The sequence below is a fragment of the Choloepus didactylus genome, chromosome 1, assembly GCF_015220235.1.
Source record: "Choloepus didactylus isolate mChoDid1 chromosome 1, mChoDid1.pri, whole genome shotgun sequence".
Lineage (NCBI taxonomy): Eukaryota > Metazoa > Chordata > Mammalia > Pilosa > Megalonychidae > Choloepus > Choloepus didactylus.
Genome location: NC_051307.1, coordinates 179902298 through 179974386, shown reverse-complemented (window position 1 = coordinate 179974386; position 72089 = coordinate 179902298). Strand labels below are relative to the sequence as shown.

The 72089-nt window shown below is 37.1% G+C and overlaps 1 long non-coding RNA gene and 1 pseudogene across 4 annotated transcripts; both read right to left on the bottom strand.

Moving 5' to 3' along the window:
• Nucleotides 1-17070: 17070 nt before the first annotated feature.
• Nucleotides 17071-56110, bottom strand: LOC119541860. Of its 4 annotated transcripts, XR_005218367.1 has the most exons (5): nucleotides 55792-56110; nucleotides 45838-45937; nucleotides 43491-44081; nucleotides 42050-42212; nucleotides 17071-19250 (listed from the first exon to the last, which is right to left on the bottom strand). It is a non-coding gene; the product is annotated as an uncharacterized LOC119541860 (long non-coding RNA). The 4 variants fall into 4 exon arrangements; XR_005218366.1 differs by lacking the exon at nucleotides 17071-19250 and having other exon boundaries at nucleotides 41858-42212; XR_005218369.1 differs by lacking the exon at nucleotides 17071-19250 and having other exon boundaries at nucleotides 41858-42212; nucleotides 43889-44081.
• A 3511-nt stretch (nucleotides 56111-59621) lies between these two features.
• The window catches only part of LOC119526476, a 13985-nt pseudogene continuing 1517 nt past the window's right edge, over nucleotides 59622-72089 (bottom strand).

Here is a 72089-nt window from a genome sequence, read left to right as displayed (position 1 = left end):
GAATGTCTCCTCCACCCAAGTCTCCAATCCCAACTTCTTTCCCAAGCCCCACTTCTGCATCCCTAGTTGTCTACCAGACATCTTCATTTGGGTTTCACTTTGACCTATGAAAATAAGTGTGTCTGAAGCCAGACTCTTCATCTTCCCTTGGAAGCATATCCTGACCTCCCCATTTTTATGAAGGCTCTAGCCTTCCAGCAGTCTTTTCTTTTCTGACCACCCTTACTCTTTTGTTTCCCACAAGTTCTTTGTAGCATTTTTCATTTGCATTGTTTGCTTCCTTTTCCCACTATCACCACTCAAGTCCAAGACTAAAATATTATAGCAGCCTACTAACTCTTTCCTCAGTGATCTAACACTCTGCTGCTAGATTCATCCTCCTCTAATGGCATTTTCATCAAGGCCCTCAAAGCTCTTCACTATATAAAGGATAAAATTCCAAATCTTTCTTTAACAGCCAAGGTTCTCTGTAATCCAATCCCAATATGCTCTCCAAATCATAATCTCCTAATTTCTAAATGAAAGTGCACTTTTCAGACAACCTAGACAAGCTATTCCTGCAATATACCAGTATCTTCTACATCCAAACCATTGATCAGCCCATTTCCTCCTTGACAAACTTCTTACCACTTCTATTTAGTCTCTCAAAATTTTCCTTTTCTGAATTTCTAATGTAGTAGGCCACACTATTCCTGTGGCAGTTGATTATGCATATTTCTTATACGAATTATAAGAAATTTATCTGATAAATTACATTTAGATTTTCCTGTATTTATGCCTTCTCTTCTTAAATTGATATAAACTTCTAAAGGAAAATGGCCATTGTATCAGTTAGGAATTACATTTGTTTGCTAGAGATCCTAAATAGCAGTTATTTAAACAAAATGAAGATTTCTTTTCCCTTACCATAAAGAAATAAGAAGGTAAGAAGTCTAGAACTTATTCTCACACAAAGGATCTAGATTCTTTCTACCGTTCTACTTCCCCATCTTTAGCTTGTGACAATAATCAATAAAGTCTCTTCACTGACACAATAGGGCTGCTGGAGTTTCAGCATCAAGTCCATAATCCAGGCAGAAAGGAGGACAGAGGGAATGACAAAGGAATATGTTTTCCAGATGAATTATTTCATTTCATTGGGTTCTCCCCAAACCCTTCCACCCACCCAAAGACTTAGGCTTACATCTCATCAACTACTCTTAGACTGTTGTCTAAGAATACTCAACTTACATCTTGAGTAAACTCAGTGTTCTGTTAGTGAAAGAGAAGGAGAAAATTAGTTCAATAACTATTTTTTTAGCATATTCTTTGTGCCAGACACTGTTCCAGGCCTAGAAATAGAACAATGAACAAAATAGGCAAAGAACCTGACTTTATGGACCTCACATGAAGAGATTATAAAGATTACAAATAGGCAAAGAAGCCAGTAAACCAGCGAAGTATTCACTTACAAGGTAGTATTTCAGTAGATGCCTGAAGGAAGTGTCAGAGCAAGCCAAGCAGATAAATGAAGAAAGAGAATTCTAGGCAAAGGGAACAGCAAGTGAGGAAGCCCCAAGACAGGAGGATGTTTGGCCTGTTTTAGTAATGGCAAGAGGACCAGTGTGGCTGGAGTGGAGAGGAGAGGGGAGTGGTAGGAGATGAAGTCAGAATAGCAATGAGAGATAGTAGGGACACCAGATCATGCCTTTTCCATGGAGTCATATTGGAAACTGGTGGTGGCATTCAAGAAGAGCAGTAGCCTGAGCTTGTTTGATTTAAAAGGCTCACTCTGACTCTTTGCAGAAAATTGTAGGAAGCCCGGGGAGAAACTGGAAGGCCGATTAGGAGGATGTTGCAATAATCCAGGTGTAAAATGATAGTGATAGTTTTGGGTGCTGACAGTAATGATGGGAGAAGGGATTGGATTTTATATCGATTTTGAAAATAGATTTGACAATTTGCTAATGATTGGACTAATTATTGGGATGTGAGAAAAATGATGAAAGGATGTAGGGTAGGAAACTAGAGGGCTCTGTCAATGCTATGTGTATACATATATATTTTCAGTTCTTCCGTAGAGCCTATTACAGTGCTATGCATATGAATGTTTAATAAACATTCAGAAAATGAATAGATTTTAGACTTTTCAGAGGGTTACTTGTTACACAGAATTTTTTTCCACACTTATTATAAGACACCTACCATCAATAATGAAACAAATTTTGGGAAAAATCTATATCCTAAAAGCGCTCAGTGAGACTACATTTTCCCAAGAATTTCCCTTCTTGATAGTGACAACTACTTCTGGAAGCTTGAGGGAGAGAAAATACTTGAAAGGAGATTAGTTTGCTTCATTATTAATAGAACACACAAGAAGAAAGCAGGTGCAAAATCTCCCACCCAACCATGATGGAATTTACCCGCTGTATAAGTGATTGTTCAGACAAAGTCATTTCCACACTTGTGTGGGGGTGGGGGTGGGGGGTGGGGTAGCATGAGGGCATATTTGGTGAGAAAAAACAATCGAGGCGGTAATCATGTGTAGGAGATGGAAAAAAGGAAGAAAAGGGAAAGTTTTAAAAGCTATCCCAAAGCTGAAAAGAAAAAAAAAAATAGGTGGAAAGAGAAACATCACCATCACTGAGGACTGAAGTAAAATGCTCATTGCCATCTGCTGGCATTAAACATTGTGAGTTGGAGATAAGTAACAGTTTCCAGCCATTTTTGTTTTCCACATACTAATAAACCCATAATCACATCCTTTGAGTGTCCCCAGCCTCAAGGATCAGCATGACATAGAATAAAAAAGCTAGAAAGGAACTCAAAAATACTTCAGAGTGTATTCCAGTCAAGATACAGGTACAGAGATGTTAAATGATTTGCCCAAGAGCACTTAGCTCATCAACAACAAGATGGCTCTAAAGCCCAGTCCTCCAAACACCAAGGATGGTGTCTTTGATTCATCACAATTTCTCCCCAACCACTAATGCTTATTTCTTGACTACCACCACCCACTCATCAAGACTGAACTGATGTCTCTAACATAAAATGTACCCATTTCACCCACTCATGTGGCAGCTTGGAGCTCTTTCTCTGTGTGCCCCTGAATCTGAAACTTAGAAGCAAATGAGATTCCCAGATGACTGTCATTCAGTCAAATTGAGTGGAACTTAGGCTTTGCAGAGTTTATTAGACCCAGGCATTCTGAGCCTTCAATGGGATGGGGAACACAGAAGGAAGGGTCCTATCCAGTCAAATGGGTACCCTTTCCTTTCAAAGGTTGTATGAAGTAAAACACAGAGCCTGCAGTGGAGCTACCATTTCCAATTCCTCTTCTTCCTTTACTTGTGGTGAAAGGAGTATTTCATTTACAAAATCCTGGCCAAGTCAGACTCTGTCATCATTATTGATTTTCCTCTCAGAGAGCCACTGTGTCCTCAGCACACTCTTTGGTTTTAGTCAATACTCTCCAAGATGGGATTTTGGCTTTTGTTTCTATGTCTTTGTGTATTTCAATTAATCTTTCAATTCAGGGAAATTTGGAGAAAATTGGAAATAAATCACTAAGATAAGGGAAAATTAAAAATAAGAGCAACAACAGTGCCAATGAAAGATTAAGATTAACAGCTGGAGAGGACAAAAGGGAAAGGGCTGGTGATTTTTTTAAAAAGATTTTATGATTATTGTTTTTTAAATCTAGCCCCTTAAAAGTTTGAAAGAAAGCTGCCAACACACCTGTTCACAGGGGTGATGAGCAAGCTCTATCTCGGTTAAGGCTCATTGAAGTCTTTAGTCATTATACTATTTGCATTAACTCTAGAACTGTTGGGCCTTATTTTGGACAGTGGGATCTGACATTATGATTTCCTGGCGTTGACAAGGAAAGACTAGAAACAGCTACATTTCTCTAAGTTAGAGTGCTGGGCAGCGAGGAGAATGCACTATACTCTAGCTACAGGATTTCTCTTTGCAGCCAGCATGGCCTGCTAAGCAATTGGTGCTGAGAGATGTGCAAGAGTTAGAAGAAAGAACAGCCAGGTGGCCTGTTTTTTTTTTTTTCTTTCTTTTCCATTTTTTAAATTGAGATTGTTCACATGCTATACAATTATCCAAAGATCCAAAGTGTACAATCACTTGCCCCCGGTACCATCATAAAGCTGTGCATCCATCACCACAGTTAATTTTTTTTCCAATTTTTAGAGCATTTTCATTACTTCAGAAAAGAAACAAAGACACAAAAAAAAGGAAACTCAAATCCTCCCACACCCCTAACCACCCCCTCCATTATTGATCCATAGTTTTGGTATAGTACATTTGTTACTGTTGATGAAAGAATGTTAAAATACTACTAACTGTAATATATAGTTTGTAATAGGTATATATTTTTTTCCTATATGCCCCTCTATTATTAACTTCTACTTATAGTGTCATACATCTGTTCTAGTTCATGAGAGAGATTTCTAATATTTGTATAGTTAATCATGTACATTGCCCACCACAAGATTCACTGTTTTATACATTCCCATCTTTTAACCTCCAACTTTCCTTCTGGTGACAACATGACTCTGAGCTTCCCCTTTCCACCATCTTCACACACCATCAGCACTGTTAGTTATTCTCACAATGTGCTACTATCATCTCTGTCCATTTCCAAACATTTAAGTTTACCCTAGTTGAACATTCTGCTCATAATAAGCAACTGCTCCCCATTCTTTAGCCTCGTTCTATATCCTGATAACTTACATTTCATTACTATGAGTTTACATGTTATAATTAGTTCATATCAGTGAGACCCTGCAATGTTTATCCTTATTTATCTGTCTTATTTCTCTTAATATAGTGCCCTCAAGGTTTCTTTATCAACCAATTTTTTTTAAGACAGTTTTGTTCACACACCATACATTCTGTCCTAAGTAAAAAATTGATGGTTCCCTGCATAGTCACATATTTATGTATTCACCACCATAGCCACTATCTGTATAAGGACATCTCCATTTCTTCCACAAAGGAAGAGGAAGAGCCAAAGAAGGTAGAGAGACAGGAGAAAAAGAAGAAAAGAAAAAGAGGAAAAAAAGAACAAAACAAAACAAAAAATGACAGCTAGGAAGCAACAAAAGGAAAGAAAGCATTAAACTAAAGTAGAATAAAGAGTCAGACAACATCATCAATGCCAGGCATCCCAGACCCTTCCCCTATGCCCCACCCCCATATGCATTTAACTTTGGTATATTATCTATGTTATATTAAAGGAAGCATAATACAATGTTTCTGTTAACTATAGTCTCTAGTTTGCATTGATTGTATTCTTCCCCCAATCCCACCCATTTTTAACATCTTGCAATGTTGACATTGATTTGTTCTACCTCATGTAAAAACATATTTGTACCTTTTATCACAATCATTGAGCACCCTAGGTTTCACTGAGTTATACAGTCCCAGTCTTTATCTTTCCTCTTTCCTTCTCATATCCCACATGCTCCTAACCTTCCTCTTTCAACAATACTCACAGTCATCTTTGTTCAGTGTACTTACGTTGCAGTGCTATTATCTCCCAAAATTGTGTTCCAAACCTCTTACTCCTGTCTTTTCCTTTCTGTATGCAGTGTGTTTCATTGATTATTTCCTCTATTATTGCTTCTGTCCCTTTTCCCTACTCTTCTCCTTCTGGGACACCAATGACATGTACATTCCTGCATTTTGTTTTGTCTTTAACTTCCCAGAGACATTGTTCATATTTTCCATTCTTTTCTCTATCTGTTCTTTTGTGTGTAGGCTTTCAGGTGCCTAGTTCTCCAGTTCCTGAGTGTTTTCCTCTGCCTCTTGAGATCTGCTGGTGTATGTCTCCATTGTGTCCTTCATCTTGTGTGTTGTGCCTTTCGTTTCCATAGATTCTGTCAGTTCTTTTTTCAAACTTTCGATTTCTACCTTATGTACACCCAGTGTTTTCATTATATGCTTCATCCCTTTTGCCATATGTTCCCTAAACTTTCTGAATTGATTCAGCACTAGTTGTTTAAATTCCTGTATCTTAGCTGAAGTTTAAGTTTCTTCCTTTGACTGGGCCATAACTTCATTTTTCTTAGTGTAGGTCATAGTTTTCTGTTGTCTAGGCATCCAGCCTCCTTGGTTACCCTAATCAGGTTTTCCTAGACCAGAATGGGCTCAGGTCTTGGAAGGAGGCAATAGTTTCAGGTCTCCCTGAGGGTGTCTTAGAAGATTGATGCATCCTGTGAGGCCTTTGAGTCATTGTGCTTTTCTGACCAGCAGGTGGCACCTGTCAGCCTGTAGCTCCAGACTGGTGTAAGGAGTTGTGGCCTGTGGCTGTTTTCCCCCAGGCTCTGGGGTCTGGTTCTGAATGGGAGGTGAGTAGTAGAGCTGGGCACTGCCTCTTTCCTCTTAGGAAAGATATACCCCTGGGAGAGGTCATTTGCATTTGAATTGTCTCTGACTCTGCTATCTCCACCCTTGTCTGGGTCTGAGCACTGGGAATTGAAAATGGCTGAGGATTTCTCCATTGAGCTGAAAAAGGGACAGAAAAAATCCCTTCAGGGTCAGTCTGCGGCCCCCCCTCAGTTTTATCCATTGGCCAGAGACAGTACCCGTTCCTCCAGGCTCCCCCTCCCTCCCAGAGAGGTCCTCCAGCTCTCCAAGGTCATTCATCACCAAAAGCCTCTGTCTGCTTGTTGGGATTAGTAGACTGGATTGAGTAGTCCACATGTGCTAATTGAAACCCCATTTGGAGCTCAACTGAGCTATATCCGCTTGCTCAGAGAGTGCTGCTCTCTAGCACAGTGAGGCTTTGCAGTTTGGGAGAGTGCTGCTCTCTAGCACCACAAGGCTTTGCAGTTCAGACCATGGGGGGAGGGGGCTCCTGGCTTGGGTCCACAGTTTTTACTTAAGGATTTTATGCTGCGATCTTGGGCATTCCTCTCAATTCGGGTTGGTGTATGATGAGTGGACAGTCACATTTGTCCCCCCGCAGTTATTCCAGATTATTTTCTAGTTGTTCCTGGCTGATTATTAGTTGTTCTAGGGGGACTAACTAACTTCTACTCCTCTCTATATGCTATCACCTTCTTTCTCCTGCCTGTTTATTTTTTTATTTTATTTATTTATTTATTTTTTTTTTTTGAGAATAGATTTTGTTCCCTGTTATGGCTTGAAGTGTGTCCCCAAAAAAGATTTTTTAATTCCTAACCCCCAGAATGTGATCTTATTTGTGAACAGGGTCATTTAAGATACAATTAATTAAGATGAAGCCAAACTGAACTAAAGTGAGTCCTAATCCAATATGAATGGTGTCATTATAAGAAGAGAGAAATTTGGAAAGATAGACACCAGGGAGAAGGTCATGTGAAAATGGAGGAGCAGAGATTGGAGTGATGCATCTACAAGCCAAGGAATGCCAAGGATTGCCAACAAATACCAGAAGCTAGGAAGAGGCAAGGAAGGATTCTCCCCTACAGGTTTCAGAGGAAGCATGGCCTGCTAGCACCTTGATTTCAGACTTGTAGCCTCCAAAACTGTGAGACAATAAATTTATGTTGTTTTAAGTCTCCTAGTTTGAAGTACTTTGTTTTGTCAGCCCTAGGAGGCTAATATGTTCCTCAAACACTCTACATTGCATCCTGCAAATCCCCTCTGCTTTCTGATTTTCTACCATTTAGTCTGGCTATCTGTTAGGAGTTCATGCTGAAATCCCTTTTTCCTTCCTGGAGGGATTCAAAGCTGGGTTAACTCTCCCCACCTTTGTTTATAAGCTGATTGGATCCTATACAGCATTATTATGCCACCACAAATGTAAACAGTAATATTTTATTTACAAACAAGTTTTCAGATGACCAAGGAAGGGGAGAGTGTTGCAACTGGAAGATCAGAAGAAATGAGATAAACAAGAACATAGACAATTCGTTCAAGAACCTCTCCTAGATAGTCGTAAGAAGTAGCCAAAGTCTTCATTCATGGAGAATCCCTAATTTTCAATGAACATTTGGCAGAGCTATGGGGCAAGATGGTAGAGATGGCAGCGTCATTAGCATAAAGAGACTAGGCATCATCTCCTCTCAGTTTTTTGTTTGTTTGTTTGTTTTGTTTTTTCTTGTTCTTTTTTTCTTTCTTTCTTTCTTTTTTTTTTTTTTTTGGCAGATAAAGAGTAAGATGAAAATGCTGCTCTGCAGATTAGAGTCTTTGCAGATCCTTGGGATCGCAGCCCTATTTCTCTGCAGAGAATAATTTGGGTGGGGGTTGCCAATTAAAAGAATTATGTCAAAATTGTATGGTCACTTTGGACTATGGAATATACATAAATTGTTCTGTTCAAACATCATAGATGTGAGAAACATCTAGCTGTAAAACTCTTCCTCTACGTCCTTAGTTTCTGAATTTTGCTAAGCTAGTGAGTTATAAAGAACTACAGCTGAAGAAAACAATATGTTTTTTCTCTCAGGAATTCGCAGGAGTGCTGTTTTCACAGCCTCTGGGGTGTGATCTTGTCTGCATTTTGTAAATTTTTTAGTAAATGGAAAAATGATATCCATCTCATTGTGCCTGTGGTCTGTAAGTGGAATGAGCTCAGCAGAGAAATCAGGGGAAAACAGATCCTGGGCCAACCCATGTATAATGATATCTTAGTTTCCTGGCTGCTACGACAAATACCACACAACAGGTTAAACAACTTGAATTTGTTGTCTCATGGTTTCAAAAGCTATAATGTTTGCTTCCTCCCAGGGATGGTAGTGTTTTGGCTGCTGGCAATCCTTGGGTCCCTTGGCTTTCCTGTTTCATGGCTAAGTCTTCTCCTGTCTTTCCTTATCCCATTTACTTCTGGCTTCTGGCTCTTCCCTGTGGCATTCTCTTTTATAAGACTGCCAGTGATAGGATTAAGACCCATCTTGATTCAGTTGGCCACACCTTAACTAAAAATAATATCTTCAAAAGGTCCTACTTACAATGGAATTAAGATTAAGAACTTTTTTTTTTTTTTGAGGTGGAGGGGGTGATACATAGTTCAACCTACCATAGCTGGCCCAAGACCTCTTAAAGTTTTTGAGGAACAGGCCTCAGAGTGGTTATTTAATCCATAAATATGGCTTATAGCAGAACTAAACACACACAAGGGATGGTCCAGGAGGCCGTAAATAGGGCTGGTTTTGGAGAACTGCTCAGTTTCGTGAGCAGAAAGGTAAGAAGTGACATGGCATAGAAGACTGGAGGATTGCTAGTAATCAAATCTTATTTACCCTTAGACAGCAGACCTGAATCTCCAGGAAAGTTGTGGATTGGGAGAGAAGATCTATATAAGAAATGTCAGTCATGCATCTACTTCGCCTAAAACTTCCTTCATGTGAAACAGCCAGTCACCCCTGAAGAGGTCACAGTGGCCGTGCTGCCCTGTGACTCCCACTCTGCCTGGCCATGGGACAAGGGGGAGCATCTACCCCAAGGGCAGCCACATCAGTGAGTCAAAACATGGTAAGTTAGTCCCAATCAGAGCTCTTCTAATGGAAACTGGGATTAAGAAATGCTGGAAGAACCAAAAACCTTTTGGAGTCAGAAACATCAGGGCTATGAGGGGGCTGGGAGCTCCAGGTTATGAATGGGACATAATTGCAAGAGGCAGAATCAAAAGCAAAAATATATACAAAGTCAAGGGTGACAATGATGCTTGCTGGTAGGAAGGGAAGTCATTTTGCAGAGGAGGAAACCAACCTTTAAAGAAGTTAATAACATTCTCAAAGTCCCGTGTAATCAATTGTGACTTTAAAAATGGATATATATGTATGAGCAAGAGACTGAAGTAGAGAGAGAATGAAAGACAGAGGAGACAGGTAGACAGAACCTGATTTGGAAACACAGAGAGTAAGAAAGACAGACTGATTTCTAGGATAGTTTTGGTACCTGAAGATATTCTGGTTGCAGTTCATTCCACATATATAGTCAATAAATTTCTTTCACGGACTCTATTTTCCTAGAAACCTAAAGTGCCCAGAAGCACAAAATGACTTCTGTGTGACCTAAGGGGCTAAAGAGCCCCGTGTGGACAGCGGTGATAGACCCAGGACACAGATGGGCAGCTGCTGCTGGTAGACAGTGGTGGCTGCTCCCACCAAGTGGTCTCCAGAGGGAAGAGGAAACAGCAGCATCTTCTCAGTCCTACTACACTCCCAGCTTTCAAGAGCCTTTCTAAAGTATCTGTCCCCACCTCACCTGACTCCTTTTTTCAAACTAAAAAAAACTTATTTCATGACTAGGGTAAAAAAAAAATCACCCAGTACAAAAGTGAGAAATAAATGTCCTCCCATCCCAAATCTCTGGTTCCTTAAATACTCTCCTCTGTTAGAGGTTACATCGGTACTTCTGTTTTTGGTAGCTTTCGAAAGATAGTTTATATATGTTCTAGCATGTAAATATATTCACACGTATATTCCTTTCACTTCCTTTGCAGAAGTGAAAATGCTGGGCTCAGAAGTATGTGCCTTTTCCATTTTAATCTATATAGACTAATTTCCTCCATCAAAGTTGTATTTATTAGCGTTCCAACCATGGATACATAAAAGAATCCCATGCTCTCGCCTACCACGTACCATCAGATCTTTGGAGCTTTGCCAAATGGATAGGGGAAACATGCTACCTAGTAATAATTTGTGTTTCTTGAATTTCAAAAATGAGGTTGAGTAGCTCTAAATTTCTTTTTAATGTCTCTGTAATTCTACCTTCCTTCCTCTTTTGTTCTTCAAGTATTGCAAATACTGCTCAAACTATTGTTCCCAAACTAGCAGTGTTGGCACTGTTACAAATGCAGGTCTCCTCAGATCTGCCTGAATCAGAATCAGCATTTTAACATCTCCAGGTAATTGATATGTGCGTTAAAGTTGAGAGGCAGTGTTGAGGACATTCTTCCTTGGCCCACGGTCTAGAACTTGTTTCAAGTTTACGAGCTTCCAAGGAGTTCAGCTTGGCTCACGTGAAAGGATTCCTCATTTTTAGTCATGGAGTTCTCACTAGCGCCACCATGCTCTGGCTTATGAAAGCCATGTGCCTCTGATCTTCCCCTGCCCCCAAGGCCTACACAGCCTGTTTCTAACACACACCACTGTCACCTGTCTACATGTCACTTATTTACTAGTGGGGCATACGCAGCTGATGTTTAAGAAAATATGCCAAGCCCATGAGTGTGCTTAAGTAGGATAAGTAAATATAGAAAATGTTACCCTCAACTGGGTAATTTATTCTCTATTTTTCCCCTCTAGTTAATCAGAAATTACACATCCTGGGTTCAGAAACTCCACTCCGAGATGTGATCCTGATTCTCAACAACGAAAGCACTATTTCCCAATTCTGTAAAACAGACTGACGTCACTTTCCCTGTTACATGCAGTTTTGGCTTGGGGAAAATCATCCCCTTAAAAAACAAACTAACAACAACAAAAAACCTTCCAAATAGAAGGCTGTGATTTCAAGAGCAAGGATTTGACGACTGGCTTCCTTTTGTTATACCGGGAGAATATTCTAGAGAACATATACAAGTGAAAAGTGACCCACTGTGGCAATGCAAGTAAGTTTTCTCAATTGTCCATATTCTGGTTTTTTGAGTATGAAACCGGGGAGATGATTGTATTTCCTACCCTCTCCAAACTTTTCAGACAGACCACAATATTTCAGTGTTTAAAGATGACTCTTGTTGCTTCCAAAAGCATGTGTTATTCTCTTCCCTGTGGTCTTCGTTACAGTGCAGCAATTTTCAAAGAGCCTTATGTGATTCAACACCCACAACAGCCCCGCGGTGCAGGTGGCAGGGCAAGGACTCTGTGGCCATTTTGCAGAGGAGGAAACCAATCTTTAAAGAGGTTAATAACGTTCCCAAAGTCCCATGTAATTAATTGTGACTTTAAAAATGGAACCAAACTTTTTTTTACTCCTTCTCCAGCTTCTTTCCTTCTTCAATTACACCCCCAACACATCGCAATTTTGGTGAGCAGTTTCTGATGGGAAATAGAAGCATAAGAGGATACTGTTCAGACACTAAAGAGTTAGAAGCAATAAGAACATTTCTACCTTTCTCTATGGCTGTCCTCCCTTTCCATACATCAACTAGATGTATCATATCATCAAAAGAAGTTGAGTCACCAATAATAATTAATATAATGGGTTTATTGTTAAAGAAACTGCTTGAACCGAAATGAGTTACATTGGTTTATAAAGGTAATTAAAGGATTTCCAAAGAGGAAGTTACAATAACTGGTTGACATTTAGATTCCTTATTATGAAGGAGGATCTTACAAAACAGAGAATCATCACTGATTGGTTATTTTACATATTTATCTATTTTTGATAGATTATCTCTACTGGACAAAAACCCATCTATTTCCAATTATTGCTTACATTGCAACTTTCATAGAGTATGTTCTGATTTTTCTGGAAAGCACTGACTTTTATTTTTACCTCTTCAGAAAGTTGTCTGGACTTTGTGCATATTTTGGCATTACCTGTTTAATTTCCTCAGTGATTATGGATCTATTCATGTTTCTAGTTCTTGATTTTGCTAAAAGATCATCTCTTTCACCTAGATTATGACGTTTTGGGGTACCAGGATATATATGTATTATCTTCTTACAATTGCTTTCATTTCCTGTTTGGTAGATTTTAACCCTTGCTTATTCCTAATATTGTTTATTTATTTGTTCTCTCCTTTTTCTTGTTCAGACTTGTCCGAAATCTACTATTGCTGGACTTTTCAATGAACCAGCTTTCACTTTAATTGATTGAGTCTGCTTTTATCATTTGTTACATTGTTTTTAAAGTCATAAAATTTTTAATACATCCAATTTCTTTATTTTTAATTTTTATAGCTTTTTAAATTAATGTGGCTACATTTATTTCCTTTTTTCAGTTAATAAACATTTTAACAAAATAATAAAGCACATAAACTAGCTTTTCATTTTATTAAGTGAATTTGTTTTATTATTTGATATATATTTCCTTTTAGCTATATTTATTAATACTTTCCTTCCACTTTCTTTACACATTTTTCTTTTTTTGTTCTTTTCTCAAGCTTTTTAAGTTTAATGCTTACATATTTATTTTCTTTTTCAAATTAATACAAAATTTAAACCAAATAATGCAAGCACATAGATTTAAAAAGTCAATTAGTACTAAAAAGTTTATAACCACAATAAGCAACAGTCACCCACCCCACACATTGCAGTACAGTTTCTTAGAAGAAACCACTCTCAAATCTTTTGCTATTTGGTCCTTACTACCAAATCACCAAAGAATGTTTTTACTGCAATTTATTGATTTATCAGTATTAGATACTTTCTATTCACTTCTGTTTTGCTTTATGTACTTTGCTCTGTTACAGAGCCTCCATACAATCCAATTTCCTCTTATACTGTAAGTTTAGTTTAAATTATAGTCAATACTTCAAAAGGGGGATGTGAAATGAAATGAAATAAGTTTCAGTGGCTGAGAGATTCCAAAAGGAGCCGAGAGGTCACTCTGGTGGGCACTCTTACGCACAATATAGACAACCCTTTTTAGGTTCTAATGAATTGTAATAGCTAGCCGTAAATACTTGAAACTATCTAACTACAACCCAGAACTCATGAATCTTGAAGACGATTGTATAAAAATGTAACTTATGAGGGGTGACAATGTGATTGGGAAAGCCATATGGACCACACTCCACTTTGTCCAGTGTATGGATGGATGAATAGAAAAGTGGGGGGTGGGGAGTGGGGAGGTAGGAAGGCACCAAATGTTCTTTTTTACTTTAATTGTTCTTTTTCACTTTAATTTTTATTCTTATTACTTTTGTGTGTGTGGTAATGAAAATGTTCAAAAATTAATTTTGGTGATGAACACACAACTGTATGATGGTACTGTGAACAATTGATTGTATACTTTGTATGACTGCATGGTATGTGACTGTATCTCAATAAAATTGAATTAAAAAAATTATAGTCAATACTTACTACATTATGACCTGTAAATATAGTTCACTGTTGAGTCATGTAGTATTTTTTTTTCTTGTGCAATTTTTTGTTTTACCTGGAGTTAATATTTGTCTCACCTTCTTCTTTAATTTGGTAGTCTATGTACCTAAAGCTATGATTTTCCAAATGCTCCAAGAAATCTTTCAGAATCCTACGATTAATTTTTTCCAAATACTGAAGCACAACAAATAATCTTTTTACTTCATTTCTGTCCTGATGATTTCCCTACCACAGCTCTCCAGTCCCCTACTCCATCTGGGATGTTTGCCCTTTAGACCACTTGCATAGCTTTTGCCAAGGGGCTTCCTTTTACTCTTTTCCTGTGTAAAATTCTCTGATTTCTGGGTCCCACATTTTCATTTTTTCTTTTACATTCTTCTTTTGCTGAAGCACATTCTGCATAAGTTTCTCTGAAGAGGAAGAGACTTACGGATATAAAATATTCCTATTTAAGGCTCACATTTAATTGAGAGTTTGGCTGGGTATGGAACTTTTGTCTGAAAATCATTTTCCCTTAATTCTGAAGGTATTCTTTCACTATCTTCTAGCTTCTAGTATTAAGGTAGGAGGTCCAATATGATTCTCATTCCCATTTCCTTGTTTATGTCCTTTTTTTTCCTCCAGAAACTTTTTGCATCTGCTTTGTACCACCAGGTGGCTGAGACTTTTTCATTCATGGTAAAAGTAGATGTGTCCTTCAGTTTTGAAATTTTTTTTTCACAATTTATCTTGATAATTTCCTCCTACTTTAGCTGTTTTCTCTCTATCCTAGTAGTGGGATGCCATATTTCTAACTGATCCTCCAACGTTCTCATTCTTTTCTTTCACATTTTCCATTTGTTTATTTATTCATTCTTTCTTTTATTTTACTTTTGGTAAGATTTCCTTAACTTTATGTTTAATTCTTCTACTGAATTTTTAATTCCTAATAGTATATTTTCAATTGCTAAGAAATCTTTCTTGTCTGCTAAATATGCCTTTTTCATAACATATCATTGCTGTATTTTCTAATGTCTCTCAGGTTATCAATTATTTTGAAATTCTGTCCTGCTTGTGGGGAAAAGGATGTAAGCCTCCAACCACTCTGTATAAAGACTTTCAAAACCTGTGTCAGCCCCATGGTACACAGCCACCTTCCACAGTGCCTGATTTAGAGCTGGACAGAGGTTGTTGGGCAAATTGCACACAACTGGCTGGTAGCATCTCCAGATGCTTAGGTAACAATTTATACTGTTCAGTTAAATCAGGTGCTTTTCAACCTTCCAGAAGACACTGAAAATTCTCAGCTAATGTTTTCTCCTCTCTGTTCTTGTCAATCAATAGCATGTTAATACCGTGACTGTCATTTTAAAGTGGTGTAGGAGGGAGAAATATAAACAAATGTGATTATTTGCCATGTAGCCATTTTTTCTATTTTCTAATAAATTCAGTTGAAGACTATGGATTGTACTATGAATAACTTACAGAACAAGACAGTCTTTTTTCCCTAGGAAGTTTTCTCATGATTTATTTAGGTTTTGTTTTTTTTTTTTTAATTTCTAATTTCAATTTGACATCTCATTTATCTGAAGAATTACTAGCTATTCTGGGTGATTATCTTCACTTTTAAAGTGAATTGATAATTTTTTACTTTCCTCTACTTACTAATTTCTGGTTTTGCTAAAAGCCACCATTTGTTGAAGAAACTATTTTTTTCTCATTGCATGTACTTAGTTGGAGAATGTGATCAATATGGTTTCTGTTTTGGAGATTTATTGAGATTTTTCTTTCTTGTCCATGAATTGCCAAGTTTTCCATTGTCCCATGAATATTGGAAATTAACGTGAATTTGCTTTTGTTGGATACATATGCATATTATATGTAACTTTAATTATGCTATTATGTTAATTGTGCTATTTATACTCTCTGCATTCTTATATCTCATCTTCTTCATCTGTCAAATTTTGAGAGAGGTAATTTAGAGGCCCCAATTATGCTTGTGGCTTTATTAATTTGTCCTTCAGTTTAACTTCTTTGCTTTATAAGTTCCAATGATGTTTTCATAGGAGCTTAAAGGTTTATGATTGATAAATTTTCACATTATGCAAACCTTACTGTTTTTTTCAATTTAACATTTTTTGTTTTTGCATTGCAAAAGTTCTTTATATATTCTGGGTATTAAGTCCTTATCAGTATATGGTCTGCAACTATTTTATCCCATTTATAGGTTGTCTTTTCACTTTTCTGATAATTTCCTTTGATTCACAAAAGTTTTTAATTTTGATGAAGTCAGATTTATCTATTGTTTCTTTTGTTGCTCATGCTTTTGATGTCATATCTAAGAATAAACTGCTGAAGTCCAGGTCTCAAAGACTTGCTCCTATGTTATCTCCTAAGAGTTTTATAGTTTTAGCTATTTCGTTTAGGTCCTTGATCCATTTTGAGTTAATTGGTGTATATGGTGTGAGGTAGGGGTCTAACTTCATTATTTTGCATGTGGATATCCAGTTTTCCCAGCACCATTTGTTGAAGAAACTATTTTTTTCTCATTGCATGTACTTAGCACCCTTGTCAAAAATCAACTGACCATAGATATGTAGGCCTATTTCTGGACTTTCAATCCTGCTCCATTAGTCTATTTGTCTATCATATGTCAGTACCATGCCATTTTCATACTGTGGCTTTGTAGTACAATTTGAAATTGGAGAGTGTGAGTCCTCCAAACTTGTTCTTTTATCAAATTGTTTCAGCTGTTAGGGGCCTCTTGCAGTTCCACAATAATTCTAGGATTGTGTTTTCCATTTCCACAAAAAAGACTGCTAGAATTCTGGTAAGAATTGCATTGAATCTGTAGATCACTTTGATGATACTGATATCTTTTAAAATGCATAAGCGAAAAGACAAACAACTCAGTTAAAAATGGGCAAAGGATTCAAATAGACATTTCTCCAAAGAAGGTATACAAATGACCAATAAATGTATGAAAAAAATGCTCAACATCTTTAGCCATTAAGAAAATGCAGGTCAAAACCACAATGAGATGCCACTTCACACCCACAAGGATAGCTATTATTAAAAAAAATTAAAAAAATGAAAATAACAAGTGTTGGAAAGGTTGCAGAGAAATTGGAACAACCCAAATGTCCGTCAACAAATGAATGGATAAACAAAATGTGTAACATACACAAAATGAAATATTATTCAGCCATAAGAAAGACTGGAGCTGTGAGACATTATGCAACATGGAAGAAACTTGAAAATGCTCAGTGAAATAAACAAGACACATAAGGATAAATATTGTATTGATATCACTTATGAGGTGACTAGAAATAGTGAATTCACAGACAAAAGGTAGGTTAGAGGTTCCCAGGGGATGGAGTGAGGAGGTGGAAAAGGGGAGTGTTTGGGGAAAAGAAGATTGAATTTCATGTAATATGAATTATATCTCAATAAAGATGTAATTTTTTTTTTTTTACTTAAATTCGATTTACTCTGTTTTTAATATTGTACATATGGTATCTTTTGTTAGTATTTCAGGGTATGTTTCTGTTCATCCTTTTATTTTGAAACTGTTCTATGTCATTTGGTTTCTGGTATGTCTTCTGAGAAACATATAGCTAGCTGGCTTGTTTTGTTACCATTGCATAAATGAAGAGGTGGTTATGTGAAAGTCAATAGGTTATGGAGGGATTTTAAGCAGTTGAGTGATATTAGTTTTGCATAAAGAAATATTACCTTACTGGGGGTAGAGAAGAAATTGGAAAGGGACGTATTTGAAGGCAGCTATAATTTGCAATCAGGTTTTCTGATTAATATTCCCGTGTTTCAATCCCTTATTTTCGTGTTTAAATGTGAAATGATATTATTTGTATATCTGCAGCTTCTGATTTCTGTAAGAAAAAGGGTGGAAACAGGTTTCAAACCAATATTCAAGAGGATTTTCTCCATCTCTCATACTAGAAATGGATAAAACTCTCCTTTTTCAAAGATGTATTAAATATTTCAAGGATTATTTTTTAAAAGTTTAAGGAGCACTGGTTAAACTGCAAACTTCTTAAAGGAAAGATGTCTGATTCTTCTTTATATCCACAATACTTTTTGCATAGTAGGTGCGCATTAGCGGCTTGCTGACTATAACTGAATTGAATTCGGTTACCACAATTTCCAGAAAGTTTTCATGCCATTCATTCCAAATTTCCTAAAACTGCCATAAAGGGCCCCTAAAACTGAAGTGGCTTCCAATAATCAATGCATAAATTAAACTGAAATACATAAATTAACTTGACCTTCTTGGAATAGCTCTAATGTTAGACCAAGTGCTCTGAAAATGTAGTCCCGGTAAAGGTTAGTGACAACTGAGTTTATTGTGTGCACTGGAAAGCCACTTAGTCATGCTTCTCAGTCCCACTTGATAGCAACATTACAGTATTAACAACCACAGTCACCTCACCCCCACCACTCCCTATACATGTGCCAAAACCTCTTGGCCACCTCTTTCTGTCTATATCCCTTGAATGTGCTCTCTAGGATCTGTAGCTAAGCTAGCATTGCATTTCATGCAGTCACTCAGCACCTGTTTCTGGCACACTTAATTAGAAATCAGGCACTGTTCTCAGGGCTGGAGATATAACAATTAATGATGCCTGATCCTCACCGGGCCTCTGGTAAGTCTTAAGGTAGGCTGAAAAGGACTGCAAAGGGTGGGCAGTCTATGATCCAGGCTACAGCATAGATGGACCCCAAAAGCACGATAAGTAAAAGAAGACAGTCACAGGAGGCCACATATTGAATGATTCCATTTATAGGAAATATCTACAATAGGCAAATCCATAGAGACAGAAAGTAGATTAGTGGTTTCCAGGGACTGGGAGGAGTGGGGTGTGGGGAGTGACTGCTAGTGGTTACAGGGTTTCTTTTAGAGCTGATGAAAAAGGTTCTAAAATTAGATGGTGGTGAGATTATACAACTCTCTGACTATACTAAAACCCACCGAATTGTACACTTCAAATGTGTGAATTGTATGGTATGCGAATTATATCTCACTCATTAAAGCTGTTTAAAAATAAAAATTAAGGAAATGGATATTCCAAAGTAAATTCAGAAAGAGAGAGAGGGAAAGTGGGCACAGGAAGGAAAAATTCTGAGTGATGTGGGATCCTTGAGATGATCATCTAGAAAGGTCATCTAGTTCCTTGCTCTGCAAAGTGTGGCCCATGGTCCTGCAGTCTCGGCGCCACCTGGGAGTTTGTGGAGATGCGGAATCTCAGGTCCACCCCAGACCTACTGGATCAGGATCTGCATTAAAACAAAATCTCCAGGTGATTCGTAGGCTCATTGAAGTTTGAGCAGCCTGACCTAGTGGTCTTAAATTTTACTTATTGATTTATTTTAAACAATGGAGTCTTTCTTATTCAACATTTGATGTAGATGCTTGAAAATTGAAATAGCAAAAATAGAACTTCTCTGGTTCAAGAGAGGTAAGGAGCCTTGAGCTCACCTGTTTGCCCCTCTCATAGGTCTGAGGCAATGCACAGATCCCCTCCCAAGGATTACAAGGAACACAATTTGAAACCCCCTGATTTGGGTATTTGGATAGTATCTATCTATCTATCCATCCACCCATCCACACGCACACACACACACACACACACATACACACACACACATCTTTATTTAATAAAGCTCAGAATAAAAACTAGCAAGCAGGATGACAGGGCAATCATAGGCGTATCATGCCAAAAAAAAAAGTTCAAACATAGGCTCACTCTCTGCTTTCCAGAGCCCGTTGCCTGCCCCAGATTCTCTCTTCTTCCCATCGTGGCCTAGGCTGCCAATGCTACACTTCATCTGACAGCACAGAGTTGGCCTGTCCCAGTGCACAGTGCAAGAAAGAGACATTTCCCAGCACCTGTGTGTCTGTGGTTGCCTCCAGCCAAACCACGCAGCTGCATCTTTGGAAACGCAGCTGACCTTCCCACGGAGGAGCCGACATCCTTCACTCACAGCACTCACCAGGCAATCAGGTGGCATCCCAGTGACATTCTTCACAGCTCCTGGCAATGGCCTTTAATTCATCTGGTATTTAACCAGGGTGAAGCATCCTCTGGCTATAACATATCTGTTGGTGTGAGCTAGGCCTGGCTCATCTTCCGCTTACTCAGGTTCAGGGTTTCACAGCAATTCACGGTCTGCAGGCAATTCAACTTTGCACAAAATGCTCTCCTTCCATCTTCTGTTAGTGCTTTAAATTTATATTCTTCTTGTCATCTCTTGGTAAACAGGGAATCATAAGATAGAGTTGGAACATAACATTTTACAGATAAGGAAAATGAGGCGTAGAAAGGGGAAGACACTAAATTCACGCAGCTTGGAAACATCGGTCAGGATGTCAGTGTGAACCTGATTACAGATGTGTTTCTCCTGGATGCACACTGCCCAAATATTAGAGTCCTCAGCTCATAACAGGTCAATGTTTAGCCAGCTGGTAGCCAGGCCTGGAAGTCACCTGAAGTTTTCTAGCATCTTTAAAGAACCATGAATATTTGAAACACCAAGAAGGTGTAACCATTCAACCATATTTTGACCCCTCTCCATAATTTCCTTACTGTGAGATCTCATTGAAGAAAATGACGATAAATACGTCTAGCTGTAGATTTTGAAAACAAAGAAGTACCATACAGGAGGAATCATGGGTATATGTATAAGCACTATTAAATTTTTTGAATGTCCACATGATTCTGGCTTCAGCTATTGAGCCACATAATAACTTGTCACTGGGTGAAAGGATGCTCATCCATGTCCAGAGTAAATAGGAAACCTTGTGTGACTTGCCCAAAGTCACACTTTGTGTCTTTGACACAGGGTCAGTTCTCATAGATTCGGCTGTTTGGTTCTCCATCCTTCCATCATGAAAGTTCTTTACTTCCAGGCACTTGATCAAAAAAGAAAAAGGATGTTCTGACCAAAGGGAGGACAAATGCATCACAAATACTTAAAAGAGATTCCCCAGACCAAAAATTAATAACTTATTATTCTGACTGGCCATCTATTTCATATGAACTTAATAAGGATTCATCAATCCTGGTGGGCACTCTTGAGGAAACTTATACTTCCTTGTAATTTCTTGTTCAACATGTTTTCCTAATCAACTGTAAACTCTAGGAGGCTGAAGGCTTGATCTTATTCAAAGCCATATTCCTCAATTTCTTTGTAAAAGATGGCCAATAAATATTTGCTGAATGAATGATCTCTGAGTCCATTTTCTGTTCTTGCAAAGATATGGTTAGGATTATAGTTACTATTATTTGCAAGTAACCAAAACAAACTAAGCATAAACAAAATAGGAAATTTTTTCCTGGCCCTCAGAAACAAACCCAAACCAGGGGCTCTTTCTCATTCTCTCCACCTCTTTTGTCTCTACTTCTTTTGTTTAATTTTTTAAGCAAAAAATTAAGTTCCTTTGCTAATTTTTTTCCCTTTACAGACCAAGCTTTCTCAGTTTCTCAGTCCACAGGCAAAGTTTTACCTGTCTTCATTACAGCTATCTGAAAAAATAGCAAAGGGGTTTTATCTCCAATGTCAAATTCCTGAGAAAGAGACTTATAGGTCAGCTAAAAATTTGTTGGCAAGGGAATGGGTTTACATTATACAAACATAGCTGCTTTGCCACGATCTCTTGGGTGAATCTGCCTGTGGGGAATTCCTAAAAAGAGATGCATTTGAGGTGCTTCCATCCTATTTGCATGTCCTCTGTGTGCACTAGTTGTTCATTTTATTAATGTTCTTTTCTCTCCATTTTTCTATTTCTGGGTCTTTCTCCCCCTACTGATCCAATAATTCTTATAACAAACACATTAACCCATTGGTTTTATTTTTCTGAAAACACTTTTCCAGTTGGTATAGAATTCAATGTAGAAAACAGAATCCACTTCAGATATTTTAAACAGAAAGGATTTAACACAGAGAATTAAATACTTACTAATTCCTAGACATTCTGTAGGAGCTGGAGCTTTAGGAATAATTCCTGAAACATCTCAGAACTGGCCCTTAACATTGCTGCTACATCTGCCACCGTCGGAAAAATGTACCACTGCAGCTGAGACCCAGGATTAAGAAGCTGCCACCGTTAGAAACACAAATGCCATTTGAGCAACACAAGTTCCACCTACTACCACAAAGGTGGAGAATAGATACTGGAATGATGTTCCAGAAAATATCATATCTCCACAGACTTATTTAAAAGCACAAACAAAAACAAATAGCCCAAAGCAAGACTCTGTCTCATTTTTGCCTCCAAACCCTCATAGGAAAGTGAAAATGACTTGCAGGGCAAGTTCTGAGAGGAAGAAAGGAGCAGAAGGAATATTCAAAGAAATGATGGCAGAAAAATTCCAAAATAAATGAAAGACAAATATGCATATTCAAGAAGTCCAATGAACCCCAAACAGGATAAACTGAAAGAGAACCGTGCTCAGATACACAGCAGTCAAACTGCCAAACTTCAGGGACAAAGAGTGACTTTCGAGAGCTGCAACAGGAAAGCAGCACATCATGTACAAAGAAGTTCCAATATTACAAAGTGATGATTTCTCATCAGAAACCATGGAGGAAAGAAGGCAGTGGGGTGAAATATTTAAAATGCTGAAAGAAAACAATTGCCAAACAAAAATTTTATACACAGTGAGGCTGTCTTTCAAAAATGAGAGATTAAGACATTCCCAGATAAACAAAAACTGAGGGAGTTCATTACCATCAGACCTGCCCTAAAAGTAGGCTAAAGGAATTCTTCAGACTTAAAGGAATGAGCACTAGACATTAGATTGAAACAGCATAAAGAAGCAAAGACTTCCAGTAAAGGTAACCATATGGGTTAATATAAATGTCAGTACTATTATATTGTAATTTTCGGTATGTTACTCCGGTTTTTACTTCTTACAGGTTCTAAAATGCAAAGACATAAAAAGCAATGGTAAATCTACAGTTTTAGGCATACAATGTATAAAGATATAATTTGTAACAAGTACGACATAACAGGGAGGAAGCAGGAGTATAGGACGAGTATATGCTACTATATATATGCCACTGAACTTAAGTTGGTATCATATCAAACATGATTGTTATAGATTTAGGTTGTTAAATTTCAGCCCTACAGTAACCACAAAGAAAATCTCTGAAAATATATACAGAAGGAAATGAAAAGGGACTCAAAATAGTATACTACAAAAAAAGATCAAATAAATTAAAAAGTAGGCATTAATGGAAGAATTGAGGAACAATAAAGGTATAAGACTTACAAAGGCCATATAGCAAAATGGCAGAAGAAAATCCTTCATTATCAGTAGTTATAGTAAATATAAATGTATTAAACTCTGTCAAAAGGCAGAATTGGTAGAATGGGTTAAAAAGCATGACCAACAATATGCTATTTACAAGAGACTCTCCTTAAATTTAAAACCACAATTAGGTTGAAAGTGAAAAGATGGAAAAACATATCATGCAAATATTAACCAAAAGAGAGCTACAGCAGCTATATCAATGTCAGATAAAATTGACTGGAAGTCAAAAACTGTTACGAGGGACAAAGAAGGTCACTATGTACTGATAGAGGGATCGATTTAACAAGAAGACATAACAATTATAAATATAAAGGCACCAATTGGCAGAGCCACAACATATATGAAGCAAATATTGATAGATTTGAAGGGAAAAATAGACAATTCTATATTAATAGTAAGAGACTTCAATATACCACTTTCAATAATGGATAGAACATCTAGGCAGAAGACCAATGAGGAAATAGAAGACTTGAACAATATTATAAACCACCTAAACCTAAGAGACATGTATATTATACTTCACCTAACAGAAGCAGAATACACATTCTTTTCTGGTGCACATGGATCATTCTTCAGGATAGGTTAAAAAAAAAAGTATCAGTAAGTACAATGTATCTTTTCTGACCTAAACGGATTGAAGATAGAAATCAATAACAGAGAGAGAATTGGGAAATACAGAAATATTTAAATACATAAACAATGTACTCTTAAACAACTGGCAAGTCAAAGAAGCAGTCACAGGGGAAATTAGGAAATATCTTTAGGTAAATGAAAATGAAAATCCAATATACCAAAATTTATGAGATGTAGCAAAGGTGGTGCTGAGAGGGAAACTGATAGCTCTAAATGCTGATATAAAAAAGAAGAAAGATTTAAAATCAGAGGCCTAACATCACAACTGGGGGATCTAGAAAAAGACGAGTAAAGTAAACCCAAAGTGAGCAGAAGGAAGGAAATTACAAAGATTAGAGTGGAGACAAATGAAATAGAGAATAAAAATACAATAGAGAGAATCAATGAAACCAAACATTGATTGTTTGAAAAGATCAATGAAATCAACAAATTTCTAGCTATTATGTCAAAGAAAAAGAGAGGACATAAATAATTAAACCAGAAATGAATGGGGTGATATTGCCACTGACCCCACCAGAAATAAGAAGAACTATAAGAGGATACTATGAACAACTGTATGCCAACAAATTAGATAATTTAAATGAAATGAGCATATTCCTAGAACATACAAACTGCCTATACTGTCTTAAGAAGAAATAGAAGGTCTCAGCAGACCAATTACTAGTAAAGAGATTGAATCAATAATCAAAAATCTCCCAACAAAGAAAATCCCAGGCCCAGATGGCTTCACTGGTAAATGTTACTAAGCATTCCATGTAGAATTAACACCAATCCTATTCAAATTCTTCCAAAAAAATTGATGAGGAGGAACACTTCCTAACTCATTCTATAAGGCCAACATCACCTTAATACCCAGGTACAGATACTACAAGAAAAGAAAATTGCAGACCAGTTTCCTTTATGAATACACATGCAAAACCCCTAGACAAAATACTGGCAAACCAAATCCAGCAGCACATTAAAAGATTTATATACTATGATCAAGTTGGGTTTATCCCAAATATGCAAGGGTGGTTCACCATAAGAAAATCAATTAATGCAATACTCCACATTAGTGAAATGAAGGGGGAAAATCACATGATCATCTCCAATGACACAGAAAAGGCATTTGACAAAATCCAGCATCCCTTTTTTACTAAAAAAAAAAAAAAAATCCTCGGAAAACAAGGAATTGAAGGTAACTTCCCAATATGATAAAAGGCATATGTGAAAAACCACAACTAACATCATACTCAAAGGTGAAAGATGAAAACTTTCCCTCTAAGATTAGGAACAAGTCAAGAATACTCACTGTCACAAGTGTTATTCAACATTGTACTATCATTTCTGGCTAGCGAAATCAGAGAAGAAAAAAGAAATAAAATACATCCAAATTGGAAAGGAATAAATAAAACTTTCCCTATTTGCAGATGACATGATCCTATATACAGAAAAATCCACAACAGAGCTCCTAGACCTAATAAATTAATTCAGCAATGTGGCAGGATACAAGAGCAAAAATCGCTAGTGTTTTTATACACTTGTGATGAACTACCTGAAGAGAAAATCAAGAAGAAAATTCCATTTACAATAGCAAATAAAATAATCAACTATCTAGGAATAAAATTAACCTAGGATATATCTTATATGCAGAAAAGTACAAAACATTGGTAAAAGAAGTTTAAAAAGAACTAAATAAATGGAAGAACATTCCATGTTCATGGATTGGAAGATTAAATATTGTTAAGATGCCAGTTCTACTCAAAGCAATTTACAGACTCAATATAATCCCAATCAAAATTCTATCACCTTTCTCAGCAGAAATGCAAAATTCAATCATCAAGTTTATATGGAAGAGTAAGGATCTCCAAATAGCCAAAACCATCTTGAAAAAGAAAAACAAAATTGGAGGACTCACACTTCCTAGTTTTAAAACTTATTACAAAGCTACAGTAATCAAAGCAGCGGAGTACCTGCATAAGGACAGACATATAGACAAATGGAACCAAACTGAATAAACCCTCACATCTATATAGGCCAATTAATTTTTGACAAGGGTGCCAATTCCCAACTTGATGGAGAAATAATAATCTCTTCACTAAATAGTGCTAGGAAAACTGGATATCCATATGCAAAAAAATAAAGGTGGACCCTTACTCACACCTTAAACAAAAATTAAAGAAGATCAAAGATCTATAAGAACCAAAACTATAAACTCCAGAAGAAAACATAGGGACACTTCTTCAGATCCAGTTTTTCTTAGATTTTACACCAAAAACACAAGCAACAAAAGAAAACAGAGATAAATGGACTTCATTATAATTAAAACCTTTGTGTATTAAAGGATTTCATCATGAAAGTGAAAAGACAATCTGCAGAATGGAAGAAAATATTTTGGAGACCACATATCCAATAAAGGTTTAATATACAGAATATATAAAAGAATCTTGAAATTCAACAACACAAAGACTAACAACCCAATTAAAAAATGGGCAAAAGATTTGAATAGATATTTCTCCAAGGAGGATATACCAATGGCCAATAAGCACATGAAAAGATGCCTTTAGGGAAATGCAAATCAAAACCCCAATGAGATACTGTTTCACATCTACTACAATGGCTACTGTTTTCTTAAAAAAAAGGCAAAATAATAAGTGTTGGAAAGGATGTGGCATAATAGGAGAACTCATTCACTGTTGATCAGGATGTAAAATGGCAGCTACCTGGAAAACAGTTTGGAAGTTCCTTAGAAAGTTAGATACAGAGTTGCCATGTGACCTGACTCCCACCTCTGGCTATATACCCAAAAGAACTGAAAATAGGAACTCAAGATATTTGCACACCAATGTTCATAGCAGCTTTATTCACAGCTGCCGAAAGATGGAAGCAATCCAAGTGCCCATCAACAGATGGACAGATAAACAAAATGTGACATATCCATATAATGGAATATTATTCAGCCATAGAAAGGAATGAAGTTCTGATACATGCAACAACATGGATGAATTTCGAAGACATCATGTTGAATGAAATAAGACAAACACACAAGAACACATATTATGTGATCTCACTAACATGAAATAATTAGAATAAACAAATTCATAGTGTCAGAACCATAATACAGGTTACCAGGCCCTGGGGTGGGGGTAGGGAATCAAGAGTTAATACCTAATTGGTACAGAGTTTCTGTTTGAGGTGATGGAAAAGCTGTGGTAACGGATGGTGGTGTTGGTAGCACAATATTGTGAATACAGTTACATCACTCAATTATATGCTCGAATGTTGTTGAAGGGAAAATTTTAGGTCATATATATGCTTCTAGAATAAAACATTTAAGAAAGATAGAGCCATAGAACCGTATAACACAAATGGTGAACCTTAATGTAAACTATGGACTATTTTTAATAATATAATTATAATCGTATTGTTTAATCAATTGTAAGAAAGTTACCACACTAATGCAAATTATTAGTAATAGGGAAAACTGTGAGAGTGGGGGTAGTATATGGGAACTTTTTATTTTCTGCATGATTTTTCTGGAAACCTGCAAGTTCTCTAATAAAAATAAAAAATAAGATGGATGTGGAAATACAATAAAAGAAAATGAATATTAGGAAACAGTGAAATTTTTTTATTCAAAATTTTGTTCAGTGCTATTGTTTTCACATTTATAAAAACAAAATATAAAAATACACAAACCAATTCAAATTCTACTCTGAAGGGGCATTTTTGACCACTGTAACTTAGTGTGGATCAAATCATTTCACAGAATAAGTACAGGTTAACTCTGTTGTGCAGTTTTAAATACATAGGTATGAAGCTACTATCAACTCTGGGCTGTTCAGAAAAGTACAACTTTGGCCTGTTCTCAAAATACAACTTCAGTGCAGAATGCCACAGGATCAGGAAAAGCCAGGCATGCCAAGTATTGTAATCATTAAGTGATGTTCTCTATTTTATTTAAAACTTAATTCAGGAATGATTTTTTTTTCTTTTCTCCTAAGATTTTACTTTGAGGTTTTCCAAAATCTTTAATTCCTAAAAAATAAAAAATTCCAACTCCATGAAACCTCTCAGAATGCACTTATGTTATTCAGTAGCTAGAAGACAAATCCTACCCCACAGCACTTAATTTCATCACCCAACACAGGCTGCACTCTCCCCCTCCTCGAGATGAGCCAAGGGGACTGGATGCCAACCTGTGGAAGATGGTTTTCCAGAAGCAGCATCTGCCTCCCCACACATGTCCCAGGGCTGTAGCTGGCACCATGGTCCTTGGAGTTCCCCTCAGCACTGCAATTGGTTGGTTTAGTCAATTGAGGGCTCTCCCCAGCTATTACATCCTTGAGAAAAGCAACCTCCTCTGATATGACTTTCAATAAGACTTTGTGGAGCCACTTTTCCCAACTCTATTGTGAACAAGTAATCCCAGCCCCAGAGAGCTACCTCCTAAGCTTGCATCTCCTGTTAGAACATTTCTTTTTCTTACCTATTCCAGGATTAAAGTTATGGTCTAAAGAAAGAGTATAAAGCTATGTTATCTGAGATAAGTCTCCTTGGAACTCCTCTTAGAGCTACTGGGCTCCTCATTACATAAGGTTATCCCTTTCATGTGGTCTGAAGGAAGAAGGTAATACTGTATTCTAAATCACTGGTTCTCAATTTTTATTATGCATCAAAACACCTTCAGAGATTAAAAATTTTTTAATAATAATATAGATAGCCACCAGAGATTCAGATTCAATTTTCTGAGGTAGGGCCTTGGCATCAGCATTTTAAAGCTATTCAGGGGATTCTATTCTGCAGCCACAGTTGAGAACCATTGCAAAAAAATGATGATCTGGCTCAGATGACCAACTCATCCTGGTTTGCCCAGGATTTTCCTGGGTTTAAATCTGAAAGTCCCACATCCTGGAAAACGCTTGACCTCAACCAACTGGGATGGTTGGTCACCCCAGGCCCAGCAGTTTCTCCTTTCAACCTACTGAAGAACGCCTGAATCACTAAATACACAGACTTTGTAATAATGCAGAATAAACCACACTGGGCTCGCACTCCTAAGGCCTGGGTTCCAGCCCTCCTTCTGCCGTTTCCTAGCTATGTGATCTTAGATGAGGCACTTAACTCTTTAGAGATCCAGTTTCCTGAGTTCCCCACTTTCTCATTGCAATGTCATGGCGATCAAACAATAGCTCACAGGCCGAAAGGGGAAACTGGAGTTCAAGGAGGATAAATGATGGTGCTGGGGTCACCAAATGGGTATTGGTGGCCCCTGATCACCAGGCTTAAATTGCCTTCCACTGCAGCTATCCTTTAAAAATGCAAGGATTTATGAGTCACCACCCCAGGCCAAGAGCAAAGCAATGCACTCACTGCCCACCTTCCACATTCTCCCATCAGTGTGTACATTCTATGGATTCTTCCCCATTGGTTTTTATGCTTAATTAATCGTGGGTTTAAAATGTGTTTGGAGGAGTTAACTTAATTTGTCCCAAGCTGCAGGTCCTCTGTGTGAGTGTAGATTATGCCTAAACAGGTTCTTTAAGGAAAGAGTCCAGGGACCCCCAGCCCCAATTCTGTGGTTGGGCCCAGGAATCTGCTTGTATAAGTGGTCTTCAGGCCACACAGTAACAAATGTATTTTTATTGATTTTTTTCATATTTTATGTTTCTGAAATAAGATGAATTACAATCAATGCATACATATTATGTGACGCTTTTTCATTTTCTCCCCAAGGTGGTGCATCTTATACCAAATGGAGATTTTTGCATCCAGGTAATCAAAGTATTCATTTTAATTCAAACAGCAGCTCTGTGAAGTAGCTTTTGGAGGAGAGAGTCTACATGCCCAAGGCAGGAACTCATGTACAGCATCGCAGAGGCAGGAAACCACACACAGTCTCCCTTCCCACCTTGACAAGTTGGCGGGCACGAATCCCACATTCTCTGAGAACTCCAACTAGAACAATACTTTTGGAAGTCATTAGCCAATCCCTCACTCTTCCCAAAGTCTTCTACCCCAAAATTTAGTTAAATGCCCCTCAAATTATGATGAGTTTAAAATTTTATTATGTTCACATTCTCTGGTGACTATCAACTTTCTACCATTTGCCATCCAAACAACAAAAACTTTATACAAATAAACACTTGTGAAACAGGAAGAAAATTGGAGCTCAACAACTCTAAGAGGCGTTCCAAGAGGAGTTATCTCAGATAACATAGGTTTATACTCTTTCTTTAACTCTCACAATATAATCCTCAAATAAACTTTCTCTAAAAAAAAAATAAGGGCAACTGGTACCTTATTTAAGTGATGTTCTCGTCATAGTTTGAGCAACTTGGTGTAACCAACTTGCTCATCTGGAGTTGAAGGAACAGAAATGAACAGATTTTTAAAATAATTATTCATAAGATGTCAACTCTCATAACACTGTTTCTTGATTATCTGCCGACCTGAGAGGGCTTTTGCTCTGCTCTTGGAATAATGTGTGACATGCTGACATCCGGCTGGTTGATGGTAATGAGATATTTAGTGGGCGAGAGAGAAGGGCTTGATAAGTAGGTCCAGTCTCATCCTCCCCTTTGTCTAAGATCTGTTGGAATAATTCACATAATACTTCAAGAGGTGTGGTGAAATGAACTGAGAATTGGCAGTTCAGGATCCTAAACATTTATGTTCTAGAGAATAGAAGGCAAAGGATAAATAATGACCCTGGATCACATAGATTATCTTGACAGAAATATTTAGGCATCAGGGAGAAAATTAAGAATAAGAGAAAATGTCAGAGAGGCAAATTTCATACCCCACCCCTGCCAGTTTTCTAGCCGGGTAACTTTGGTCAAGTTACTTAACCTCTCTTAGACTGTTTCCCATCTTGCAAATGAGATAATAATGCCTCAGGGAACAGTGGTGATAAAGAAATGGAACACTCTAGAGAAATTATTTTGTACATAGAAACATCTTCAAAATGATACTAAATAATGAGAATTCAAGCATTAAAAATTATTTTATTTGCTATTAAATATTATCTTTCCACTTAGTACTTCTGGCTTCCCTATAGGTCTTGTTGCATATCACAAATTATGTAATATAAAGTGCTCTTTTAAAGGCATTTAGGAGAATATAATGTGAGTATAAATTTTGAACTAGATAAATATTTTGTGATTCCCAAAAGGCAACAGCCATTATTTTATGTTGGACTTGAAATTATCTTCTAGGTTGGTTTCATAGAGGCTCAGGTCGTGGTCATGATTCTGCCACATGTGAGCTAAGTGGCATTGTCTGTAAGACAGAGTCCTTATCTTACCTGTACTATGGAACAATCCTTACCCTTCCCATCTCACAGTGTTGCTGAGAGTATCAAGAGAGAATGCATGTGAAGGTGTAAAGCCCTATACTAATGAGAAATATCCTTATTTCCTCTGAATTCTAGGCATATTCATGGCATATGTTTGCACCTGTAGGCTTTTAGAACTAGGTTTTCATTGAGTACGCAGGACTAGCTCCCTGGAGAAATCAACTGGAGACACCATGGTGGAACCAAAGCTGCCTCCTGGAGTTGAACTCCCTTCTTCCATATCTTACAGGGAAATCACCTTGTCTTCATCAGTTTCTCTTGCCTTTGTCCTTGTGCTACATGCACAGCTCATAAAACAGGTCCCACCCAGGGAAGAATGTCAGTCAGATTTAGGATTTCCCTGACAAGAATCAACCTTACCCTCTAGTACAGGGATCTGTGTTAGGCAAATACTCAGAACATTTAAATTCAAGGACCACTGGAGAAGGCACCATTGAACTCACTAATCCCTCTATAACACCTTTCAAAAACCAGTTAAGAAAGTGGGTGCTGAAGGAAAAGATTCAGAGGGGCCTGCTGCCCACCTGGTTGTCTAATCTTTTAAGATCTTTAATCCTTTCATGAGGATCCCTTATTAGCCTAAAAAAAATTATCAAAGCCTTCTGAATGACAGATTCTATTTAGCATCCATTAATTGAGAAAATATATCAAGACCGAAAAACCAGCAAGCAGCAAGGGTTCAAAAGTACCATATACTGAAATTTTGGTTTATTAATCAAAAAACCACTTACTTAAGCTGTGAAAACCAGTAATGCATATCTCTGTGAGATCTACTTATGCAGTCTTCAGGCAATGTGTGGTTTGCAAGGGAGGTTGGAAGAAACTCTCATGAAATCTACAGAGTTCCCCATGGGGGCTTTGGACCCTGGTTGAGAATTGCTGCTTCTAGTCAAAGAAGGCTATCACCGTCACCTCTTTAGCTTTGCTCCAACAGAAACACTTTCAGTCAGCCACAGCTGTATATGCTCTCAGATCTTATGGAATTTTGAAGATTGACTATTATGTCATCTAGAGCCAATTATTAACAAACAAAGAAATTAATTTCTCCTTGAATATGATGCCAGGAAATCCCTGTATTTCTTGAAGAAGAGTGCATGGTTTTGATAGCATAATGAGAATTGTTGAGGGAAATGATAAGTATATAATAGAAATCTGCCTGCCTGCCAGGACAGTGCCATCTGAGGTGGCAGTTCCAGAATCTGATCCTCAAATCAGCAATTGCTGCCAGAGAGACTGACATATAAATAAAAATGCTAGCGTGTGATTTCACAAGAGAAGTATCTATCCAGCAGAAAAACACCAGTGTCCACCCTCCAGCACACTGTCTTCTAAGTATTAAAGTATTTGAGGGATCACATTATTCATCAAATTTTGATTAGTAAATACAGAATACCTCATTTTATTGCGCTTTTCAAATATTGCATTTTTTTAAAATTGAAGCTTTGTGGCAACCCCTGTGTTGAGCAAGTCTATCGGCACCATTTTTCCAACAGCATGTTCTCACTTCATGTCTCTGTGCCACATTTTTGTAATTCTTGGAATATTTCAAACTTTTTCATTACTATTATATGTGTTATGATGATTACTATTATATGTGTTATAACAATCAATTTTAATTGTTTTGGGGCAACATGAGCAGCACCCATATAGGATGGTGAGCTTTATTGCTGAATGTTGTATGTGCTCTGACTTCTCCACTGACTGGCTGTTCCCCTTTCTCTCTTCCTCTCCTTGGGCCATGCTTTTCCCTGTGACACAACAGTATTGAAATTTGGCCCATTAATAACCCTACAATGGCCTCCAAGTGTTTGAGTGAAAGGAAGAGTAGCATGTCTCTCATTTTATTTTATTTTATTTTATTTTTTAATTTTAAATAAAAATAAAAATGATTAAGCTTAGTGAGGAAGGTATGTGGGAAGCCAAGATAGGGCTGAAAGGTAGGCCTCTTGTACCTAACAGTTGACCAAGTTGTGAGTGCAAAGGAAAAGTTCTCAAAGGAAATTAAAAGTGCTCCTCCAGTGAACACATGAATGACAAGTGGAACAGCCTGATTGATCATTTGGAGAAAGTTTTAGTGGTCTAAATAGATCAAACCAGCCACAGCAGTCTCTTAAGCCAAAGTCTGATTCAGAACTAGGCCCTAACTTTCTTCAGTTATAGGAAGGCTGAGAGAGGTACGGAAGCTGCAGAAGAAATATTTGAAGCTAGCAGAGGATGATTCATGAGGGAGACTTAAGGAAAGAAGCCATTTCCATAACATAGAAGTGCAAGGTGAAGCAGCATGTGCTGATGCAGAAGCTGCAGCAAGTTATCCAGATCTAGCTAAGATCATTGCTGAAGGTGGTTACACCCAACAATAGATTTTCAATGCAGACAAAATGGTATTCTATTGGAAGAAGATGCCATCTAGGATTTTCATAGTTAGAGAGGAGAAGTCAATAACTGGATTCAAAATTTCAAAGGACAGGCTGACTTGCTTATTAGGGGCTAATGCAGTTGATGACTGTAAGCTAAAGCCAATGCTCATTTAACATTACAAAAATCCTAGAGTCCTTAAGAATGATGCTAAATCGACTCTGCCTATGCTCTATGGGAAAACAAACCTGGGTGATACACATCTGTTTACAACATGGTTTACTGAATATTTTAAGCTCACTGTTGAGAACTATTGCTCAGGAAAAAAGATTCCTTTCAGAATATGGCTGCTCATTGACAATGCACCTGGTCACCCAAGAGTTCTGAATGAGATATACAAGATTAATGCTGTTTTCATGCCTGCTAACACAATATCCATTATGCAATCCATGAACCAGGGGTAACTCCAACTTTCAAGTCTTATTATTTAAGAAATACATTTCATAAGGCTATAGCTGCCATAGATAGTGGATCTGGGCAAATTAAATTGAAAGTGTTCTGGAAAGGATTCACCATTCTAGATGCCATTAAGAACATTTGTTATTCCTGGGAGGAGGTCAAAATATCAACATTAACAGAAGTTTGGAAGAAGTCAATACCAATTCTCATGGATGACTTTGAGGGATTCAAGACTTCAGTGGAGGAAATAGCTGCAGATATAATGGAAATAACAAGATAACTAGAATTAGAAGTGGAGCCTGAAGATGTGATTGAATTGTTGCAATCTCATGGTAAAACTCAGATGGATGAGGAGTTGCTTCTTATGGATGAGCAAAGAAAGTGGTTTCTTGAGGTGGAATCTACTCCTAGAGAAGATGCTGTGAACACTATTGACATGACAACAAAGGATTTAGAATATTACATAAACTTAATTGATAAAGCAGTGGCGGAGTTTGAGAAGAATGACTCCAATTTTGAAAACAGTTATACTGTAGGTAAAAACGCTATCAAACAGCATTGCATACTACAGAGAAATCTTTCCTGAAAGGAATGGTCAATCAAAGTGGCAAACATCATTGTTGTCTTATTTTAAGAAATTGCCACAGTCACCCCAACCTTCAGGAACCACCACACTGATCAGTCAACAGCCATCAACATCGAGGCAAGACCCTTCACCAGCAAAAAAATTAAGACTCACTGAAGGCTCGGACAATTGTTAGCAATTTTTAGAAATAAAGTATTCTTAATTAAGGTATGTACATTGTAATTTTTAGACATAATGCTATTGTACATTTAATAGACTATAGTATAGTGTAAACATAACTTTTATATGTTATGGAAAACCAAAAAATTCATGTGACTCACTTTATTGCAATATTCGCTTTATTGTGGTGGTCTGGAGATGAGCCCACAATATCTCTGAGGTTTGCTTATAGGGAGTTTGACAAGTAGAATCAGTAGTTTCTTGTTTGTGATTTATTCTTTTTCGTGCACTTTGCCTAGAGCATTTCTAGAGTCACTCTTCAAGATAATCTGTGCTTGTGTCTGTCCTTCTTAATTGGGTCTCTACTAAATTTCCATCCAATTTGGAATACCCCTACATCTTATGTTGAGTTAACCTAGAAGCATACCCAGAGAAAAAGATCTGAATTAAAACCAATTATTTGGAAGGACATCCCAGGAGTCATCGGCTAGAATGAGGATGTGAGTCTAGAAAGTGTAGGAAAGCATTACAAAGTGCTAAGGAGCAGTTTGCCATTTTGGACACCTGGCTTTCAATCCTACCAGGTATGTCTGGGAGATAATATGAAATATTCCTTAGAATGGCTCCACTCAAGGACCAAGGAAGCTGGGGCCTTTATCGTCCAACTCCATCCACTATTAATTTAGAGAAGCTCTCAGAGACATCAATTCCCGGGAACTTCTGGCTTGCCCTACCCATGAGCCAAGCATACCAGAGAGAGTCTGCAGCTGGAGTCACAGGCACAGAAGGCCTGGTGAGTGCTGAGGGGTGTGGCCAGGGAACTGCTCTTCCCTATTGTGCAGAATTTGTATCAAGCCATTTCAGAAGTGATTGGCTACCATCATTTATTTATGACTATTTGTGTACTAGATGCAAGGTAACAAGACAAGTTTCCCTCAGACCATGAACAAAGACCCTGAAAATTGTGTGGACTGCTTTCTTAAAACAAGGGCAGAAACTTTTAAACTTTTATGTCCTGCCTAGTTTCCTAGCTGCTAAAACAAATACTACACAATGTGTTGGCTTAACAACAAGAATCTATTGGCTCATTTTTTTTTCAATTTTTAGAACATTTTCATTACTCTAGAAAAGAAATACAGACAAAAAAAGGAAACTCAAATCCTCCCATACCCCTCCATTGTTGACTCATAGTATTGGTATAGTACATTTGTTACAGCTAATGAAAGAACCTTAAAATACTACTAACTGTAAATTAGTTTGCAATAGGTATTTTTTTCCCTATATGCCCCTCTATTATTTTTTTAAAGTTTCAGTATAGTATTTAATTTTCAGATATTTACAGTCATCTTATTTGATATCACAAAATAGTGGCAGTGTTATTAATTTTACAGATGAGGATATTGTTGCACTATTCTCACCATACATAGGTTGCAGAATAAATCTGAATACAGATCAATACTTCCCCCTTCTTCCTTTGTATGTTTACAAACATGCCTACACATAACCCTTGCTATTCAAATTATTTTTATCTGAACCAAGGAGCTAAATGCATTGAGATAATTTTGTTTTGTTTATAAGAATTCTCACTGTAAACTATACAAGCTTAGGAATCAGAGAGTAAATAGATTTTTTTTTTTTGCCAAACCCTCTATCTGAACTCAGAAGCTAAAATTGTTCAGTATTTTCCATTAACTATGCAAATCTTGGGTCCACAATTAATGTTCTTTTGTTTCAGTGTATGAAATAGAAGTTAATAATTGCCACTTAAATTTAGTGGTTCAATGACTACAATAAGAGATGTCTCTCCATATATAAATAGACATTTTCACCAACACTGCTCCCTATATGCCTTTGCTTTATATCTCCCATGCCTATCTCCAGACAATGGCATCTAATCTACACCAACCAATAAAACATAATTGAGAAGACACATTTTTCAATGTTCTCGAAAAGTATGAGTATTCCTTTGGATTTTTAAAAGAGTCTATATTTTCAAACTTAAATTTAATAGTTTTTAATTCTTCTTAGTCTAATTCCTGTTTTATCAATTAGGAAACTAAGAATCATCTTACAAGTTAAGTGAGATGACCACATTTACAGTCAGCAAGTCAGAAAAGTGAGGCAAGTATCTTCATCTTCTGACTTCTAGTGTTTCAGAAAAAATGCCATACCATAAACCTGACTTATACATTTGAAATAGAGTAAAATAAATGGTAGCATGGAATAGGATGTGATACCAAGTATGTTTTCTCCTTCATAATGTCACCATTCTGCCATGTCTGTTTATTCCTTTCTGAAATATGGAATTAAAAATAATTTAATATAAGGTTGTGTCTTATGATGACTATGATGATAATAAAGCCAAATGTATATTCAGTGGCCACTATATGGGTAAAAAATGCATCTTCATCAAATATTATGGAACCTTTCTCCATATCCCTCTCTCATTTCTCTGTTTTTCTGTCAATAGGGATCGCTTTAGTATCTCAAGTAGAGTGGGCCTCTTACTAGCAAAATCTCTCAGCATCTGTTTGTGAAAAATTTAAGCTCTCCCTCAAATTTGAAGGAGAGCTTTGCTGAATAAAAAATTCTTGATTGGCAATTTTTCTCTCTCAGAATTTTAAATATGTCATGCCACTGCCTTCTTTCCTCCATGGTGGCTGCTGAGTAGTCGCTATTTAGTCTTATGTTTTTTCCTTTGTATGTGGTGAATTGCTTTTCTCTTACTGCTTTCAGAACTTTCTCCTTCTCTTCAGTATTTGACAGTCTGATCAGAATATGTCTTGGAATGGGTTTATTTAATTTATTCTATTTGGAGTTCACTGGGCATTTATGCTTTGTGTATTTATGTTGTGTAGAAGGTTTGGGAAGTTTTCCCTAAAAATTTCTTTGAATACTCTTTCTAGACCTTTACCCTTCTCTTCCCCTTCTGGGATACCAATGAGTTTTATATTTGGACGTTTTATGTTATCTATCATATCCCTAAGGTCCATTTTGATTTTTTTGATTTTTTTCCCCATTCTTTCTTTTGTTCTTTCATTTTCCATTTTGTTGTACTCCAGGTCACTGATTCATTGTTCAGCTTCCTCTAGTCTTGTACTCTCAGTATCCAGAATCTTTTCAATTTGGTCAACAGTTTCTTTTATTTCCATAAGATCATCTATTTTTTTATTTACTCTTGCAATTTCTTCTTTATGCTCATCTAGGCTCTTCTTCATGTCTTTCATATCCTGTGCCATGATCTTCTTCATGTCCTTTATATCCTGAGCCATGGTCTCATTGTTTATCTTTAGTTCTTTGATTAATTGCTCCAAGTACTGCGTCTCCTCTGATCTTTTGATTTGGGTGTTTGGGTTTGGGTTATCCATATCATCTGTTTTTTTCATATGCTTTAAAATATTCTGTTGTTTTTGGCCTTTTGGCATTTGCTTTACTTGAAAGAGTTCTTTTAGGATATGTAGGATTATTCAAAGACTAATCTCTAATTTGTCATATCTACAGCTTGGTGGTGTACACTTTGTCTAACTAGCCAGCAGGTGGCATCTGTGAGCCACCTAATCCCTCAAGCCATTTGTCACCAACTTTGTCTTTGTGGTGTGTGGGAGTCTGATTCTTGTGGGGTCCAATTGGTGCACCAGTTTTGCGTGTGTAGTTGGTGCTGTCCACCCTGCATGTGGGGTGTGTGTCTGAGCAGTTAGGGAGCGAGGGCGGCTTTAACAATCAAACCTCCCAGGTGTTCCTGGAGATTTAAGGCTGTTCCAAGAGTCTAAACCTTCAGTTCGGTCCCACCACAGATTGTCTCTGCTGCTGACCCACAAGTCCTTGGTATTGGTGTATGGTCCGTGAGATTTCTGAGTGGGTCCCTCTTCCAAGCTGTGCCCTTCTAGGGTCTCTGATGAGGGAAGGCTGTGCTACGTCACAAGTGCAAGCCGACCCTCAAGGGAAGTTCTGGGCTGCTGGGCCGTGTAGGCGCATTCCCAGACTGGTGAAAGGATGGCTGAATGGGGCATGTCAATTTCCCCCTTTTTGCACCACTCTGCCTTCTTAGCTCTGGGACAATTAGCTGCGGGTGTGCTAAAGGCTATTGTCCACACCAGATATTGTGGCGTGTGTGCGCGTTGCTGCAAACACTTCCCATTGCACTGGGTTTTTTGGCACAGCTCTGGGCTGTGGTGCCAGCGCCGGGCAGGAGCATTCCCAGCCTGCAGGGAAGATGGCTGTAAGGGTTGTGGTGTTTTTCCCCTTTTGGCTAACCTCTGCCTTCCTAGTTCCAAGACAATTAGCAGCGGGTGCGTGAAAGGCTATCGTCCACGCCAGATACTGAGGTGTACTCACAGGTTGTGGAGACGCTGTTCCTGCAGCACTTCCTTGTGCAGTTCTCACTGCCATATCTGCAGCCACTTTTGGGTTTTTAAAAAGAACTAGTCCAACTCCAAATGCCAACCCATGGTTTCTCCACACCTCAGTGTGGCTGCCAGATACCCAGAAGGTGTATTCACTCATTTCAGAATGCAGACTCCCAGTTTCACCAAGTGCATGGACCCTGTGAATTTAGCAGACCTTGTCTGGCTGGTGCATCACTGGAACTGGTGTTCTGGGTGACTTTCTGGCTTTTATCTAGTATTTTTCACAGAGGTGTTTTTTTTTGCCCTGTCTCTCCTAACCTCCATCTTCTGGAGGTCAGGAGCCACAGTTTTCACTTACAGATTTTATGCTGTCATCTCAGGCATTCCTCCCAATTCAGGTTGGTGTATGATGAGTGGACACTCGTGTTTGTCCCCTGCAGTTATTCTGGATTATTTGCTAGTTGTTTCTGTTTTTTTTTTTTTTTTTGGTTGTTCCAGGGGGACTACTTGGCTTCCATTCCTCTCTATGCTGCCATCTTAGATTCTCCAAAGCCTGGGCTGCATCTTTATCTGGAAGCTTGACTGGGGAAGAATCTTCTAAGCTCATTTGGGTTGTTGGAAGAATTTATTTCCTTGTGGCTATGATGGTGGGCCCTGACATTTTGCTGGCTGTCAGCTGGAAGCTGTCTTCAACTTCTAGAAGCCATCCACAGAATCTTGTCATGTGGGCTTCCTCAATATGGCTACCTATTTCACCAAGCCAGAAAGGAGTATCTCTATTAAGATAAAGTCTAATATAAAATAACAGACTCATGGGAACAACATCCTAACATTTTTGTCATTTTATGTAACCTTGATTTAAAAAAAGGTCCCAGGTCTTACACACACTCATGGAAGGAGATTGCAAGCAGAAAATCATTGGGAGTCACCTTCGGTCCTGTCTGCCATAAGCACATAGTAAGTTCTCAATAAATATTTGTTTCCACTGCTTTGGATTCTTTCATCACTACATAGATTTTTACTGTCTTGGTAAATTTAGATTAAAATAAGAGCTCATGATGGACATCAGCATGCTGGGATTAAGGAAACAATTCAGACACGACAGCTCTATGGTTACAGAGAACCCTGTCAGATCACATAACCTGCCAGTGCATAGTTATCACACATTTAATGTGGTGAAATGTTATGGCCACATCACAGTCAGGCTGAGCTGATGGTTTTAATTTGGTTCTAAGGCTAAAGTGGTGCTGAAGCTTTTTACCACTGGCTAGAAAAGGAAGAGTCACATTTCCCTCAGTTTCTGCTATCAAAAGGAAGGCTTTGTTCCCTCTCATCTTGAACATTTCAAGCAAATTGAAGCTAGTATTTCCCAGGTGGAAAAAACTGTCATTAGATACAAGTCCCTTGCATTTTATATTGGATGAGATTCTGAATGAGTTAGGAAAATATAGGTGTTGGCACATTTAAGCTCTGGGAACTTTAAGTGGCAACTGAAATCTGGTTTTCCTAAGGACTTGATGAAAAAAAAATAGCTCATAAAATTCATCAGGCAGCAACTTCCAAGAAGCACCTACAGATAAGCTGCAAAAATGCTTATGTGATGCAGCTACTATCATTTCCCACCCCCACCCACAACCTTGCTGGGTAGGTCTCCAAAAATTTTGCCTTGCCAGTCATCCTTTACTGTAACAAGGCCTCTTCATGACTCAGTTTGTGAGTTTTTAAGGATTCTTAGAATTGACTTGTGTTGACTTTTAAGAGATTGGGTCCATTTTAAGATTGGTAATGGTATCGGGTATATGTGGACTGAGGACTCCAAAAGCAAAGTAAGTGAAATTTTCTTTAGTCTTGACTATAAACTCAGAATCTGAGAAGTCTGGGGTTGTAATGTTGGAAACAGCAAACATTGTGAAGAGGTCAGACAACCAACTTGGAAGTACCAACTGATTAACTTCTGTCATCCATGTGTAAATGCCCTTGATGATACCACTGAAGGAAAAGGTCCAGTTTGTGCCAAAACCTACAGGAGACTTGATCTTAAGCCACGGGATCATTCCCCTATCTCTCTGGAGACCACCAGTGAGGTTGTGGATAGCTTGGCATTAATCAACACAAGTTGGTTATTGGTGATGGACAAACAGGCAGAACATTGATTTTTATTTATGTTGTTATTAACCAGAAGTGTTCAATGTGGAATTGGTAAAAAGAAATGATAGTATTATCTTGAGAAATGTTCAATGTGGAACTGATAAAAAGAAATGATAGTATTGATCTTAAGAAACCCACTCCAGCCCAGTTGATAAAGAGGCTTACAGATTTAGATGCTGTATTACTTAGTGTTCTCTGGGGAAACAGAACCAACAAGAGATATGTGTAAATATAAGATTTTATGAAAGTATCTCATGCAACTGTGGGGATGCATGAGTCCAAATTCCATAGGGCAGGATGCATAAGTCCAAATTCTGTAGGGCAGGTAGTGAACTGGTAACTCCAATGAAAGTGTTCGATGAATTCCTCGGGAAACACTGGCTAGCTGAACAAGAAGTGAAGGTTCTCTCTCTTTCTCCCTTAAAAGTCTTCAACTGATTGTATTAAATTCAGCTGATTACATTCTCTCATTGTGGAAGACATGCTCTTCATCGATGTAATCAGTCACAGGTGCAATCAATTGACTGATGATTTAATAAACCAGCCTTCTGGTTTATTAACCAGTCATAAATGTTCTTGCAGTAACGGTTAGGCCAGTGCCTGCATGACCAGACACCTGGGCACCGTCACATGGCCAAGTTGACACATGAATCTAACCACCACAGATGCCATGAGGTGCACCACTATGATTTCAGCCAGGACTTCTGATATTCTGCCTCCTGCCCTTAAGTACCTACCTCCATATTTGTTTTTTTGTTAGATTATTTCACGGATGATGGAAAACACATTCTGTTCATCTATTAGGGCTTATCAATCAAGCTGTTGGTTATTGTCAGCTGTCCCTGCTGCTCTGTATCTTGCTGATTTTGAGGCCCAACCTGGAGATGTGTTCAACCAACGCTGAGAAATTGATGAGAGAACAGTTAGAATGAGTGAGTTAGTGATGTTAAGCTTCCTGGCTCCTCTGCCAGGCATTGAAACAAAACCTAGTGATACATCTGCTTACATTTTTAAAAGTGTCATTTTCATTATGGATTAACAGATCTTCTGGTGAACAGAATTGTCTATAAACCACCCTCCCTACCATTACTAGACTATCTATGACCTAGGTTGGTCCAGGAAGCCGGTAAGACATGACATAGAGTGACTTCACAGAGTTATGAAATTGTTGCTTTTTCTTGATTTGCTTCTGATCTAGATGTTGCCAATCAATTTTAGAGAGTTTCCTTAGCCATGTGATCAGCCTTCTTGAATTATTATCAGAAACTACTAGAAAGACTACCCATTGATCAGATGCCAAGCTGAGGAAGATTGTCGCAAGTTTACTGAATGGCTTTGAATCTTAAACTTCTATTGATTTACACATTCCATATGGGATTGATTCTGTCATTATTTTTTCTAATGATTTGCTTCACTCAATATAGACTTTAATAACACACTCATTGTATTAATGTACAGAAATGTCTTTGAAAATAAAGAGTTCCATTTCTTGCTCCATACATTGTGTAAGAAGGGAAGAAGTACAGGGAAGAAGAGAAGAGCTTATGCTTGGGGTCAGATGGATCTGAGTTGAATTCTGTCTCTGTTACATACCACTTGGTAGCCTCGGGCAAGTAACTCAAACCCTCTGAATCTCAGTTTCTTTGTCATTCAAATGGGGATAAAAATAATAGCTACATCACAATAATTCTATTGTGTGGATTAAATTAAATAATCCATGTCAGGTGCTAAGGACAGGGACTGGCACATGTTAAACATGAAGAAATGCTTATTTTTGCTGCTGTTATTATTTCAAATAAGCCCTGGCTGGTTTAGAACTGGAAAATATTGACTAGGAAAGAAATCGTCCATAAAAAAGAATGCTTAGAACAGGGCTATCCAATAGAAAAATAATGCAAACCTCATATACATGTTTGAATGTCCTAGTAGCCCCATTTAAAAAAGTAAAAAGACATGGATAGAATTAATTTTAATAATACATTTCATTTAACCCAATATGTACATTTATTTGTACATATGTACATTTCAATATGTAATCAATATAACAATTGAGATATACTACATTGTTTTTGTCATCTTAGTCCCTATTAACATCATGATATGCTTTCTTCTCTCTTCCATCATTCTGTATTTTTTATTATTTTATGCAGAGCAGGTGTTAAATACAACTCTTCCTACCTCGGGGTTGGATGAGGTCTTACAGGGTGCAAGGGTTCCCACATTCTAAAGCAAGGTACTAGACCATCTGTGCAGGGTTTGCATTTGGGGTGCTCTTCTTCCAGCATTAGCCCACAGCCCACATTCATCCCCCAAAAAGAGGAGGTAAGGAAGTCACTAGGAAGTAGAGAGATTTGTAGAAATGAAGCCTTTAAGTCAGTGACTCAACTGGAGGTGATTTTGCCCCCAGGGATATTTGACCATATCTGGAGACATTTCTGGTTGTCACAACTGTGGGGGTTGTGTGTGTGTGTGTGTGGGGGGGTGCTACTAGCATCTAGTTGGTAGAGGCCAGGAATGCTGCTATGCATCCTACAAGGAACAGGATCGCTCCCTCCCCCTCCCCAGCAGAGAATTACCAGGAGCCAAATGTCAAAAGTGCTGAGATTGAGAAATCCTGCTTTAGAGAGAGAGTTGTCTGGGACCGATGCACTGATCTGTGGGAGGTGTGCTTCATTCTCACCATGATTCAGGTAAGAGGATTCAAGGAAAACACTTGAAGAATTTGGCCAGAGTCCTCTGGAGATAGGTTTGATTCACACGTGGAAAACTCTGGAAAGAAGGGAATGATTAAAGCAGTGAGTGCCAGCAGAAAAAAAGAAAAAGAAGGTTTATTTGAGAAGTACTTGTACTTGAAGAGTTCAGTGGGACAGAGATGCTTTGCTGGTTAGTTTTATGTGTCAAATTGACTAGGCTACAGTCACCAGATGCTCAATCAAACACTAATCGAAGTGTTCCTGTGAAGGTATTTTGTAGATGTGATTAACATCTACAATTAGGTGACTTTAAGTAGGGGAGATTATCCTTAATCTTCTGAGTGGGGTTTATCCATATAGTGGAATGGCCTTAAGAGCAAAACTGAGGTTTCTCTGAGAAGGAAGAATTCAAAACTTGTGGGACTGCAGCATCAGCTTCTGCCTAAGAATTTCCAGCTTGCTGCCTGCCCTACAGATTTCGTACTTGCCTAGCCAACCTCCACAGTTGTGTAAGCCAATTCTTTGCAATTAAACTCCATATGTTGGTGTGTGTGTGTGTGTGTGTGTGTGTGTGTGTGTGTTACTGGCTCTGTTTCTCTGGTGGAATGCTGACTGATATAAATAGCTGAATTTTTCTCTGGGCTACGTGTACCATGACTTCAATCATGTCGAAAGGGATCACTGAAGCTCTAAAGTAGGGATGGACTGCCAGGGTCAAGGTTGAGGAAACACTGGTAAGAAACCAGGCAGTGAAGGAATCACCTTGTGAGTGAAAGAGTAGGAGGAAGATCAGCAGAAAGAAAGGGGTAGAGACATTGGGTGGCAGCAGGGAGATGGTTTTAAAGAACACTCATATACACCCCTTGAAAATCAGAATTTGAACATTTTCCACAATCAAAGAGATGATCTCAGTGATCTTTTCTAACCCTTTCCTTTCTTCACTACCTCCCTTCAACCCAGTAGGAAACAGAGGCAGCCAAGGAAGGGAGGAAGGAGGAAGAGAAAAGCAAAGTGGGAAAATTGTGATGAAACCAACCAATTTCCTTGTCCCCATCACAGGTTTCCCAAGCTGAACCAAGAGAGGAGATTACATTAGACAAAAAATTGAGGTTTTGTTATCAGCCTGGACTAGAACTTGTTAATATCCTCAAATGACTAGACAAACTAAAGAATTTGCTCACAAGTTCATCTTGGAGAGAGGAAGTAGTTCATGGAGTTTATTTGAAAATGTCAGTCCTGTGAAAGATTAAAGTTGCTTTATATTTGAATCTATCAATCCCATCTTATTCAATAAACTGCTTTATTCACTCAGTATTTTATTATAAAGATTTTATCACATCATTGAAATAATCTATCAAATAGATAAACAATAATCCATCTGACCAACCCTAATTCTATTTTTGGACATTTCAATAATAAATTTTTAACTTGCCGTGGAAATAACATTGTAGTAAACATCCTCATTAATCATTGATTATGTTATTATTACCTGGACTAAGATTATACTCTTGATCTTTTTTGTCATGTTGCTTTTGAGAAGGCTTTATTAATTTATATGTATACCAGCAGCATCTGAAAATGCTCATCTCCCTGTACATTCAGCAAGGTTGAACAGTATAAATTTTTAAATCTTTGATAATATATCAATTTTCTACTGATGCACAATAAAGCACCCCAAAGTTCAGTGTTTCAAAAAGCAATAACTTATTATTTCTCAGGAGCCTATGGGTTGGCTGGGCTGTTAGGCTCATGTGGAATCCATGGAGGTGACTTATGACTGCATTCAGCTGGAGTTTGGGTTAGGCTTGAAAGTCCAAGATGGCCTCACTCACATTTCTGAAGCTTTGGAGATGCTGATGAGCTGGGTCCAATTCTCCTCCACACAGCTCCTTTGTCCAGCAGGTTGTCCTAGACGTCATATCAGCATGGCGGCTGGGATCAACAAGAGGGAAAGGATCAGCTGCCAGGCTTTTTAAGGTCTAGTCCACGAACTAGCACACACCACTTCTACCCCATTCTGTGGTTCAAAGCAAGTCACAAGAGCAACCCAGATTCCAAAAGAAGGAGAAATAAATGCTACCTCGTGATGGGAGGCGCAGCATTCCTAGACAGGAATGGAAGAAATTATGGGTGACTACCTTTGGAGAGAGTTCACCACAGATAATTTGATAGAGGAATGATGACAACCTTACTATTGCTTTATTTTGAACTTCTCTGATTATTTGTGAGTTTTTTTTTGTTTCCTTTTTCTTATGTTTTCTGGTCATTTGTAGTTCTTTGAATCATTTGTTCATTCCTTGTGACATTTTTTATTTCTCAGAAGTTTTTAAAATTTGTTTATAACAAGTTTTTATGTACTAAGTTTGTTAAGTGTAGGAAAATAGGCTGCTTATCCATTTTCTGTCATATTTGTTGCAAAACTCTCAGCTTTTCCTATAAGCATTACATTTTTATATGCAAAAAGCATTCTAAAATTTTTAATTTTCAAATTGTACAATCTGTTGATTTTTTTTGTTAACATATTCAGTGTTAAAACACACAATGTATAGTCATACTGAACATTTGTCATCTTTTAAGTAGCCCAGCGTCCTAATGTTCTTCCTAGTTTGGGGGAATTTCCAATTGTCTTGTATGGGGCAAAGAAAACACTTCAGGGGGTATAAAATGTGGCTCACTGGGGGATAAAAAAAAAAAGATTCTTTTACATTCATTTAATCTTTTAAAAATATAGAAATTTACCAATACTTAATATAGACATTAACCTTGGGGCCTTCTCTTGAACCACATATCAAATAGCCACAGGCCCATGTGGTACAGGGGTACCTGAGAAAAGCCTGTGGGCCCTGAAGCATGGAGGCATGGGGGTGCTGCTGTCCCTCCTCCCTTCCTTTTCAATGTGTTTCAGTTTCCATATACCCAAAATACAGACGTATGGAGTGCAATATCCAACTTTATTCAAACCATCCCTCCAATATGGCAAGTGTCAAGAAAGCTTTCTGCAAAACAATCTGCATTGAATACATTATTGTCTATGCAAACCTAAGTGAACAAAAAGATAACAGAGCAGACACTTCTTCTCAGATGACTTCCTTGTTGGCTACATTCAAAGCTCATCAGATCTGCCAAGAGACTGGCCGTAACAATTAAACTGAGCCAGAAGATTATTTGACTTAGACATAGATTTCAATGCAATGTGTTCAATTTACCTTGATAGTTAATGGTAGCATGAAGTCACAGTGATTGGCAAGATGGTCTACAGAAGCATTAATACGTAAAGACAAATCTCTACAATATTTCTCAAATAGTAAAATTCATGTGACCCTCATCCAGTACTTTAAATTTTTCCATAAGCTTAATGGTAGATGTTTACAACAAAGTTTCTTACTTAAAAGCTTTCTGAGGGAACATTTTCAGCTGTGACACCCATTAAAAATCAATACTGAAATAAACTTAAGAAACAGTTCTTTGAGCATTTTCCCAAAAATAGTTAAACCAATATTTTAGTGAAGCATATTAAATCATAGTGCTGTTAATAAACTATTGTTTATAACCATTTTAGAGTATAAATAAAACACATACTACTAATAATATAAAAATAAATACACGAAAATAAATAAAATACAATAATTTCTATTTTTAATCTTTATCACATCATTTTAAATGTATATATTTGTATATGCTTTATGTATATAGCCTATAACTTTAAATAAATAAATATACATAATAAGGGATACTGCTAGCCAACACAATGGGCAAAGTAGAAATGTTGCCCCTTCCTCAAGTAAAAGATTTTTATACTAGTATATTATTTATTTCTATATCAAGTTCAAAAGCATTCTGTATACATTAGAAATATCAGATTATTGTGCATAAAACAATAAAAAATGCAAATTTTTAATCAAAATAATTACAAACATCCAAGTCAGAATATTGTTTTTTAATAGTTATTTTATGAAAATGAGGTTCTCTATGATGCTTTCAATGCTTACTTGCTCCTGTATCTCAGGTTCCACAGAAATCACCAGATTTACTTGCTGGTTTGATTGAGACATGATAGACCATAATTTTGATACCTTACATTCTCCATTGACAACTGAAATTGTTGATGTTTCATATAACCTTAGAACTAGTAGAGTATTTGGAAATGTGTCCAGTAATTTATTTTGCAAATATATTGCAATATTTTAGAAGAAATCAAGCTAGATTTTAGAAAACAGCTTAAAGATCTTAATTACTCAAATATTCATGACCCATCAATATCACATTCTCTATTGTATTCATCAGTCAACACCATTTGTAACTTTTTATGTATGTGCAAAATTTTATATTCTTCATATTTCTTCAAACAACATGTTATCTAGAACACCAAACAGGTATGATATTCTTTAAGTATCATAAACTTTTTTTTTAAAGATAATATTATCTCATCTGATATAGAAAAGTCAAAATTGGTCTTCTTAATTTCAGTTTTTTACTGCACAGAGAGGTTCACATCAATGTCAAGAGATTGCAATTTCTTTAGCAACAATAATATATTTTTCATAAAAATCACAATTTCTTTTTTTAAAACACGTCCTTTGAATTTTTGTTCCTTTAACATCTTGCTCATAACATTAATATTTTTTAAAATATCATGATAATATTAACATAGACATAGAAAAGTTGATTTTTCTCAAGTTCACATTTGACTTCTATTGTAGAATTATATCTTTATTAATGTCATCAAAAAGTTCTAAGAGTTTTTATCCCGCCTCTACTTTAGCTTTGAGTAACATGATGTTACCAACTGTATTTCCTATCACAAACTCAACAGTGGCTAAATATTTATATTTGGTAAATGTGTTTTCAAAACTCTTCAATTTTTATTGAGGCTAAAAAGTAGTTGCATAATTTGTGGGTAATATAAAAAAACTATTCAGTGTTGTTAAAAATATTTTTGCTAGCTCATTTCCTCTAAGTTTAAAAATGCACAGGAAAACAGAATATAGAATATCTTATCATGTGCAAGCATCATCTGTTGCAATTTATTGTCTACCATGCACATCTATGCTATTGTTGTAGCCACAGCCCCCAAATTATTTTTCCAAGTTTTATCTTTGTAAGTAATCTACTAAAAATATGTGCAATCCTTCTTTAGTTGCATCGTCTGCTGGGCAAAATCACCAAAAATAGTCAAACGTAGAAATACAATAGTTGCATTTTTGAAACTCACAAATCTAACAACGGTTGTCTTTTGTCTCCATGGCTTAGGCTGTGTGTGTATGTGGTGTGCAGGGTCCAGCTTGACTCTCAGGTGAAAGCCAAATGTTAAATATTCAAGAATTTTCCAAGTCAGTTATTAAGCCCTTGATAGCTTGAAATCAACCTTATTGTGAGTGTTTACATCACAGAAATTGGCAAATACCACAAATCAGAGCTTTTTTTTTTAAGGGATTCAATTTACTAGCTCAGTACTGGTTTTATCTAAAACAATTTAATAATAATTAGCATTGATGACCTTGCTATTTCATTCATCCCATCTGCTATAATCTCAATTATTTTGTCTTGCATATTACCCCCTAAATAATGTGCAATGTTATTAGTTAATGTTGATGTTTGTATTATGCATAAGTGTTCTGTCACAATGTCAAATTTTGCTATGTTTTCTACCAAATGAAGAAATTCCCATTATCTTCTCATTAAATTTGATAATATTCTCAGAATGCTAAATTGCCTACTAAAAACTGCATTATTTATAGTATTTGTTCACTAATAGCATGCCGATATTTTTCCCATTTTCAAATAGTTTATTTTCTGTAACATCAATATTTATACATTTATTCAAATCAGATTTCAATTTTGAACATTTAAAATATTTGTGGTACATTTCACTTTATTTTTGTTTTACCAAGATTGGGTAATAAAATCTGCTAATATTTGCCCCCCTTCTCTTTCTTTAGTTGTTTCATCAGTTGTTTTTTTACCCCATCTTCAAGGAGTTTGCAATTTTTTTTTTTAAAGGAATGCTTTGGGGTTAAAGGAAAAAAAAGTAAATAGACATAGTGATCTTTTTTTAACATTTGGCAGAATTTCTCTGTAAGAAGTTTCTGAGAACTTCTTATTTGTACCTTCTTGTGGAAGGTAGCTCTGTCTAACTTGAGATGAATAATTTCCACAAGAGGCTTCAGCTATTCAGTATTCAAATTACAAAGACATGTAAATAGATCAAGAAAGTATATTTTGTTTAATAGATTCTTCATGTTGTTTTCTCTTAATTTTTTGGTTTCTTTAGGAATTCAGCCCTTTTCACTGACAGAGGTAGAGGTTAAATTCACCTGATGTGCTTCCTCTATGAAGCATCTACATGAGATTCTGCTAAAACCAGTTATTTCATTTCACCTCCTTTTTTCACCCCGGCATTCAATGATCCAAATAACTTTCTTTTGTTTTCTTCTTCAGTAGATTCTCATTTTCTGTTTTTTTTTTTTTTATCTTGGTAAATTAAAGAATATCTGGCAAGAAATAATGTAACAGTTCAGATTATTCCTCTTAGAATATGTCATAGTTTATAATTATATGTATTTAATGAGCCATTTGATTTTAACAGCAATTAAACTTTATGGCAAAATTTTCATAACATCCAGTAAATAATTGTTAGGATACAAATTATAAGATCATTATGTGTAACAGTCAATGAATATTACTCATTATGTAGTGATTCGCGTCATGTGAAAGTATTGTTAAATTGTAAATGCCGCAATATCATTCTAATAAAATAAACAAATGGCAGTGCTATGAATTGCAAAATGAAACATAAAATTTAGCTAAAATTCACCAATAGGAGATTTTTCTTTTTTCTTTTAAGATATTTTCTGATGGCCACATAATTTGAAAAATAACTTCCAGTGTTAGAAGCATAGTTTTTTGTAACAGAGACAAAATTTTTGTTTGTTGAACTTGTTCCTTCTTCATAAGTCAAAGTAAAGTAACATCTATATAACCTGTCATGAAAAGACACTTTACTTGATTGGTCAGGATTTTCATAATAAATATACAAATAGCCTACCTTTGAAGCCTAAATAGTTATGTTAAACATCCAAAATTTTTTCAAAATAATGAACATGCCGACAGTGTGAATGGCATTCTCTCGTTTGCTGTGCCCTTGCATAGTTCACAACACAGACAGCTGTAAGCGGCAGCTGTGTACCTATTTTGGGGACACACATTCAAAACGTCTGGAGACCACTGCTCTAGCGTATCATAAGCACTAATAAGGATCGGTTATTACTGCTACTATTACTGAAAACAAAATTTAAAGTACTTAATTCTGCCAATCTATTCCTTTGTGACTTCCTGCACTGGTTTTGTTTACTACCTTTCCTTATAGAGCTATTTCTCACTTTGAGATCACAGCACTAATCATCTATATTTTCTGCTACTTTTTAAATATTTTTTTAAGTTTCTAATTCTGTTAAATTTATTTAATACATAATATATAGTAAGAATACCATTTTCCACCAAAGTTTTATCTATTGTCTAATCCCCTTTTATTTAGTAATATTTCTCTACTGATTTCTGATGTAATTTGTATTGTAATGATTTTTTTCATGTACCGGAGTCTGTTTCTGGATTATCTCTTACATCATTATCTATTCTTGTATCATTATTACATTTTTATTTACTATAACTTTATTATATATTTTATTATCTGGCAAGATGAATTTTCACTTATTATGTTTTGATACACTTGTTTGAATAAGATATTTTTGTCCTTTTATTCTTTCAGATGTATAAGATAGAATTTGAAAATGTGGTGATAAAGAGAGAAAAGATATTCCAAAGAGGGAAGCAGAGTAAAGGCAAAAAAGAACTTCTACCAAATTGATGCCCCTTAGACCCAAAGCAATGTTGCATTTTAAAACAGAGGGACTTATTTCTCTAATTTTATCTATCTTGAGGCTAGATTTGTCCTCTGATATTAAATCATCTAGATAAAAGAATTAGAGAAGAACAAAATATGTTAAAAGCTCTGGTGGAAATGTGTATCAACGCAGCAGTCTTGACACAGCACTTGTTACTCATTTAATTTGTCCTTTGGAATACACCCATGTAAATAGAAAGTTTCCGAAAATATTCTGAAAAAGTAAAATTTAATTATAATGGTTTCTCCTAAACCTGATATTTGCTTCACACTGTGCCCCACAGAAACCCTCGCTCCCACCAACTTTTGTGAAGTGTCATAAATTCTTTTAGTAAACCTGAGTCAAGATTCAAGAAAGCCCATGGTTTTACTACTGGGAGGATTTGGGCTTGGTTTCACTTTGAGGTTTTGGAGGTTATGAAAACTTAAGACAAAATGAAAGCTCTATAAATCTCCAAACCTCCATTTTATAATAAATATTTTGTAACAACCCCAGATTACCCTGAATGAAATTCATCATAAATTAACCTACTTACACAGGGATATTTAAAAATCAGTATCATGCTCTAACTGTAATATAAAGGAAAGGAATTTATAATTTCAATATGTAAGTGCATGGTCACAATCACACTAGAAGATGTATGGGGTTGTTAGATATTTGTAACTCTATGTAACATCAACATGAGTAAGACAGCTCCCAGTACAGACTTATGAGGGGAGGGCCGTATTAGCAACTCAAAAGTCTGAGTAGAGTGACTGACTGTAATATGATTTCCCCAAATTAGTAAACTGCTTTTGATAAATAAAGTTCAGTTTAAAGGAAAGTACTATCAATCTTCTCTTGATTTTTATGATAGCTGCATGTTGAAAAACTCAGTGTATGTGTAAATTTGGTTCTAGGCACATTTCATTATATACATCCAACTTTCTGAATGCAATTCAGAAAGTGCTATAAACCCTTGACATACCTAAGGGATAGGTTTTATGACATTCCCTATATCACAATGGGATAGAAGATTGGATCACCCATGACAATCCCCAGGATGTTAGATAGATAGATAGGAGTGAGTACAGACAGCAGAGAGTGGTTTGGGTGGGATACCATCCAAGATGAGCAGGCAAACCAAACTCCAAAACATGTGAGGAAATTCAGCCAACAGAATTAACAACCAGGAGTTGAAGTTATGAAATAAAACCAAAACATAAAAGAATAGAAAAGCCTGTTATTTTTTCGGTAGGATTCTAACCATGACGATGTACATACAATGAATGCAATGTAACCTGAGCTAGACTTATATTGCAATAACTATCTTGAGCAAGTTTTCCATGCCACTCAAGGGATATAAAATTCATTACAAACCAAATTTTCAAAAATTTACTAACAAATGAAATGTCAGGGGAATCATAAGCTCATGGAAGTTCAGAGTCGAAGTCCTCAGAGCTCATTCCACCTAATGTCCATCTCTGTCAGAATCTTGAATCTCCCCAGACCATCCACGCAAAGAGGCCACCAAAACCTGCCTAACTCACTCTTGGTGAAATCGCTGCTTCTGCGATCAGCATTCCTTTTCTGAATGGTTCTAACGCTAAAGAAGTTCTTGAGTACACTAACTCAGAAGCTGAAAGAGAACAAAGTAGGAACTTGAACCCTGGAGCAAGTCTGAGTTTGAATCCTGGTTCTGCCATTCATCAGCTTTACGAATTTGGGCAAATTAATTAACCTCTCTACACTTCCATTTCTTTGCCTGGTAAATGGGGATAATAGCAGTACATATTGCTCTGAATTGTTCTTAGAATCAAAAGACCTACATGGCATGCTTGGAAGAGTGCCTGGAAGATAGTAAGTGCTATATAACAATTAGCCATAATTCAGCATTTGGTCTTCAATATATTCTTTGAATATTAGAAAACTGCCAGAGCCCTAGCTAAGGATATCAGATTCTACTACTATTTATCATATTGCATGATTTTTTTTTCTCCTTCCATCTTAATGAGGCCCAAATTTGTCTATACCCTTTTGAAATTTGGGTTCTCAAATTGAAGCTACACCTCAGGTGTGTTTAAGCTGGCGAAGGATAGGAAGTGTACATGAAACAACTTAAAATCAGTGTCTACTCTAAGTCTATAAATGTATCCAAAAAACTTATTGGTAGAGGGAGTTTAAATCTCAGTTGACAAAATGAGGTATCTCAGACGTTTTTTTTAAATTTTTCTTTTCTTTATTTTTCTACAACTGAATTCAATTTATATTGCAAGTCCCCATGCTACTGGATGGCAAAGACTTAATCTGGGGGCCATAGGTACAAAGAACACTTAATACAAGGTATCAGCGATGGATTGTAGAGAGCATCTGATGCTTATCAGTGGGTATCTAATGCTGTCATTCACTCACACGCCCTTGTTCCCTTCTAGATGTGGGTCGTTGGTCACTGGCAGGCCAGCACTTCACCCTCCCACCCCATCCTGCTTGTTCCCATCATCAGTGAAGGCTTCTTTAAAACCCTGATTCTCCTCTGAGTCATGGCTGTGCATGGGAAATTTTCTGCTGTGGGGCACTGCTCTGAGCTGTGGAAAACTCTGCTGTGCACTTAGGCCCTAGAACCACCTGCAGTGCCATACAGTGTCATACATAAAGAACTCCATGAAGCTTGTGCCACAAAGATGACAATTAGGCTTCCTCGTCAGGCTGGTGGCAGGGATTCTGGAGCTCACCTCCTCCCTACCCCACTGCAGACACTATCCAGGGACAGAAGCACAGATGTCCTCTGCTCTCCTGCCCTCAAAATCCAGAGTTTCATCAATCTTCTCCCACCCCCACTACCACAGGAACCCACCAGGTCTCATTATGTCCCCTCTGAGTCTCTTCCCCCTTCAGGATAGGGAATTTTTGTTCATCTCTGTGTTGGAGATATTGAATCTGATTCATCATGTATTCTTCTGAGAAAGCCTAGGTTTTTCACAAAATCAAAAGTTATGAATTCTACCCCATTTTAATTTTCTCCAATGTTATCCTTTTCCTAAAGAAATGAAGGCAGAATACCTCGATCTCCCAATAGGAGGTGGACAAAAGGAGGAAGAATGAGCAAAAGGTATCAGTTAGAATTACAAAATCTCTCACCTTGCTACCACTTTTGGTGACATTCAATTAAATTGAGACAATTCTGTGACTAAGAAATATCTTCTCAGCGCCAACTCTGTGCCAGGCATTGCACTAGGTACTGGGACACAAAAATGGATAAGACACGGGCCTTATCTTCAAGAAATTGACTCTCTTGTCACTCAAGCAGGTCTCATCCTCACCATCCTTCTGCTTTATTTCAGGTTGTGTAATTTTTCAGCAAGTATTATTACTTTTTCACCTGTCTCCCTGCTTCAAACCTCTTGCATTCCAGTTTCACATGCCTCCAACTCATCCTTGACAGTTTCTAAAACATAGATCTAATTGTATCACTCTTTTACTTAAAATTTGTAGTGGTTCCCATCATCTTTAGAGCAAAATGCCAGGCACAGTGTTTACTGCTTAAAAATATTATTTCCTTTAGTTCTCAAAACAGTTTTATCAGGTAGCTATTATGATCTCAATGTCACAAACAAGGAAACTGAGCCTTATAGAGAGTTGAAACCATCCTGACCAAGTACACAGTACTGGGAGACCCAGAACTTTAAATCTACTTTCTTTTCTCTAGATCTACTACTTTTATTACTACACTTAATGGTCTAGTCTTCTTAATCAGTTTCCTTTCTATGTTAAGGACTGATCCGGGGTAAGACTACCCCATGATTACTCCTGTCGCTGCTTATTACTACAGTGAGTAACTGCATCACCTTGGATTACATGTCCTTATTCATCTTCAATAAAAGAAGGACAAAGGAGGAAGACACTTACCTGGTTGGCCAAATCGGTCAGTCAAATGAATCTTGGCAGTCCATGGATGACGACTGTGAGCCAAAGCACCCTCGCATCCAATATATGACATACAAAGACTAAAAGATAAAATACTAAGTAACCTATTTCAGTTCATACACCATGTCATCGTGAAAGTAGAATGAAATCCCATCTCCTGAATCTTCTGTCCACTAAGCCATAATGCGACACATGAATCCCCTAATCAAAATGAACAGAAAACTTTTAATAAATTAGTCCCATGTAGCAGGCAACTTAACACTTTTGAAAGTTTTAAAATATGGCAATCACATCTCTAGGAAGCATGTGGTACAGCTAAATGGCGATTCACAGGCAAACCTCAAAAACACCAGAGTTGCTTATGACTGTAAAACTCACTTGAATTTTTTTTCCCAAGTGGTTTCAATATTCAGTTGGAAGAGTGACAGTTGGACTTAATGGTTTTCTTTTCTCACTTTTCTTCAAAAATGAATCCATCACACTACTGCAGTGCTTTTCAACCTTTTGAAACCCATGACCCATTCAGATAAACCTGAAAAATCTCATGACACCATTCCTTTGCCCCTGCCCCCCACCCCTCCAACTCCCACCCTGACCAGGGAGTTTTGTGTGTGCAAAAAATAAATTCTATTTTCTGCATACCACTGTTGGGCAAGAAAATGTATTGCATTTCAGTTTTGAAGTTATTATAAGAAGAGAGTTATTTTACTTTTCAAATAGAAAAGGCATATTTTAATGCCATTTTTTCCATCCTGTCCTCACATCCCCTCCCAGCACTTACTAAATCAACTGTATGCTTCAACTTGTTAACAATCCATGATTACTCTTGTGCAATATTTGAAGTTCACTTTAAGGCTCTGAATGGGTCTAAAATTGTCCAAATATTTAAAATATCTCTCATTCAAAAAGTACAAGTTATCAGCTAAAAGATGAAGTCAAGCAATAGAAATGAACTCTCCAGACTTATAGGATATCCAAGTCCCTGGGCCCCAAGGGATTATTTGGCCTCATGCTTTCCACACTAGACCTATGGAATCCAAATCTTTGATCCTGTTGCCTAGGAGGGATCTGGATTTTAAATGAGCACCAAGCTGATTTTAATAACCAAGCTGAATTTGGGAGCCAGTTACTCAGTCATATACCATTGTTTGGCAGGTAAGAAGACTGAAATTCAAAGAGATTAAGGGAAGCTAACCCAATTTGCAGACTTAATTTTACCTTCTACTGTCTATAAATTAAGCAACTCTTTAAAATAGCCTTTAGAATTTCATTTTCATCAGATCTAATCTATGGTGAGAAAAAATATTTTTACAAAAATTGTCTGGACAGCTAAAAATGACAGATTGAACATATTCCTTTATCTTCTTTGGCTTCTATGAATCCGTTAAAATAGTGGTGAAGGAATAAAAAAAGTATAATCTCACAAGGAAAAGGAAAGCCCTGTACACATTTTTGGAAGATGTAAAGCAAACAGTAGAGGTGACAGAAGAAAGAGCTACAATCTAAAATATGTAGCCAGTGGGATACCAAAGAGAGTGAACTTATTTGCTCTAGAGAATTCAGGAGCAACTGCCAGGACAGATGGTAAGGGGTAAGGATTAAAGCAAAAATAAACACGTGGGTGACTGTAATGCCAGATGTGCACATGTATACCACTTTATCTACCACTGTACAGAGACACCAGCAGCCATATGCCTCCACTCCCTACCACTGACAAGAGACATGAATTATATTCTTCAATGAAATGGAAGGGCTAAGCTTATACTCAGAAGCACCAGAACAACAGAACAACAGAAAGTGTGTGTGAGTTACAAGATTGTAAAGGGGGGATAGGGGAAGAGAGTCAGTTCAAAAATTGCGTATGAATGGATGGACCACAAAGCCCTTACTTAGCTTGGTTTCTACTTACAGACAGCAAACTGAAGGATTCATCTTTAGAGATACTGAATCACCACTACATGCTGAAAGAGTGTGTATGTGGTTTTCTGAGGAACGGCGGTATCCCCAATGAAATAGCCAATTCCCTAGTAAATCACCAAAGAGGGAAGCCAGCCTCATGTGCGAGCTACTAAAAAGATTTTCAGTATTTTACTCCTAATCATGAACTGGCAAACAGGAATCACTAGATATAGGAAGAGAATTCTCTATCCACTCACACATGATTCATGCACTCACTAAAAGAAACCGAAATGAAAAAGATAATTTAGGTAACAGGGGAAAATGTCACAGATACCAATTTATAATGAGAAAAACATGAGAAAATCTTGTGTTGGTAAAGCCATAGCTGAATATTATAAAGGAGGAACAATCAAAAACAAAGAAAAACTTGAAAAATTAAAGTATGATAAAATATAAATAAATTAATGGAGGGAAGAATGAATGAAGGAAATCCCTCAGAAAATTGAACCAAAGAAAAAAATGTAAGAAACAAGTAATGTGAGAGAAAAGGTAAAGATCAAGAGTCTCAATATAAGAGGTTCAAAATCCAATTTATCAGAATTTCAGAAAAAGGAAAGCACAGAAAAATGGAAGGGAAGATATCAACAAAGAAATAGTACTATGATTTTTCACAAACTGTCAAAACATGAATCTTCAGATTGAAAAAGACTATCAAGTATCCAATAAAGGAAAGAAAAAGACTCATATCAAGGCACGTAATAATGTGAAAAACAGGTTTTTCTTATTTCCCACAGAACACCAGGGATAAAGAAAAGATGTAATAACTCCTGAAGAGGAAGTACTACTAAATTAAAAGAAATCAAAAGAGCAGGTGACTTGGCTTCAAAGACATCATTCTCTCTTATTTCTCCTACTTCGTTAGCCACTTCTCAGACATCCTCATTTCCCCAAATTCAAAATTTTGGAGCTCTCAAGAGCTCAGTTCTGGATTTTTTTCTCTTATTTATTTATGCTTGCTGTGCGTGTATGTGTGTATGTGTGTTCATATTTAGTTTTATTGTAACAAAGCAACTTGTACACTTTTAAAGTTTAAAACTGAGCATCATCTTTCCTTTCCAGTGAAACAAAAAGAAAATTTAAAAATAAACAGGAACAAAATTACAATGGAGAAATGTCAATTCCAAATAAGATCCTGCAAGTTCTGCTGATTCTCCCATCAAGTGACAGGGCAAGTCATCATTAGGAGAGAATTTTATTTTAAAAGTGTTATCTTAAACTGCAAGGATGTCCATTAAAACATCACAATTAAACATGCCAAAGGAGAAGCCATGTTGTCAAAATGCCCACCTAACCCACCCAAACATCTCAAACCCACCCTTTGCTGACCTTCTATAACCCCATTTTTAAGGATTTTTGTTTTTTTTTCTTTTTTAAACAAGAAGAAGTAGACAGATACATGTTGGTAAATGCTAACTGTGCATATTCACATTGAGACACAGTGTAATCTCTGAGCCCAATATACAGAGAAAGGAGGAAAAACGCTAGAATTCTATACACTACCACACAGGGCCTAGCACCCTCCAGCTTCCTGCAGAGTGAAGGAAACAGAAGGTTTTTCTTATTTCCCACAGAACACCATGGTGTGTTGATTCCATAAAGTTTTTTTGTTGAGACAGGAAGGGATAAAAATGAATTTGGAACAGAAATGGTTAGAGATTCCTTCCCCACTGTATTCTGCACAAGGTATTTCCCCCAAAATAAGTTGAGAACCATGGTGTAAAGGAGAGAAAAGATCTCTAAAGAAGGGTACCTGAGCACAAGAGGGAAAAAAAAAACAAAACAAAAGGACTGCAGCTTTCTCCCAGAGACTGGAGAAAATTAAAAAGGGAAGGCTGGAATCCGTCAGTGTTCTATTAGTCATCTTCTCCTTCATCCTCCTCTCCTTCCTCTCCCTCATCTTCTTCCCCTTCATCCTCATCATCTTCTTCATCAATATCTTCCAATCCTTCTTCTTCTTCATCTTCATCAACATCTTCTTCTCCTTCCCCTTCTTCATCATCCATATCAGGAAACAAACAGTACTGTAATGGATTTGGCCAGATATCATCTTCGTTGACCTCTCCTAACTCATCTACACCTGCATCAGAACGGTCAGTCCACCAGGAAAAGGAGCTCTCAGGTTCTTCACGTTGCCTCTTCCTGCTGGCTTTATTCTGTGTTTGACCTGAAATTTTCATCAAGTCCTATCAAGATTTCCATTTGATATCAGTCGTCTTTGAGGAGGATCACCCCTCTCATTCAGATGAAATTCTTTGGAGAGAAATTTATTTTTGAAGTAAGGATTTTCATCAAAATAAAAATCTATTCTGTAACCTGATTCAATATCTTCAAATTCTGCCACTTCAACTCTGGTCAAATGATGCAGCACCTCTTCATCCCCCTCCCAAAGCAGTGCAGACACTTGTGGATGGTTGACAAAGGCTGTTACCCCAAAATTTGGGATTTTGGTGATCAATGCTGACCTCTTTTGAAAGAATAGTTGGCAGAGTTTATTATATTTCTGTTCTACTTTCAAAATCTCCTCACTGGCTTGCATTAAGTCAGTCTATTTCATTTTGTGCTTTATCAATATGTTCAATTGCTCTTGCTGTCCCGTTTTCTTCTTTTGGCAAGTCCAGAGCAGCCGATGTTTCCTCTGGCCAGCTGGGGCAGGAAGCAGCTTTACTTTCTTTGTCTGAGACAGGAGTTAAGACTAGCGTTTGAGGGCTATGCTGTCAGGAAAGTCCAGTAACCAGAAGCAAAAAGAGAAGCTCACCAGGAAGAAGCTCAGAGAACTCTATGCTTGCTTTTTAAGTGATATCATTTTGTCTTGTGGGCTCAAATACCACTTAAAGACTGATGATTCCCAAATTTCCAAACCATATCTCTCCCATGAACTCTAGATTTGAATGCCCAATTCAGCTGCCTACTCAATCTAAATCTTCACTTGGATATCAAATGGGCATTTCAAAATTAAATGCTTAAAATTACAATGCTCTTACAAAATCTCCTATCTTAATAAATGGAAATTCCGTTTTTTTCAGTTGCTCAGACAAAAAAAAATTTGTATCAATTTTGACCCTTCTCTCACTCCCCACATTCAATTCAACAGTAAGTCCTATTGTGTCTTCATTCAAAATATGTACCCAAATCTGACACTTCTCATCACTTTTGCTGCTACAACCCTAATCTAAACTGCTACAAGCAATGATCATCTATCACCTAGATTATTGCAATTACCTCCTTATGGTCTTTCTGCTTGTACCCTTGCTACTTCCATAATTTATTTTTCATGAAACAGACAGAATAATCCTTTAAAAAGCATGACAAATCATTTCAAATATGTTTATAGCTCTACAAAGGCTTCATTTCATACTTAGAATAAAATTCAAAATCCTTAAAATGGACTGTAAGGACCAGCCTTGGTGGTTATCAAATTTGTTTTACTCAAAATTCCTTTTAAAAATGTATTTTGTAAAGCCCTTTTTAGTAATCTTAAATGAAATTAAACCCATTTTCAGACACAATTTCAAAAAATTGTCAGTAATTCCCTAATCATAATATAAAAGAGAAATGAAGGAAACTAAAGCACAATGAAATAATGTATAAAACAGTAAACTATAATAAAATAAAATATTTCAATATATAAAATTAAGGCATAACTACACTAGAAAATACAGTGTAAAAATAAGATGCCCTTTGTATCTATATGTAGAATCATCATAAATGCAACTGCTACAAAAGAAGATAGGTACAGGTATGTTGTATGAGTGACTCAAATACCATAGGCAACTTTGCTGTTAATGATACGATTTTCAAATTGATGAGCAAGGATCGGTAATGTTCTGATTACATACCTCAATTCATACAACAGTCTCATTCCCAGAAAATTTAGAGTATATTAGCAATATGAAAAAATACATTTAGCATAAATGTAAAACAGTTAAATTTAAGAAACTATATAGAGTGTTCAGAAAGACAGTCTTTAGTCCTGTAGGTCACAGATCAAAATTGTTTCACTGACACATGCTACCTAACATTTAAAGAGGAAATAATGCCAATTCTACCCATTCTCTTCCAGAAAATATGAGCAAAAAACACTTCTGAACTCACTTTACAAGGTCGGCGTTACCATAACATGGCAACCAGAAGAAGATACTACAAGAAAAGAAAACTACAGGCAAATATCCCTCATGAGTATAGATGCTAAATCCTCAACAAAATATTAGCAATCCAAGACTATCAAAATATAAAAAGGATTATATATCATGACTAAGTGAAGTGTAACCCAGGAATATAAATCTGGCTCAACATTTGAAAATCAATCAGTGTAATCCATCATATTAGCAGAACAAAGAAGAAAAACCCATAAGATCAGATAAATAGATGTAGAAAAATCAGTTGATAAAATTCAATATCCATTCATGATTTTTTAAAAACCTCCTAGCAAATTAGGAGTAGAAGGGAACTCTCTTAACCTGATAAAGGGCATCTACAAAAATAGAGCAAAATCGTACATAATATAGTAACATACATACACACATAATAGAATACATACACAATAACAAAACATGTTATTAAGATGTAATGATCAGAACATGGCAAGCATATCCTCTCTCACCATTCCTGTTCAGTATCATCCTGGAAATCTTAGTTGGTGAAATAAGACGACAGCAAAAAATTAAATAGTGGTTGGAAAGAAGAAATAATACTGTCTGTATTTACAGAAAATATGATTTTGTATATCCAAAATCCCAAAGAATCTACCACAAAACTCCTAGAACCAGTAGCAAGGTCACAGAACCCAAGGATGCTATAAAAAAATATCAATTCATTTTGATGTACTTGCAACAAACAATTGAAATTTGAAATAGAAAAATGATAATAGTACCAAAAATAATGAAATACTTAGGTATAAATATAACAAAATAAATGCAAGATCTGTATGCTGAAAACTATAAACACTGAAAAAATCCCACCTAAATAAATGGAGAAATATATCATGTTCCTAGATTGATAGATTCAACATAGTTAAGTTGTTATTTCTCCTCAAATTGAAATATAGATTCAATGCAATTCTAATTAAAATCCTCACAGGGTTTTTATAGATATTGACAAGCTAATTCTAAAATTTTGATGACCCACACTACCCAATTTTAAAACTTACTAAAAAGTGATAGTAAATAAGATGAAGTAGTATTGGTGAAAGGATAAAGATACAAATCAATGGTAGAAAATAAAGTGTCCAGAAATAGATCCATACAAATATAGTCAACCGATTTTTTACAAAAGTACAAGGACAGTTAAATGGAGAAAGAATAGTCTTTTTAACAAATTTTTCTGGAACAACTGGACATTCATATGCAAAACAACAACAGCAACAACAACAAAAACCCACAAAAAATCCTCAACACATACCTCACACCTTATAAGAAATTAATTCAAAATTGACCACAGGCTTAATAGAAAATGTAGAGCTATAAACATTCTAGAAGGAAACAGGAGAAAATCTACATGACCTTGGGTTTGGCAGAGTTTTTAGCTCTGAGTCCAAAAACAGTACCTAAAAGAAAAAAATTGATAAACTGTATTTTATCAAAATTAAAAACTTTTGTTTTATGAAAGGCATAGTTAGGGAATGAAAAGAAAAGCCACAGTCTGGGTGAAAATATTTGCAAATTGTATATCTGATAAGGGACTTATGTCTAGAATATATTTTTAAAAGTTTCATAACAATAAAAAACAAAGAAAACAACCAAGTTTGTTAAATGGACTAAAGATCTGAATGGACACTGCACCAAAGAAGTTATACTGATGGCAAATAAATATGGGAGAGGTGTTCACCATCATTTGACATTATAGGGAAATACAAATTAAAACCATAATGAGATACCACTACCCATCTATTAAAATGGCTAAAATGTAAAAACCTGTAATATTTGTGAGGATACAGCACAACTAAAACTCTCATATTGCTGATGGGAATGCAAAATGCCACAGCCATTCTGAAAAACAATTTGGCAGTTTCTTATAAATAACTTTGGAAAATAGTGTTTTTACTGGATACTATAGGCTAAAGTGAACTGTATATGAACACTAAACTTTAGGTGGTAAATTTGTTTCTCACAGGGGCATACTAAAATAAAAATTACATGCATACTAGGATTGAACAAATAAGTATATAAATTGTAGATAAGGAGAGCCAAGTTTCTCACTGTCAGAGAAAGAAGTTACAAATAAGGAAAAGCAGAATGCTAAAAAAGCCCTGTTGTGCTGTAGGAGGTCTCAGCACAAACAGAGAGACAAATACAAATAAATATAGATTTTTGTACATACATGAGTTAGTATGTATACTTACAGGACCCAGAAGGAGTGACACCTCCATAGCAATGAGTACACACAGCAGCAGGTCTTGGTTTCTAAATACATTTTCCAATCAAAGAAGCCAGTGCTCTTTGGAGAAATAGTTGATTGCAATGTTGGGGCAAGGAAAGTACAAGATAAATGTTAGGTAGCATTTGATGCCATAAAGAAGGGAAAAGCTATTTTTAAAAAAAGAAAAGACAAGAGGTGTGTTAAAAGGTATTAACTAATTAATTAATTAATTGGAGAGAAGGGACAACCCTTATTTACGGAAGAATTCCTATTAAGTATACAAAGAATAAGGGAAATAGAAAGTCATTATTGGAACACCACAGTACAGTGAACCTGGGTTTCTGATTATCATGGATCTACAATATTGGTTAGTACAACTTGCATATGGAAGATTTCTTTCACGTGATGGAGAAATAAAGTTCTATCTGGCTTAAGTCATGGTTATTTTGGGTTTTCTTTCACATGCAAATTCAACCTAATCCCAGCTAATATAAAGTTGTTTCTAAAAATTTCATCTGAGAGACCTCAGATTCTAGTTTTTCCAGCAGGTTCTCAGCAACCGCTTATTGAACATCTGCAGTGAGCAATTTATACAGATTAACTCTTAAATCCTCAGAGCAACACTATGTAATGTGTATTATTATCCCCATTTTGCAGAAAAAGAAAATGATTTTCAGAAAAGGTAATAATTTGCTGAGCTACTTTGTGTGGCAGAACCTAAAGGCAAGCCCAGGTCTGGTCTAGGGCCAAGGCCATGCCTTTTCCTCCGTGTCACATGGCCACCCCAGAGAACTGTTACGATACTGCCAGTTGGCGGGTAGAGTTTAATCTGCTCCCCGACTCCCAGGGGAAGGGGGAGAAGAGTATATGGGAGGAAGGTGAACCAGATATTGCTATTGAATTCTGATTTTAATGACACTTTCTAGTGTCATCTCACAGGTAGGCAACAACCCCTACAGAGAGTAAGAGCCACAGCGTCAAGACCTCTTAAGACCTAGACTCCAGAGCTTGAACACCACATCTGCCACATTCTATTGGTCAAAGCAATTCATAAAGCCAGCTTAAAGTCAAGGGGAGAGAGAATGTTTTCCACTTCTTGATGGAAGAAGTGGCAACATCACATTGCAAAGGGGTGTAGACACTCAGAGGCCTGAATCCTCAGGTGCCACAATTTTGGGTCTCTACCACAGACTGTATCTCCTTCTGTGGATCTCAAAGATTCTCAGATTCCTCTGGCACTCATTCTTTTTCAAAAATTATTTTTGTAAATATGAAAATGTTCTTGCATGTGGGAGAACAAATGAATGTCAACCATGCAGAGTGTTGAAAAGGGGAAGGTATGGGGGAAAAATATAATCAAAGCAAACTGGAGTCTATGGTCAACAGTGACATTATAATATGCTTCCATTAAATGTAACAAAACCAATATACCAAAGCTAAATGTGTATGAGAGGGGGATATAAGGGAGGGATATGGGATTCTTGGTAGTGGTGTTGTTGTCTGACCCTACTATTACATTGTATTGTATGATACTTTATTTTTCTTTTTATTATCTTTTTTATTATTCATTTAAAAAATACTTTTTTTCATAGTAATCAATATGTTCAAGTGCTGACTGTGGTGATAAATGCACAAGTAAATGATGATATCATGAACAACTGATTGTACACTGTGGATAATTGTATGGTATGTGAATATAGCTCTATAAAATTGTAGGGAAAATATAAATAGGGATAAAAGTGCTGGAGAAAACATGGCGAGAGGGATGTACATATTTACTGTTTGTTAGGAGGCCGCATGGTGTAGCCTTTCTGGAGGACAATGTGATGGTTCCACAAGAAGCTAAGTATGTGGGTGCCATAAAGTCCTGAAACCTCATTAGGTGGCATATACTTGGAAGATCTGAGAGCAGGGACATGAATGGACATTTGCACACTGGTGTTTATGGAGGCAGTATGCATGATTTTTAATGGGTGGAGGTGACTCACTGAAGAACAGAATGGTGAATTGTGGTGTGTGCATACAATGGAATACTGAGCAACTACGAGGAGGAGTGAAGCTGTGAGACTTGCAATGCAATGAGGTGAATGGATCCTGTAGACAGCATTTTGAATGAACTATGCCAGAAACAAAGGCAAACACTATAATGCCTCACCAATATGGACTAAACACAATGTGTAAACTCAGAAGTGAATTTTAAGAGCACAGCTTATCAGTGGAACGCTTATTGTAATGGTCTCTAGATTGTAAGCTCTTACAGCAGTCACATCTATTCCTGAATTGTAATGGCTGTCTCCAGATTTTGAGATGCTGATCCCTTTGTGTATAACCTGATCAATTCCTGGAACTTTGGGTATCTGTGTGACACCTGAAACTCAGAGCTAGAGCTTGGCAGATACGCATGTGAGTATTAGTGCATACAGCACTTGTTTAAAAAGCTGAAAAAAACACCCAGACTTCAATTAGAGATATGAATGAAGCAGATCTAGTTAGGACTAGGGCAAATCTGGCCAAAGTGTAAAGGATGATACTGACTGTGTTTTAAAACTTCAACTTCCAGGTGAGACCAAGGGAAGAGATGCTTATTTGGTGCAGGATCTATATTTCCTAAACAATTTAACTCATACAGTGTGTTCAAATACCATAATTATAAGGAACTTTGAATAGGAATTGAAGCCTGGTATGTTTGTACAGGTTAATGTGAAATAGCAACAAATCCCAAAGTAATTTGGGCAGAGAATAAAAATATATATGCAGGGTCCCCCTTAGGAGCCAGGGTAGGGGGATAATGAAGAAGTGTTGGACTTCTTCACCTAGATTGTTGCTGATGTTCTCACAAATATTGGGGACTGGTGGTTTGGTATACCAAACCCTCTATCTTGGTGCTTGCCCTTATGGAACTCATTACTGCAAAAGAGAGGCTAAAACTGCTTATAATTGTACCTAAGAGTCTCCCCCTGAGTACCTCTTTGTTGCTCAGACACAGCCCTCTCTTTCTAACTAAGCCACCTTGGTTGGTGAACTCACTGCCCTTCCCCTTACATGAGACCTGACTCCCAGGGGTGTAAATCTCCCTGGCAATGAAGGATATGACTCCAGAGGGTGAATCTGGACCCAACATTGTGGGATTGAGAACATCTTCTTGACCAAAAGGGGGATGCGAAATGAAACAAAATAAAGTTTCAGTGGCTGAGATTCCAAATGGAGTCGAGAGGTCACTCTGGTGGGCATTCTTATGCACTACATAGATAACACTTTTTAGGTTTTAATGTATTGGAATAGCTAGAAGTAAACACCTGAAACTATCAAACTGCAACCCAGTAGCCTTGACTCTTGAAGACGATTGTTTAATAATGTGGCTTACAAGGGGTGACAGTGTGATTGTGAAAGCCTTGTGTATCACCCTCCCTTTATCCAGTGTATGGATGGATGAGTAGAAAATGGGAACAAAAACTAAATGAAAAATAGGGTGGGCGTGAGGGATGAAATTACTTTTGTTTTTATTCTTATTTTTACTTTTTTCTGGTATAAGGAAAATGTCCAAAAAATAGATTGGGGTGATGAATGCAAAACTATATGATGGTACTGTGAACAGTTGATTGTACACCACAGATGACTGTATGATATGTGAATATATCTCAAATAAAACTGAACTAAAAAAAATTATTTGTGCAATTGTCTTACGTGGCACATTAGATTGAGAGCTCCTAAAAGGAGCTCAGTGCTCGTAAATTGAATTTAACATAAGCAGTCTGGTTCTCCAGTTTCTTATTATTAAAGAGAGTGAAGTGCATTTTTAAGGATATTTATTTTTTCTTTGTCATTCTATCTGAAAAGTTAGTCCCTCCCAGTTTGAAAAAGTAAATGTAATACAATAGTTCTCGAAGTGTGGTCTACAGATTGGCAGCATCAGAATTACTTGGAAATTTGTGAGAATATAAATTCTTGGGCCCCACCCCAGACATCATGAATCAGAATCCCTGGAAGCAGATTTGGCAATTTGTGTTTTACATGCTTTGCAGGGAACTCTAAACACTAAAGTTTCAAAATGACTGACAACGTAGTTACATACAACCAGATTTAAAATCCCATCTGTACTACTTTACAGACTGCCTGACTTTAACCTTTCTGTTCCTCAGTTTCCTCACGTGGAAAATGGTGATAATAAAGGAAATGAACCACAGAATTGCTGAGAGGGTAAGATGAGGCACCACATATAAAGCACTTAGAACTGTGCCTGGCACATTGTAAGTATCGTGTAAGCATAAAGCAGCCATCATCCCTGAACTCCTAGCACTTACGCCGCTGGACCATGTCATAGTAGAGCAGCAGCAGCTGTCACTGAGCTAGATACAACTGAGGACATTTTGAGAAAAAAAAAATCCCAGGCAAAAATAAATAAATAAATAAGCAAACCACTACATTGAAAATCAGGATGCTTTCAGATGTAATTAAGTAGAAGTGGATGTTTCTGCCAGTATTATCATGTCAGAACCAGGAAAATATTAACATGGTTTCTCCCCAATACCAGTCGTATATCCCATCTGTAGTATCAGAAGTATGATCAAAGGTGAATAAATCTTGGACTCACCTTTGAAAGAGGGGTTAAAACTTAATAATTCTGAATTTGACATAAAAACTTTGTCCCGTAGATTCTGTATTATATAATAGGAATTTAGAAGTAGATTGTGTCTCCCCCCACACATGCCCTCCTCTATGCTTTGCTAGCTCTCTCCCTTCAAGACTTTAGTCAAAAGCCAAATTCTCAGTCAGCTCTTTCTAGCCAATCTCCTTAAAATTTACACATACACACACAGGCTTCCTGTGTCCTCTTCTACACTTTATTTATCCTTAAGGATTGTCACCATCTCACATGCTGTGTATGTTATTTGTTTACTACTGGGAATACAAAACTCAACTCCAGCCCTGTGAAAGTAAGTTCACTGAGGGCAGGGGTTTTTGTCTGTTCTAGCCACTATTGTATCGCCAGCATCTGTCACCTGTTTTAACTGTTGAGCCTCTGTGGATACTTGAGTTAATTGATTTTCAGTCAAAGAGAAAAAAAAAAAATTCTGGCTCAAATGAAAGCCATTAATACCTTTTACTGCTTTCTCCATCAAACTGAGAGAGAGTAGAACAGGATCTGGAGAACTGAGGTCTTGACTGAGTGAATTCAAACCCTACTAGAAAGACAGAATGATTAGGCATACAGGAAGTTACTGTCGGGCTTCTGGAAAGGGGCACTGGGTAGAAGAGAAAGAGTCTGAGATGTTAATCCCTTGCCTACTGGCTTCCAGGCACAGTGGTACAAATTTTATACTTAATCTCTACCACAAGCCCATTGGATAGATACTGTGCAACTTTATAGAGAAGGAAACTGAGGCTTGGAGACCTCAGTAACTTCTCTAACGTTACACAGTTGGGAAGTGGCATTGTAGAGACTGGAATCCAGATCTTTAACTCCAAGTTCATGTTCTTTCCACGTTGCCAAAGCTGGAAAGGAATGCTGGGAAAGGTAAACTGGGAGGAATTCTGAAAATGGAAACTGGACTCTGCATTTCTCAGCTTTGTCCAGAACTACCCTAATAATAACAACATAATAATAAGAATTGTATTATCCTAGCTAGTATTTATTTAGTGCTTAAGATGTTCAGATACCTTACATGGATTGTCTCAATTAATTCTCAAAATGGCCTTTATATAAGATATACTCTTATCTTATTTTACAAAAGAGGAGATTACTGGGACTCAAAGATTTAAGGACTTACTTAAGCAAGTACCTTTCATACAGCTACTGAGTGGAGTCAGGGCCTGGCCTAGATGTTTAGCTTAATGAATCTCTGCAGAGATTCATATTAGGAATGTAGTCAGGGCTCAAATGTATCTTTACACACCCAAGCCCTGAAGCATTTATGCTGTCCATACCCCACCTACAACACGTAACTAAAAATAAAGGCAATATCAACCAATAGAGTAAGCACCAGAAAACAAAAACATGCAGCATGAATATTTTTTCAATGAATAATTTTTCAAAGTGTATAACATCAAAATATTACAAGAAAAATTCTTTTTTTAGTGTCCCTTTTTTGCTAATATCCAAAGTATTAGGTTAAACTGTATGAAACTTGTTTTATTTAAGTCAAAATGTTTGAATATTGAAAATTTCATAAGGTTACACCTAATCCATGTTTAGTCTGACCACTGGTATATCTAACCTAGAAAACACTGACATTTGTGTCAATTTCTGAGTGCTCTCCTGATCTTCTATACTGGTGATAAGTAGATTCCCTTCAAAGTAGGAAAAAGCAGAATAAACATGCAGAGTAAGGAAGGAAGAATATCTTCATGACCGTCAAGGGCAACTAATCTTTCTTTGTAAGCAACACACATTCTTTTGGTTCCCCCCAAATATGAGTGAATTCAAAGCAGACCTAGTACTGGATTTCCAGTATTCTCCATGTATTCGCTGGATCTTTAAGAATTTCCCTATCTATAAGGCTAGGAGGAGAGAATTCCCATAATTCCCTGCCAATGCCGACCCCACCCCCTGCCTTAGTCCCCACTTGCCAAATACTTTATGCTGGTTTTCTGATGTGATCTATTACCCATGAGAGTTCCAGAGCTGAGATGTGAACTCCATTTCTTGGAGGCTCAACCAGAATTCCCTGAAGTGAAAGCTTAAGTCTTTTACCCACCAAGCTACCTCTTTTTGTATTTAATCAACTGGCTAAATCCTCTGAAGTGAAAAAATGCACATTTTGTTGTCTGTGACTTACTGAGGCTGAATGCTTCTCACAGTGGCTAAGTCCATGAAACAACTATATATTAGGGATGAGTGATTTCTCACACTTAATCTATTTCCTTCCAAGACTGCCAACTTGGTCCACCGGGCCTCGGAACTGAGATATCACATTTCCCACATTTCTTTCCTTTTCTTTTACTGGTGTTCCATTATTTATTAAGGCTTTGAGTGCACCTGGGGTTCGTCCCCAGCTGGGGTCAGACTTTTTATGCCCTCCATCATTCTCAGGAGTTGGATTTTTATAAGGGGTGTGAAAGATTCCTACCCCTGCAATTCTACAACTGGGCTATTATTATTAAGAATAGAAATAGAGACACAAAAGCTCAGCTGAGATTAGATATTTCCAAGATGAGGCCAATACACCACCTCTTACAAAGGCTTGTTTTCTTCCCACTCTGTGATATGACAATGGCTGATTAATTGTATGTCCCTACCAATTATTATGCTTTTGCTTACAAATTGTAGAAAAACTAACTCAAGATTGTTTTTTCCTGCAACATATAGGGGGTAAATTGGAGTTTCAGGAACAGCTGAAGCCAGGGGTTCAAAAACTGTTCTCAGACCTCATTCTCTCGCCTTTGCTGTGCCTCTGCCCACTTCTCTCCCCAGCAGTGTAGCCGACCCTGTCACTTTTCCACCCATGTGCACTCATGCCCCTTTACTTGGTGTGCATTCACTTCCCACAGACAGCACTTTTGCTTCTTTGTCTTCAGGTACTGGAGCCAGCTTTGCCTGATGCTTCCCTGAGATCTAGAAGTGCCTAGAAATTTAAGTCCTCCTAGGAGTAGACTTTAACCAATTACTGACAGGTGTGGAGGTATAAATACCCCAACTTTCTCACCCCTAAGGGGGACCCCACCCCCTACAGAAAAGAGCCACAGTTACCCTTCATGGGACTTTACTTGACATCGCATCCTTTCTAGGCCTCCTTCCCTTCCATGTCCTACTTGTGCACTCCCCTCAGTCTTAAGCTGTTCTCCAACGACCCTCAAATTCAGGGAGCATTAGATGTGCAACAATGTTTGGCAATCTGTGTAACCTGGAGACCTGGGTTTCCTAGGAAGTCTTGGGAAGGGAGTGGGGTAGAGGGAGGGTGCTGTAGAGCAAGGGAAAGACCCAGCAGAAAGAGCTCCCAGAATGATGCTTATTTCACCAGAGCAGAGCC